Genomic DNA, 72,089 nt, shown 5'->3' with positions numbered 1-72,089 from the left:
GTGACTTCAAAGGTTTCAAAGGTACGTTTAATGTCAGAGAAATGTATACAACATACATCCTGAAATGCTCTTTCTTCGCACCCATCCATAAAAACAGAGGAGTGCCCCAAAGAATGACTGACAGTTAATGTTTGAACCCCAAAGTGCCCCCCCCGCCTGCTTCCCTTCCTCCTGCGTGTAAGCGGCAGCAAGGAACAATCCCACCCCCACTGACAAATAAAAGCATCGGCACCCGCTACCAAGCACTCAAGCGTGCAGCAAAAACAACAGCAAAGACACAGGCTTGCAGTACTCCAAAGACTACACATTCACCCGGTGTTCGACATACCACAGGTTTTCTCTCTCCCTAATAAGGGAGAAAGAGGCGTCTCCATTTCACAGCAAGAGGGGAGACTCATTACTATCAACATCTAGACAATACACAGAAGCAATTAAGAAGGATAATAGAATGTTGTGTTATATAATGCACTCAATGGAATTCATGTCTAGAGATGTTCTCCTTAAGCTGTACAGTGTGCTTGTGAGGCTACACCTTGAGTACTGTGTACAATTTTGGTCTCCATAGTTTGTGAGAGATGTGAAGACACTGGAGGGAGTTCAGAAAAGGGCAACTAGATTCATTCCAGGTCTATAGAGCATGAGCTATGAAGGAAGATGGAACGAATTAAACCTTTTTAGCCTAAGTGGACGTACAATGAGAGGAGATATGATAGAAGTGTTCAAAATCATTAATGGTATAAGTAAGGCGGATGCCAGCTGCTACTTCAAAATTAATCCATCAACAAGGACACGTGGCCATAGGTGGAGATTGGTTAAAGGGAGATTTCAGACTAGCATCAGGAAGCATTTCTTTACAGAGCGAGTTGTGGACACATGGAACAAACTACTTAGTGTGTAGTTGAGGGGCCTTCAAATCTAAACTCAATAGTTATTTCAATACCCTATGTGAATAGCAATATGGCAAGCTTTGATGGGCTTAATGGCCTGTTCCTGTCAAAAACTTTCTAATGTTCTAATGTACCTTAGGTTGTTGTAGCAAGTAATAGAAGGAATTGCAAAGGTGCTGGATATAAATACTGAGTGCAATTATTCAATATCAAGTGCATGATGAAAGAATAGACAATTAGAAATATCACACTTCTGTTCAAAAATTGAGAGTAGGGCATTGTAATGGCCAGTCATTTTGCAGTCAACAGACAAACTGTTTTAGAACTAAATATCTGAGAAGAAATGTAACTATTAGTTAGGCTAGCTTAAACAAATTAAGTATTCACTGAAGTTTTTTGGTATTAAGTAGAAATTATATAAGATTAAGAGTTTTATGAGGAAGGAACTGAACAGTTGAAGAAAGTGCACTTGTTTGTGTATATAGATTTTCCAAATACATTTGATGAAATACAAATCAACAGACATTAAAAAAAAAATTAAAAGCCCCTGTGGCACAAGGAGCAGCAGTGGCATGAATAAAATTTATTAAGGAATAGGCAACAGAGAGTTCAGACCTGTCTAATTTTTAGATTTAAGGAAAGTATTGAAGCTCCTGAAGCTTTATTTAAATGTCTGCCATTTCTAAAAAACGGTAACTTAGCCTTTGGTTACAAGTGGTGTTTTTAAAATTAATGATTGACACATAACTTGGCACATGTAGTACACTGTGAAGAAATAATAATATACTTCATAGGCCATAAATAGAAAAGAAAATTGCCTGGATACACAGGAAATAAAATTTAATGCAAAGTTATTTAAAATTATTTACTTTGGTGGAAAGGATGAGAAATAATTCATGCTGATTGATATAACTTTAAAGGAGATGTAATTAAGGGAGACTTATGAAGATTATGAAAACTCTGTAAGTGGGAGGAAAGGTTAACAAAACAGTCAATAAAGCATTTGGAATCTTTAGCTTTAAAAACTATAAGATGGAAGCCAGTAAGTCATTCTAAATTGACATAAACACTACTTCATTTGAAGATGGAGCTAATAAATAAAAATGCAGAGTAGGAAAATGAGCAACCGTTCCAACTTCTAGGAGACTGATAATGAGAGAGCTCCAAATGAAGATGATTTGGGAAAAAAAGAAAGTAACCCCTTTTGGCACATCAGTGATTTGAACTGGGTAGCACTGTCCAATATTGTGGTAGATGTTGATTCAATAGTACAGGTTGAGTACCCCTTATCCAAAATGAATGGGGCTAGTCAACAGGAATTCTGCAGATGCTGGAAATTCAAGCAACACACATCAAATTTGCTGGTGAACGCAGCAGGCCAGGCAGCATCTCTAGGAAGAGGTACAGTCGACGTTTCAGGCCGAGACCCTTCGTCAGGACTAACTGAAGGAAGATTTAGTGACGTTTCAGGCCGAGACCCTTCGTCAGGACTAACTGAAGGAAGAGTTAGTCCGGACTCTTCCTTCAATTAGTCCTGACGAAGGGTCTCGGCCTGAAACATCGACTGTACCTCTTCCTAGAGATGCTGCCTGGCTTGCAGGGTTCACTAGCAACTTTGATGTGTGTTGAGTGGGGCTAGAAGCGTTTTGGATTTTATTTTTTTTGTATTTTGGAATATATAATGAGATAGTTTGGGATTGCCATTATTTCCAAATCTGAATTTATGTGCTATCGTAAGCAGTTTATATCTCACACTTGTTCTTCACAAATATGTACTTAACAGTAAAAGTTATTACAGACCATCAATATTATGAAAATATAATTTGTGCAGCATTGGGAGACTACCTGAACCAGTTGTTGAACAACAAGAACCAACAGCAGGCTTTCAGTCTCCACCCACAATGTCGAGTTTTGATAAGAAGGTTACAGTACACTGTATTTGTATATTAGCTTTTTAAAGATTTATGTAAAGTATAAACACAATCAGCATTGTAGACCTGTTCTGCTGTTAGATTTGTAACGGTCTTGGCAAACTCATCAATGAATTTCTCTGCTGCTTTATGATCAGCAGACACTTTAAAATTTAATGCCATGCCTTTTCTCAAATTTCTGCAAAAAACCTGCTGAATATTCACAAGTACCATCAATTTTCAGTTTGTCGTGATAGATCTTTGCTTGTTTCATGATCAGCATAACATCAAGCTTCATATGTTCACTCTGTGCAGATGAATCCACTCTTTTAGTATGCATATGAGATCTTCACTTTTTGCTTTATATAACGCTTTTCTATTTTTTATTAACTTCTGTTCATTACATATGTGAGCTCTCTTTTCAGAACTGGCTGTGGTGCATAGAGACCTGTGCATTACCTAGGAACCTTCTCAGCACCTTGTGGAATTTTCCATGTCAGTGCTCAAAAAAATTTTGGGATTTTGGAGGCTTTTGGATTTTGGATTTTTAGGTGAGTGGTACTCAATCTGTATTCTATAAAAAGGTATCAGACAAAATATTTAACTAAAATATTGGAGATAAATGGGGAAAAAGGAGTCCAGTGTGTTTAGCTATATTGTTCTTTGAAAAATCAAGAGCAGACTTATTGCACCAAGTGGCCTCCTTAGTTGTGCTTTTTACTGATCCTATGCAAGCCTGGATCAACCTTCTGAATGTACAGACTGATATAATCCTTATTACCTTCACTTATTTTGCACAAGCTGACCGCATACGTTTTGAAAGAACTATATAATTAATCTCAGTTCATTGTCCTTTCCCTTAACATAATTTCTTTTTTGAATTCCTGCTATTGTCCTGAAAACTCAAATTTAATCAAAACATTGAAAGTTTTCAATCTTTACTCCAAAGTTAAATTCCTGCCACCTGGATCCATACATGACGTAGGATTGCACCTCTGAATTTAATTACTTTGATGCAATGACCAAAAAATGTACCAAGTACACTTGAACCTGTTCTTCTAAAAAAACTCATAGTCCATTACTATAACCTTTGTTAAACCCTGTCCTTCTGCTGAAAGAAATCAATAACTTACATGCATTTTTACTGCAGCTTGTGAAGAGTTTGGATGTGCAGAACAAAGCAAATCCATTCTAATCCTTACTCAACCCAGTAAAGACATAAATATTCCAGAGTAGAACAACAAAGAATTTTAGCAAACATATTACAATGGTACATTTCAGACTGAATTGCATAACTTTCTCAAATTTCACCTCTTCCGATGAAATTTGGCACCTTCTGCAAAACCTCATGAAAGAAAATGTACATAGGTAGAGACAGAATAGTCAGATTCATACAAAGCAAGTGTTGAAATTTTCCAGCTTCTATAAAAACACTTAAAATGGATTGTATTTATCAAAATGATTGACAGCTTCTGCTCACTCAGTGTATAACCATTATCCATTCTTTAAATATAGTGCCAAATGAGATTCTGGAGAATACCCTGTCTATGTAATCATAGCCCAAATAAAATTCATCATTTGGGATAAGTAAAATTCTCTCGAGATGGACTGAGCCGGGGACGTGAGCGTAGATTCTTAGATTCACCAATATGCAAGCAACAACAGTAAAACACATGCAGTTTCTACAAAAAGTTTCAGATGCAAAATATATGCTGTACTTCCAAAATTAAACTGAAGTTTTATAGATACAAAATCTCCCAGAGTCTAAACCTTTGTGCTTGACAAAAAAAAAGTGAAAAATCCATCATCAACCTGATGGGCTGAATGTTTGGTGCTACCTCATATATAAACTATAATCTATCTGATTGTAAAATGTAAAATTTAAAGCATGGGTACTCACTTATTTCATATTTATGGTGGTAGAACGGTTAGCATTGTGCTAGAATCATCAACAAGATAACAAATAAAAAGGCAAAATAAGAAATATGACATTTTGTAAGACTTCACTCTTGAACATCCGATTAACAATTAATTATTTACTTCATAGCTGAGTTAGTTCGGTTTCCATCCATTCAGCTCCATTATGGTATCACAATGGTTAAGTCACTGGACCCATAGTCACAGGTCTGTATTATCTTATCATACATAATTCCACCCTGGAAGCTGGGGAAGTTAACTTCACAAAGTAAGGTAAACTAAAGGTTAGTCTCTGTGACAATGAAGGCAGCAGATTGTGGTCAAAACCCACCTGCATAACTAGTGTCCTTCAAGGAATGAAGTCTGCTAGCTTTATCCAATCTAGCCTAGGTATGACTCCAAACATAGATACGGCTGACTCGTTACCTTAATTTGTAAGTTCCGGACAAAAGGATTCGGCAAATCGAAATGCTGGAGAAACTCAAAGTAGAACTTTGACTAGTGGCCAGTCTGGACATTGGAAGTTTAGAGAGGAGGGGACTTCAATCAGGTCCACTGCCTGAGGATGAAAGGCAGGAGCGGGTCGTGGCAGCGTAATAGAGCTTTGACCAGCAGCCAGTGGGGCTTTGGGATTGATTGGTATGAGCAAGTTAAAGGAAGATAGGGGCAAATACAGTGGCCACTGTTGCAGTGGTCATTATCTGAGTGGACAGAGCCAGAGTGGTGATCTTAAGGGTTTAGCTCTTTGAGGCTTCCGCGAAGAGAGGATTCACTCAGAGAAAGCAAAGGTCACGCTTATTCCTTCTCTTCTCAGTTAGGACAGTAGAGATGCCAGGCAGGTTAGTGAAATGCTCCTCTTGTGGGATGTGGGAATGCAGGAAGACCTCCAGTGTCCCTGATGACTACAGCCATGAGAAGCACACCCAGCTGTAACTACTTACAAATTGCTGGAGCTGGAACTGCATGAACTCTGGATCATTCCAGAAGCTGAGAGGGTAATAGATCAGGCATATAGAGCGGTAGTTACACCCAAGGTGCACAACTCAGGAAATTGAGTGACAGTCAGGAAGGGGAAAAGGGTTAAGGAGCCAGTGCAGAGTACCCCTGTGCACATCCCCCTCAACAACAGCTATATTACTTTGGATACTCTTGGAGGGGATGACCTAACAGAGGAAAGTCACAATGATTGGGTCTCTGGCACTGAGTGTGCCTCTGTGACTCAGAAGGGAAGGGAGAAGAAGTGGCACGCTGTAGTGATAGGGATTTTGCTAGTTAGAGGAACGGACAGGAGGTTCTGTGGGTGAGAACAAGATTTCCAGATGGTATTTTGCCTCTTGGGTACCAAGGTCTGTGAGATCGAGTCCAAAGCATTCTGAAGTGGGGGAGAGGTGAACAGCTGGAAGTATGGTCCATATAGGTACCAATTACATGGGTTGGATGAGTGGTGAGGCTCTGCATAGGGAGTAGAGGGAGGTAGGTGCTAAGTTAAAAGGCAGGACCTCTAGGGTTGTGATCTCAGGATTGCTAGCCATGCCACGTGCCGGTGAGGCCAGAACTAGGAAGTTTATGCAGTTTAATATGTGGCTAAGAAGCTGGTGTAGGAGAGGGGGCATAAGATTTTTGGATCATGTACAGAAGGGACAGCATGCGCCTGAACTGGAGGGGGACTAATATCCTAGTGTGAAGGTTTGTTAATGCTGCACGGTGGGCTTCAAACTAGAATTGCAGGGGGATTCGAACCAGAACAATTAATGGACAGGTTGTGGAGGCAGATGTTGGTAAGACTTCAGACTAAGTTAAGAATCAAAAGGTTGAGTATGGAGTAACTAATGTCCTGTGCTGCATATATTTCAATGCAAGAAGTATCGTGGGAAAGGCCGATAATAGTGCTGAAAATAAGAATGTAAGAGCAGAAGTAGGCCATCTAGCCCATCAAGCCTGCTCTGCCATTCTATAGAATCACGGCTGATCTGGCCATAGACTCATCTGCACCTACCTGCTTTTTCCCCATAACCCTTATAACTGAGTCTAAACTTCCAATGTCCAGACTGGCCACTAGTCAAAGTTCCACTTTGAGTTTCTCCAGCATTTCGATTTGCCGAATCCTTTTGTCCGGAACTTACAAATTAATCTTGTTCTCACCCACAGAACCTCCTGTCCGTTCCCCTAACTAGCAAAATCCCTATCACTACAGCGTGCCACTTCTTCTCCCCTCCCTTCTGAGTCACAGAGGCAGACTCAGTGCCAGAGACCTAATCATTGTGACTTTCCTCTGTTAGGTCATAACCCTACTATGCAAAAATCTATCCAACCTTGTCACAAATATATTTACTGAGGTAGCCTCCTCTGCTTCATTGGGCAGAGAATTTCACAGATTTACCACTGTCTGGGAAAAGCAGTTCCTCCTCAACTCCATCCTAAACCTACTCCCCCGAATCTTGACGTTATGTCTCCTAGCTCTAGTTTTATTTACCAGTGGAAACAATTTTCCTACCTCAATATTATCTATCCCTTTCACAATTTTATATATTTAAATAAGGTTTCCTCCCATTTTTCTGAATTCCATTAGGTACAGTCCCAGGTGACTCAATCTCTCTTCAGAGTCTAACCCCTTCATCTCTGGGATCAACCTGGTGAACCTCCTCTGCACCGCCTCCAAAGCCAGTATATCTTTCCTCAAGTAAGGAGACCAGAACTGCACACAGTGCTCCAGGTGCAGCCTCGCCAGTACCCTGTACAGTTGCAGCATAGCCTCCCTGCTCTTAAATTCAATCCCTCTAGCAATGAAGGCCAACATTCCATTTGCCTTGATAGCCTGCTACACCTGCAAACCAACCTTTTGTGATTCATGCACAAGCACTCCCAAGTCCCTCTGCACAGCAGCATGCTGCAATTTTTACCATTTAAATAATAGTCAGCTCTTTCATTTTTCCTTCCAAAGTGGATGACCTCACATTTACCAACATTATGTTTCATCTGCCAGACCCTTTTCCACTCACTTAACCTATCTATATCTCTCTGCAGACTCTCAGTATCCTCTGCACAGTTTGCTTTTCCACTGAATTTAGTATCATCAGCAAACTTAGATACTACACTTGGTTCCCTCTTCCTGCTCATTAATGTATATCATGAACAGTTGCGAGCCCAGCACTGACCCCTGTGGCACACCGCTCACTATTGATTACCAACCAGAAAAACATCCATGTATCCCAACTCTCTGCTATCTATAGTTAACCAATCCTCTATCCATGCTAATACATCTCCCACAACTCTATGCATCCTTATCTTATAGATAAGTCTTTTATGTGGCACCTAATCGAATGCTTCTGGAAATCCAAGTAAATAATGTCCATCTGTTCCCCTCTATCCACTGCACTTGTTATATCCTCAAAGAACTCCAGTAAGTCTGTCAAACAGGACCTGCCTTTGCTGAAACCATAATACATCTGCCTGATGGATCCATTTCTTTCCAGATGCCTCGTTATTTCTTCTTTAATTATAGCTTCAAGCTTTTTCCCAAATCTAGATATTAAACTAACTGGCCTATAGTTAACTGCCTTTTGCCTCCATCTGTTTTTAAACAGTGGCGTGACATTTGTCATTTTCTAATCTGCTGGGACCTGCACAGAGTCCAGAGAATTTTGGTAAATCATCACCAAAACCTCCGCTATAACTTCAGCCATTTTTTTCAATACTCTGGGATGCATTCCATCAGGACCAGAAGACTTGTTTATCTTTAGGCCCACAAGTTTGCTAAGCACTACCTCTTTAGTGATAGCTATTATATCAAGGCCCTCAGCTCCCATCACATCCATGACATCTCTCTTTGGCATGTTGGATGTTTCCTCCACTGTGGAGATTGAAACAAAATAGTCACTCAAAGCCTCGGCCATTTCCTTATTAGCCAATATCAATTCCCCTTCTCGTCTTCCAAGGGACCTACATTCACTTTAGCCACCCTTTTCTGCTTTATATACAGTAATTATAAAAACTTTTATTATCAGTTTTTATATTTTGCACCATTTTATTTTCATAATCTAGCTTCCCTTTCTTTATTGCTCACGTCGTGGCACTTTGTTGCTTTTTAAAGTTTTCCCAATCTTCCAGTTTCTCACTACAGTTAGCAACTTTGCATGCACGAGCTTTTAGTTTGGTGCCTTCTTTTATTTCCTTAGTTATCCAGTGTAACTCTCCCCACCCTTACTGTCATTGCTTTTAAATGGAATATACTTTTGTTGAGCACCGTGAAAAATCTGTTTGAAAGTATTCGATCGTTTCTTAACTATCCCACCATATAGCCTGTGTTCCCAGTTTACACTAGCCAAATCTTCCCTCACCCCATTGTAGTCTCCATTGTTTAGGCATAATACACTGATTTTTGATTGAACTATTGCACCCTCCATTTGTACGAGAAATTCAATCATACTGTGATCACTCTTTTGAAGAGGATCCAAAACTACCAGATCACTAATTTTACCTGTCTCATTGCACAGGACCAGATCTAAGGTAGCACATTCCCTTGTAGGTTCAGTACCACGTTGTTCAAGAAAACCACAATGGATGCATTCTATGGAGATCTCCATGAGACTGCCTCGACCAACTTCATTCACCCAATCTATGTTCAAGTTAAATTCCCCCATGATAACTGCTGTTCCATACTTACATGGCTCAAATATTACTCTGTTTATTGTCTGTGCCACTGTAATGTTATTATTTGGAGGCCGATAAACAACTCCCACCAATGATTTTTTTCCCTTTACTATTCCTAATCTCTACCCAGATGGATTCAACAATATGCTCTTTAGATCTTATATCATCTCTCACTATCGCCCTGATCTCATCCTTAATTAAGAGTGCTACCCCACCTCCCTTACCTTGCTGCCTATCCTTCCATATTATCTGATATCCTTGGATATTTAATTTCCAATCCTCTCCATCCTGCCACCACATCTCTGTAATGACCACTAAGTTACACCTCTTTGTATTGATTTGTGCCACAAGTTCACTGGCCTTGTTTTGAATACTATAGGCATTCACATAAAGTGTCCTCACACTCATTGTGCTTTTAAAATCTTGTAATCTTTTACTCTCCTGCAAATGACTTTTCTTCACTCCACTCTTACTTTTCTCATTTTTTATCTTTTGCTCTTTCTTTATCATAATCCACACTTTTCTTTTTTAATTTATCTATACTTCTCCAATCCACTGCCTACTATATAGTTTAAAGCCCTATCCACAGCCCTAGTTAAGCGATTCACTAGGATCCGGGTCCAATCACAGTTCAGGTGGGTCCGTCCCATTGGTACAGCTCCCTCCTTCCCCAATATCAATTTCCCATGAATTAAAAAACCCACTTCTCCTAAACTAATCCTTGAGCCATGCACTTAACCCTCTAATCTTCTTGACTCTATGCCAATTGCACATGGTTCAGGTAGTAATCCAGAGATTGCTACCTTTTTGGTTCTGCTTTTTAATTTAGTTCCTAGCTGCTCAGATTCCCTCAGCAGAAACTCATTCCTCATTCTGCCTATGTTGTTGATACCCGCATGGACCATGACAACTGGATTTTTCCCCTCTCACTGCAGATGTGCGCAGTATACAAAATAAGGTAGATGAACTTGCAGCGCAATTGCAGATTGGCATGTAAGATGGTGTAGGCAATGCTGAATCATGGCTGAAGGATTACAGCTGGGAGCTTAACGTCCAAGGATACACATTGTATCGAAAAGATAGTCAGGAAGGCAGAGGGGGAGGCGTTGCTTTTTTTTTTGGTGTAGCCCCCCCGGCCACCTTCAGGGTTGCTCGGCTCACTGTCGTCTAGGGAAACAGCCTCGGCCCCGCCAAACTGGATAATTCGTTTGTGTGGATGCTGTGTGATGTACCCCATCCCGACCAAATAACAGAAAATACACCAGATGCAATTAAATGATTTACAGTTTATAGATATTACTGGAACTATATAATTAAGAGAGAATAAAATATAAAAGGAAAATAAAAGGCGCCACACTTATCAAAGTTCAATCTTTTCATGCACAAAACAGTTGGAGCTCAAGGACCTTCCTCTTCACCCTGCGACCCCTCGGACCACCTCGACCGGCCGCCTGGGACCAACAACGGTGGTTGACCAGACACTCCACACAAGTCCGTCTCCGTCTCCTCGCCGAACGTCCCGCTCGGGGTCCGACCCCGTTAGCGGACATCACAGCACCTCGTCCATCTTCTGTCTCGCTCTCCCACCTTCTGCCCCAAAACCCCATGCATACAGTATCTTCAAATACACCAAAATCATAACAACTATCCCAATTGGTTAATAGTACTCTCTTATCACCCTCTAAACCAAAACAAGCTGCTAGCGCAAACTTTCTCAGCGTTTAACACAACAATGTCGCATTCCCCACATTAACATAACAAAGACGCCATTTTAGTTAGCCTCCGCAGTAACATAAAAGTCGAAACCCCCTAAAAGTGAAATCAAATAATTAGAAAAGAGGTGACATAGGGTCAGAAGGTGTTGAATCATTACGAATCGAGCTAAGGAACTACAAGAGTAAAACACCCCAATGGCAGTTGTATACAGACCCCCCAAACAGTAGTAAAGATATGGCCTCCAAATTACAACAGGAGGTAGAAGATGTATATCAAAAGAGCAATGTGACAACAGTCATGGGGCAGTTCAATATGTAGGTAGATAGGGATAATCAGCTTGGTGCCTATGAGATGGCTTTTTGGAGCAGCTCGTGGTTGAGCCCACTAGAGGATTGGCTATTCTGGATTGGGTGTTGTGTAATAAACCAAAATTGATTAGACAGCAGATGGTAAAAGAACCCTTAGGGGAAAGTGATCATAATGATTGAATTCACCCTGAAGTTTGAGGAGGAGAGGCTAAAGTTAGATGTACCCGTATTACAGAGGAATAAAGGGAATTACAAAAGCATGAGAGAGGGACTAGCCAGGATTGATTGGAAAAGAACACTGGCCGGGATGACAACAGAGCAGCAATAGCTGGAATTTCTAGAAGCAATTCAGAAGGTACAGGATATATACATCCTGAAATGGAAAAAGTATTCTAAAGGAAAGATGACACAACTGTGGCTAACAAGAGAAGTCAAAGCCAACACAAAAGCCAAAGAGAGGGCACATAACAGAGCAAAAAATAAGTGAGAAGTTAGATGATTGGGAACTTCTAAAAACCAACAGAAAGCAACTAAAAAATCATTAAGAAGTTAAAGATGGATTACATAAGTAAGCTAGATAATAATATCAAAGAGGATACCTAAAGTTTCTTCAGATACGTAAAGTGTAAAAGGGAAGTGAGAGTGGATATCAGACCACTGGAAAATGACACTGGAGAGGTAGTAATAGGGGATAATAAATAAGTGGACAAACTGAATAAGTATTTTGCATCAGTCTTCATTGTGGAAGACACTAAGTATGGTGGAAGTTCCAGATATCAGGAGGCATGAATTCTGTGAAGTTACCATAACGAGAGAGTAGGTTCTTGGGAAACTGATAGGTCTCAAGGTAGATGAGTCACCTGGACCAGGTTGTGTACTCATCAGAGTTTTGAAAGAGATGGCTGAAGAGATTGTGAAGGCATTAGTAATGATCTTTCAAGAATCATTATATTCTGGAATGGTTCCAGAAGACTGGAAAAGTACAAATGTCACTCCACTCTTCAAGAAGAGGGAGGGGCAGAAGAAAGGAAACTATAGGCCAGTTAGTTTGACCTCAGTGGTTAGGAAAATGTTGGAGTTGTTTAGCAAGGATGAGTTTTCAGAGTACCTGGAAGTACATGATGAAATAGGCTGTAGTCAGCATGGGTTCCTCAAGGGAAAATCTTGCCTGACAAGTTTGTTGGATTTCTTTGAAGAAATAAAAAAGCATGATAGACAAAGGAGAATTGGTTGATGTTGTGTACTTGGATTTTCAGAAGGCCACTGACAAGGTGCCACTCATGAGACTGCTTAACAAGCTACGAGTCCATGGTATTACAAGGAAGATTCTAGCATGTATAAAGCAGTGGCTGATTGGCAGGAGGCAAAGAGTGGGAATAAAAGGAGCCTTTTCTAGCTGGCTGCTCGTTACTAGTTGTGTTCCACAGGGGCCTATGTTGGGATTGATTATATGTCAACACTTTGGATGATGGAATTGCAGGATTTGTTGCAAAGTTTGCAGATGATAGGTGGAGGGCAGGTAATTTTGAGGAAGTAAAGAGACGACAGAAGGACTTAGACAGATTAGGAGAATGGGCAAAGAGGTGGCAGATAGAAGTGTATTGTCATGCACTTTGGTAGAAGAAATGAAAGTTGACTATTTTCTAAGTGGAGAGAAAATTCAAAAACTGAGGTGCAAATGGACTTGGTTGTCCTTGTGCAGGATTTCCTAAAGGTTAATTTATAGGTTGAGTCTGTGGTGAGGAAGGCAAATGCTAACATTCATTTCAAGAGGACTAGGATATAAAAGCAAGGATGTAATGTTGAAACTTTATAAAAGCACTGGTGAGGCTCACTTAGAGTAATGAGAGTAGGTTTGGACCCCCCACCTTAGAAAGTATGTGCTGATACTGGAGGGGGTTCAAATGAGTTTCACAAAAATGATTCCAGGATTGAATATCTTGTCAGATGAAGAATGTTTGATGCCTCTGGGTCTGTATTCACAAGAATTCAGAAGAGTGACAGGTGACCTGATTTAAACCTATTGAATGGTGAAAGGCTTTGATAGATTGAATGTGGAGAGGATGTTTTCTGTAGTTGGAAGGTCTAAGACCAGAGGACACAGCCTCAAAATAGAGGGGCATCATTTCAGAATGGAGATGAGGAGGATTTTCTTTTTGCCAGAGGGTAGTGAATCTGTGGAATTCTTTGCCAGACGTAGCTGTGGAGGCCAGGTCTTTATGTATATTTAATGATAGATTTTTGGTTGTTCAGAACATGAAGAGATACAGGGAGAATGCAGGAGATTGAGGCTGAGAGGAATGTTGGATCAGCCATGACAGGATGGTAGAGCAGATTCGATGGGCCAAATGGCCTAATTCTGCTCCTATATCTTATGGTCTTTTGATTTTATGGTCTAACTCAGCAAGTCGAGCTGCATCTGTAGAGGGGAATAACAGGTGACATCTTGGGTCAGGACTGTTCCTCAAGAAATAATGAAGTGTCTCAGCTTGAAATGTTGCCTGCTTATCTCCTTCCATAGATGCTACCTGATGTGCTGAGTTTTTCCAGCACTTTGTATGTGTTGCTTTATTTTTCCAGCATCTGCAGAATCTCTTGTGCTTAGGACTGGGCAATCACTGGGCAAAATTTGTTTAGGTTCATAAAGCAATTAGTCTTCTAATTATTTTCAAACAGTATTTAAAGGCTTATTGCAGATTCAAAATCACCTCTGGAAAAGCAGGGTTTTATTATTTTAATGCTTGTTTCTTTGGAGCTGCTTAAAGGAACATACATTCACCCCTTTAAGAACATGCAAGATTAAATATCAGCATTTTGATAGTAACTATGAAAATAAAGGAAATACGGTAGCAATAATGTAAGAAGCAGCACTGAAACAAAACTCCATTTAGAAAACTCAGCTTAAAGGAACAGCGGCAACTGCAAAGGAAGTTTTGACAGTCAACAAACTCCTGTAAGTAAATGGCTTCCAGCTCTCACATCTTCCTCTTTTGTTAGGAATACTGTAACGAGAACTAAGACTAAATAACTTTACGTTTACAAATCAATTCGTAGCTGTCCTTAGTCATCATTTTTTACATTAACTCTAAATGTAAGACCATAAGATAAGAGGAGCAGAATTAAGCCATTTGGCCCATTGAGTCTGCTCTGCCATTTCATCATCAACTTCCCTCTCAGCCCCAATTTCCTGCCTTCTCCCTGTCATGCACTGGCTAATCAAGAATCTTTCAACCTCTTCCTTAAAAATACCCAATGGCTTCGCTTCCACAGTCACAATGAATTCCACAAATTCACCACCCTCTGGCTAAAGAAATTCCTCCTCGTCTTTGTTGTAAACGGACACTCTTCTAATCTGAGGCTGTATCCTCTGGTTTTCGACTCTCCCACCATAGGAAACAATCTCTCTATATCCATTCTATTGAGGCCTTTCAGCATGTGATAGGTTTCAATGAGGTCACCCCTCATTCTTCGGAATTCCAGTGAATACAGCCCCAGAGCCATCAAACACTCCTCTTATGATAAGCCTTTCAATCCCAGAACATATTTGAGAACCTCCTTTGAACCCTCTCCGATGTCAACACATACTCTCTTAGATAAGGGATCCAAAACTGCTCACAGTACTCCAAGTGAGGTCTCGTCAGTTGCATTATAAAGCTTCAATATTCCATCCTTGCTTTAGTATTTCGATCTTCTCAAAATGAATGCTAACATTGCATTTGCCTTCCTCACTACTGACTCAACCTTCAAATTAACCCAAAATATGTAACAGTGCTACTTGAAAAAGCTTTGACCATGTGATTAAGAGAGGCATGGATAATCATGTTAAGGGTAGGAAATCACAAGTAATATAGCACAGATTTCAGATGTGACAAAGTTGATTTAAAAGGATCTAAGGGGATTATTTTTTCCCCCTTTGTTCTAAGTCACATCCTTTCTCCCTTGCCTCTGCAGTTTAACATCTTTTATACTTCTTAAGTGTGTTTACAGTTCTAAAGAAAGAACCATATCCTGACCTATTTCTCCCACTACAGATGCTGTCTTTGCTACAGGATATCTCAGTATACTGTATCTCAACTTATTTCATATTTTCAGTCTTTCAATCTAACAGTATTTTGCTTTGAATAACACTTGGTCTGGTCTGCTATCTACACTACTATTTAACATGAGATTAATCACAAAGCTAAATTCTAGACACAATAACTGTGAAGTAGCTTTGGTGATACTGCAAGGTTATTTTCTCATTTGAGGTCACAAGAGATTAACAATAAGAACTGCTTTACACCATTCTCTATGAGATATAGTGCATGACAATGTATGGAACATAGAAACCATTGGTATGAAAGGACGTTATTTGATTCATCATTCTTGTGCTAGATCTTTGTCCTATCTATCCCACAACTTACATGACATTGCTTTTTCCCAATAACACAGCAAACTGTTTCTTCTGTTCTCCTTTAAAATTAGTAATGACTTTTTTCTCACCACATTTTCAAGCAGATTATAACAATTCACGCTGTGAAAATACTTCCTTCTCTACCTTGGTTCTCCTGCCTTTGGTCTGTCTCCTGTGGTTATTGACTTACATGCTGATGGAAACAATCTTTTCTTTAGCACTTTAGCAAAATCTTTCACTTAACCTTTTCTACACTCAGCGACTGAGGTATTTGCATAATATTCTTTGAATAATATTCTAATTATTATAATGTGAGGGTTATACTTTCCAAATGAATATAACTGTGCTTATTTATTTTTGATATCATGTATTCACTTAAATCCATTTTGAATAATTCAATACTGCTATAATTCTTCAGATGACAATAGAACATAAGACTACAGCCAAATGATTCTATCAATAACTCCACTGAGTAATAAATTGTTCATTAAAATTATTTTTTTATTCTTAGAGTATCTTTGAATTTGTATCTTTCAAAACTTCTTAATCTAAAATAAAATCCTTCTCCACTTCCATTGTGCACATTAATAAAGCCACAAAACGGCACTTAACATGATCGTGGCAATCAAGACTTAGGTACTTCTATTGATAGAGAGGGGCATCTGTAACCAAATGTACTGAGTGCAAAATGAAGTCATTTTCTCTGCTGCTATGTTTGTGATTCATCTGATACAAATAAACACAAAAAAGGTTCTCTGGATCCTTATTATTATACATATTTATAGCAATACACAGATTAACAACTTTTGACATGTATATGGATGTTGGATGCCTTTTTGTAGCTTTGTTCTGCCTGAGCACATTTTGATTGCCACTGAAGTACTTTTGAAGTTCACTTATTGCAGGAGCCAACTTTCACACATATGATCATTTATTTTTTCAATAAAAGGTTTAAGCCTGGCAAATATCCTGTTGATAATTCATCTGTTCTTCCCTGAAATAGCACTGCACGTCTTTCATATTCATCTAAACGATCAGATAGGATATTAGTTGAATATCTCTCCTGAATGACAGCATCTCCAGCATATGATCCCTTGGAACAGCAGCAAATGACAATCTAGATATTAATGCTAAAGAACACTGAAGTCATTAGAGTGGAACATGCTTCTATAACCTTCTGATTCAGAGGTGAAAGTGTACCTGGTGATCTACAGCAAAAAGGTATTTAGCTCCACAATGACTCCACTTAGACTAGTCCATTACATTATTAACAATTCAGAACTGAAGGATAGCTCACATGGTTTAATAGCTCAATTTCTGAAACTTCACTATACAGGTGGCTCCCGTTTATTGAACATTTGCTTTACAACAGCTCGCTGTTACGAAAGACCTACATTAGTACTCGTTTTCGCTAAGCAAAGAGGATTTTCACTTTTACGAAAAAATACGTGTGTTTACCCTGAGAAAGACTACCATGACCGTGAAGCCTTGTGCGGGCAGTTGAGTGCGCATGCATGTACGTGCCGATTTTTTTTCTCCAAATCAACTTTGGCTTGCTGTCTTCCTGAATTTGATAAGTGAAACTACACTGTACATATATTATTTCTATTCTGTTTAGGCTGTGTATTTATCATATCATTCCTGCTTTTACTATATGTTCGTGTAATTTTAGGTTTTATGTGCTATTTGTTATGATTTGGTAGGTTATCTTTTGGGTCTGGGAACGCTCAAAAATTTTTCCCATATAAATTAATGGTAATTGCTTCTTCACTTTACGACATTTCGGCTTACGAACCGTTTCATAGGGACGCTCTACCTTTGGATGGCGGGGGAAACCTGTAGTCAAATCTTTGTTGTTTTTTCTTCATTAATTTGTATATTTGCCACTGCTAGCAAACATCAATATTTTCCCAACAACCTGAATACTCTCACTAGACTGACCGCAGAATAGCAGCAGAATGTTTAGATTACTGATTTACACTTTCCTGTTGGATATTAAAAGGAATGGTTGAAAGGTCAATAAATTCAGCCTGATTATCTTCAGAAATAAATTGCTGTAACTCATAACCTCGTTCAAGAAGTTTCAATGAGAGTTTATCTAATCAACAGCATAATCTTCCAGAAACTTAAAGACAAAAATAACCTTTTCTTATAAATAGATGCAGATTCAAAATTAAGTTCTAATGTCTGACAGTCTGTACTATGCTGATGAATTGAGGCAAGCTGACTGATTGACACGAGGCAGGTGGTGGAGCCCTTTTAATCTGCCTACTAACTCAGCACCTATTGTTATTGTTCAATCACCATTTTATGCACAACTATAGTTTGCTTTCCACATTCTTTACTGCTTTCAAATAATCCTGCCCCAGTTCAGTCAGCCAGTAGATTGGCAGGAAGAGGGAACACAATCAACGGTGATGCCTAAAGCTTCTGGTTGACTAACAGACTGCTTGTTTCAATATATTCTCTGAGTAATCAGAGGAGTCAGACTTGTAGTCTAGGAATAATATCATTAAACAATAATATTTTCAGATTTACATACAAAAAAACTACATTCTGTACATTACAACAGAAACTAATAGAAATAGGGACATTTCATTGTCAAACTACCTTATATACATCTCATAGACAATTTAAACCCATTACCTCTTATCTCTTGTTGTGAATTAATATTTTGTTATTTGCTACTACAACTGAATATTTAAAAAATCTTCCCTGAATATATAGCAAGACTGATGACTTAAAAGGAAATAAAGTGAATTGTTTTGAGGTCCATCCTTATACAAGTGTGCTCATTTACTTTAATTTTGTACTTTGATATTGCTTATTGATCAAGAAATCAATTTTGTTTCACAGGAAAAAGCAAAAAATTAGGAAGATGCAAAATAATCCTGCTGCCCACTTGATGGAATAATTTAGATTTATAATCATTGCCCCTTATAATTATTATTATTTAAAATATGTGTTCACTCTTCAACAGGAGATTATTAACAGCTGTGTTTCCCTGATTCTCCACACTGAAGCTACCTTCTAAAATTTTATGAATAAAACAATGAGAAGTTGGGGAGAAGTCTGAGATTTTCCCTGTCATCAACTTGCCTGCAGGCCTAAGAGCTTGGTGGATGCCATAAATTCTGCCTGGCTTTGACAGTGCAGCATAAAATAATACTGTTTATGATGCAGCAGCAGCTTTCAGTTTAATCAGTGTCGGGCTTCTTCATTTTTTTGTTTCTGTGCAAGACCCACACAAATCATTGTACATATAGGCTGTCAAAAACCTGTGGAAGATATCTTTAAATGGATGGCTACTATCCTGTAGAAATGTGAGATGGCAGAGTTAAAAGCTTCTGCAAAAACATGTATGACCTGATGTAAACCTCTGATAACCGTATACTGTGCCTCAAAGCAATTCAGGCTATTTGGAAAAAAGTTAGTGTATATCTTATAAGGTAAGACTTTTTTTTCTCTGATTTAATATTGAATATGAATGCAATTTTAAAATCAGAGTCAGAATCAAAATCAGATTTAGTATCACTGGCATTTGTCATGAAATTTGTTATTTTATGGCAGCAGTATATTGCAATACATAATAAAAAAAACTATAAATTACCATAAGAAATAAATTACAAAAAACATATCATAATTATTACGGATAGAGAGCAAATGAAAAATAGTGAGGTAGTGTTCATGGATTCATTGACCCAGAAAGAAAATAATTTAATTATTTACAGTGTAGGTCTGTTGAAGAGAAGCACTCAATGGAATTGAAAACAAATTACCATGAATTTATTGGGTGGTTTGAATTGGTTGATTGGACATTATGTTAATGTTATTCAATAAAATACCACAAATGTCATCCCAGAACTCATAGTCTTTAAATTCCATTGCTCCTTCCTACATCCAAATCAGTACTCAAACCTTGCAAACTATGACAAGCAAGCACACCTTTATGTGCTTTGCTGTGATCTAAGTATCTATAAAAGAGAACTAAGTCTCTATAAAAGATTCTCCCCTCATATGTCTTTTAAACATAATTTTACATTGGCACTTGAAGAAGGGAAGAAATTTGAGAGACAGTGTGCATTCAATAAAAAGCATCCTTTACAATGTGGCTTCTCCTATAAAGAAGTGCTTAACCTCCATGGGCTTGCTGTTGTTATTCTGGTTTACAATTTTTGTTGCAATTCTTATTTATGCAACTTGTTTCTTCAATAAATAATTCATCAATTATTTTGACTAATTAGGGAATTAGAAGAATGAACATGTAAGGAGATTAAAGATGGGTGCAGGAATGATATAGTTGCAATAGTAGGTGATTTTTAGTTTTCCTAGTATTGGCAGGGATTTCCATGGGGCTCAGGGGTTAAATGGGGCATACTTTGTTAAGTGTGTCCAGGGAAGTTTTCTGAAGTAATATAAAAATATTCCTATTAGCTAAAGGGAAACATTTGGCCTTCTCTTTGGAAGAAATGTTGCACGAGTGGCTGGTGTGTCAGAGGGAACTAACGCCATAACTCTAATAGCTTCAAAATAGTTAGAGGAAAAGGTAAGACTGGTCTGCAAGTTAAAGTCCCAAATTGAGGCAAAATTCATTTTGGTGGCGTTAGAATGGAACTTGCAAGCAAGGATTGATTGGGAGAGGCTGTTAGCAGGTAAGGGGATGTCTGGCAAGATGGAGGCTTTGAAAAATGAGATAGGAAAAGTTCAAGGCTAACATGTTCCTATTAGAGTGAAGGGCAAAGCTGAAAAGATTAGCAAAGCCTGGTTGACAAGGGGTCTTGGGATTCTTAGTGAAAAAAGGAGGAATATCAGGTATAGACACCAAGGGTCAAAAGAGTCCTCTGAGGAGTATAAAGGATGCAGGCGTAGACTGAAAAAAAAACATTAGAATGGCAAATATGAGATTTGAGATATCCATTTCAGATAAAGTAAAGAAGAATTCTAAGATTCCGTAAGTATATTATGAGTCAAGGAGTAACTTTGGAGAGAGTTAGTGTCCAAAATATGTGTGGAGCTGTCAGAGAAGCACAGTGTTTCAAAGGTTTATTACTTGACTGAAGGTCATGAAAGCTTGTTTGTTCATGGATTGGAGCAATGCTATTCTAAAGCATATCGACATTATGATTGAAGAGATGTTGTCAGTTTTGAAGTACATAAAAGTGGATAAGTCCTGGGAGCATGAACGGCTGTATCCCAGGACACTATGGGAAGCAAGGGAGAAAATTGCTGTGGCCCTAGCAAAGGTTTTGTATCTTCTTTAGCTACAGGTGAGATACTGGACAATATTATGGTTAATATTGTGCCTTTATTTAAGAAGGACAGCCATGACAAACCAGAGGCTGGTGGGCCTTGCTTTAGTGGAGGGAAAGCTACCGAAAGGAGTTCTCAGAGACAGGATTTATATGCTTTGGGAACAGTAAGGATTGATTAGGGATGGTTACCATGGCTTTGTTTGTGGGAGATCCTGCCTCAGAAATTCGACTGACGTTTTTTGAGGAGACATGATGATGATGCATGTAGATATTAAGAAAGAGGTTGTGCTGGAGCTTTTGGAAAGCATCTAGTTGGATAAGTCGCCGGGACCGGATGAGATGTACCCCAGGCTACTGTGGGAGGTGAGGAAGGAGATTGCTAAGCCTCTGGCGATGATATTTGCATCATCAATGGGGATGGGAGAGGTTCCGGAGGATTGGAGGGTTGTGGAAGTTGTTCCTTTATTCAAGAAAGGGAGTAGAGATAGCCCAGGAAATTATAGACCAGTGAGTCTTACCTCAGTGGTTGGTAAGTTGATAGAGAAGATCCTGAAAGGCAGGATTTATGAACATTTGGAAAGGTATAATATGATTAGGAGTAGTCTGCATGGCTTTGTCAAGGGCAGGTCATGCCTTACAAGCCTGATTGAATTTTTTGAGGATGTGACTAAACACATTGATGAAGGTAGAGCAGTAGATGTAGTATACATGGATTTCAGCAAGGCATTTGATAAGGTACCCCATGCCAGGCTTATTGAGAAAGTAAGGAGGCATGGGATCCAAGGGGACATTGCTTTGTGGATCCAGAACTGGCTTGCCCACAGAAGGCAAAGAGTGGCTGTAGACAGGTCATATTCTACATGGAGGTCGGTCACCAGTGGAGTGCCTCAGAGATCTGTTCTGGGACCCTTACCCTTCATGCTTTTTATAAATGACCTGTATGAGGAAGTGGAGGGATGGGTTAGTAAGTTTGCTGATGACACAAAGGTTGGAGGTGTTGTGGATAGTGTGGAGGGCTGTCAGAGGTTACACCAGGACATTGATAGGATGCAAAACTGGGCTGAGAAGTGGCAGATAGAGCTCAACCCAGATAAGTGTGAAGTGGTTCGCTTTGGTCAGTCAAATATGATGGCAGAATATAGTATTAATGGTAAGACTCTTGGCAATGTAGAGGATCAGAGGGATCTTGGGGTCCGAGTCCATAGGACGCTCAAAGCAGCTGTGCAGGTTGACTCTGTGGTTAAGAAGGCATACCGTGTATTGGCCTTCATTAAACGTGGAATTGAATTTAGGAGCTGAGAGGTAATGTTGCAACTATATAGGACCCTGGTCAGACCCCAGTTGGAGTGCTGTGCTCAGTTCAGATAGCCTCACTACAGGAAGGATGTGGAAGCCATAGAAAGGGTGCAGAGGAGATTTTCAAGAATGTTGCCTGGATTGGGGAGCATGCCTTATGAGAATAGGTTGAGTGAACTTAGCCATTTTTCCTTGGAGTGACGGAGGATGAGAGGTGACCTGATAGAGGCGTATAAGCTGATGAGAGGCATTGATCGTGTGGATAGTCAGAGGCTTTTTCCCAGGGCTGAAATGGTTGCCACAAGAGTACACAGGTTTAAGGTGCTGGGGAGTAGGTACAGAGGAGATGTCAGGGGTAAGATTTTTACTCAGAGAGTGGTGAGTGCATGGAATGGGCTGCTGGCAACGGTGGTGGAGGCGGATACGATAGGGTCTTTTAAGAGACTTTTAGATAAGTACATGGAGTTTTAGTAAAATAGAGGGCTATATGTAAGCCTAGTAATTTCTAAGGTAGGGACATGTTCGGCACAACTCTGTGGGCCGAAGGGCCTGTATTATGCTGTAGGTTTTCTATGTTTCTATGTTTCTATGATCAGGAGAATTGACAAAAGAGGTGCATGTTGCCTACATGAACTTTAGCAAGGCCTTTGTCAAAATACCACATGGTAGGTTGGAATAGATGGAATCTGAGGAAGACAGCAAAATGGATACAAAATTGATTCAAGGGTTTAAGCTATAAGGAAAAATGGATAAGCTTGTTCTGTTTTCTTTGGAGCAAAAAAAGCTGAAAGGTACTGCTACTCTGGAAGAAGATTGACTATCCAATAAAAGGACTATGAGTATCCAGCTGATCTATATATTTCTATAGATATGGTGGATACTCAGTCTTTTTCACAGAGTAACAAGCATTGAGTTAAGATGAGAGGAAAAAAGTTAAAGGAGATCTGAGGGGCATGGCTGGTGCAAGGAATGAATTGACAGAGGTTTTAGTTGAGGCAGGTACACTTATAACATTCAAAAGATATTTGGACATTATATAGATAGGAAAGGGTTAGACTATATTAATTGAACACAAGTAGACATGATTAACATAGATGGGCATCTTGGTTGTCTTGAAGGAGTTAGGCTAAAGGGGTTGTTTCTGTACTGTATAACTTTATGAACTAATGAATCTGTAGCTCCCCCTCTTAGTTTATGCTGAGCAACACAAGAGAATTTTGTAAATTTTGTATAAAGAGCTAATATCTAAGATTGTCATAAGGCAGCTGTTGACCATAAGACCATAAGACACAGGAGCAAAATCATACCAGTCAGCCCATCAAGTCTGCTGCACCTTTCGATCATGGCTGTCTAGTTTTATTTCTTAACCCCATTCTCCTGCCTTCTCTCTGTAGCCTTTGATGCTTTTACTAACCCAATGACTTGGCTTTCACAGCTCTCCGTTGCAATGAATTCCACAGATTCACCACTCTCCAGCTAAAAAATGAGGAATTTCCTGATATCCACTAACGTGTTTTCCTGAGAGAACTGATGTTTCCTGAGAGAACTCGTAGTCAAATCAAAGTGGTGCGAAGCTGTTATCCATTCCATGGGACAGAACTTGGAAGAATAAGTCGGTTTCCCAGTTGAGGTCACCATTTTTAATTTATTGATGAAAAATTTGAGAGGCATGCAATTGGTCACCTCTAACCTGATTCCCACATTGTATGTAATTACATAAAAGCTCAAACATGGATACTGGCTGCTCATGTTGCACTGACACGTGCCATAACTGGACCCAACAGCTGTCTCTGCAGCATTCCTGGTAACACAATGCTAAGAGGAGGCCAACAGAACACATTGAGGTTTCATTGGCCACGATTGAAGGTACATTACCTTAACTGTCTCAAAACAATCCCATTTGTGACATATTGATGTATTCTCAGGGGTAATAATTGTATATTAACCTGAATTTAAAATAAATAAAACAAACCTGTCCTTCAAGATCTCAAAAATGGTTTATATCACAATCTTTTAACCGACTGAACAATTTCAAAACCTTTTTATAACTCTACTTGACCATTCAAGTGGCTTTTATGAATGATTTACATAGCACAATAGCCTTTATAGAAGAAGAGTTATGTGATTTGAATATCAAGGATCTTATCAGCATTAGGTGGATGTGCAAGTGTACTCTACACAAAATCCACCCTATGCAGTGAAGATTTGTTTAATCTTTCCCAATATTTGTGCTGCCAAGCAATAGGTGATTTTTTTTTAACTTTGATAATACTGATAGTTGTTGGAAGATACCTGCAAAGACTTAAATGTAGTACTGTCACCGCATGTATTGTTGATTGTATCATCGAGTGTGTTGTAAAATTCCTGCCTGCAACCATAACGTAGTAAATTCTCCTTCAAAGTTACAGAAAGCAGTAAAATATAGAAAGACGTATATCCCAAAGTTAGGGGCAAGTTATTGGAAGGTCCAGTCTTGAGTATACTGCACCTAAGAAAAGTTTGTTCATAAATTCTGTTGGCTGACATCAGAATCAGCTTATGCCCCATTTATGGGTGTAATGGATAAGTTAGAAGAGCCTGAGAGAGGGAAGAATAATGTTCAACTGTTGCAGTTTGCTGCAATGAAAGGAAACTCATCATTCACTAGACTTACAACCTTAGTGGGAGTTTAAGTGAAGGCTTGTTGCCATTAAAGTTCTGATTTGGCACTGCACTCTCCATGGAACTCCATAGCACTTAAAAACTCCATGTGGCATCAACCGGTATGTCAAGTAATATTAAGGTCTTCAATAATCAGATTGAAGAATCCACAATGAAACCAGGTGTAGAAATCTAGTTTAAGGAGCGTGTAGTAATTGGCAATTGTTTTATTATTGTCACTGTACCAAGATAACAGTGAAAAGCTTTGCTTGCATTCCTTCCAGACAGATCATTCCATACTTAATTACATCAAGCTTGTACAAAAGGGAAAACAATAACAGAGTGCCAAATGCATACAGTGTTAGAGTTCCAGAGTGCAGGCTGACAAATTACAAGGGTCATTACAAGATACATTGAGAGATCAGTCATTCTTTATCATACGATGGTCTTATAACAGTGGATAGAAGCTGTCCTTGAGCCTGGTGGAATGCTTTCTCAAGCTTTTGTGCCTTCTGTCCGAAGGAAGGTGGAGAAGATAGAAAGACAAGAGTGGGAGAAATCTTTGACTATGTTCACTGCTTTCCCATGGATGTAGGAAGTGTAGGCAGAGTCAATAGAGGGGAGTCTGGTTTCTGTGATAGACCGCAATGTGTTCACAATGTTCTGCAATATCTTGCCGTCTTGGAATGAGCAACTGACATTCCAAACTGTGATGCATTCAGATAGGATGCTTTCTATAGTGCATCTGTAAAAATTGGTAAGGGTCTTTGGAAGCATGTGAAATTTCCTTAGCCTTCCAAGGAAGAAGAGGAGCTGGTGTGTTTTCTCAGACATAATGTCTATGTAGCTAGACTAGGGTAATTTATTGATGATATTTACATCAAGGAACCTGAAGCCCTCAACCATCTGTAACTCAGTAGCATTGATACATACAGTATACGGGCTAAACAAAATAAAGGAAGATCAAATTAGGGAAGGGGAAAATAAAAAAAAAGTCTCCAATCTTCAGTGAATTTTGTTGATATTAGACTCCATGTTTATTCTGTTCAATTCAAGGGAAATAATTGGGGAAGAATTATAGATTAAAAGCACATATTAATTTTTGAGGCCATTTAGTTCTTAAGTACTGGGTAAGTATTGCAATTCCACAGCAATATCTTGATTCCAGTGGAGGCACAAGGCACTGAAGATGATAGAACTTGGAGCAAAATATAAACTGCTGGAGGAAAACAGTAGTCAGGCAACATCAGTGGAAAGAAATATGGAGTTTATGTTTTGGGTCAGGGCTCCTCATCTGGACTGAAAGAACGGAGGTGAGATACAGCACAGTGCAAAAGTCTTAGACACATATATACAGGTAGGGTGCTTAAGTACTGTAGTAATTTTATGTATTGCACTGTACTGCTGCCACAAAAAAAAGCTTATTTCATGACATATGTGGGTGATGATAAACCTGATTCTGATATGGGTCTCTATTGTGGACTGAGATTGGGAAGGGGGCAGGGAGAGGGGTATCATGGCTGGGAAAAGAGAAAGGGAGAGGGAAGGGAGCAGGAAGTGCCAGAGAGACAATCTGTAATGATCAATAAACCAATTGTTCGGAATCATAAGAGCTGGCATGGTGTCTCGGGACGGGGTGAGTCTGCACCCATGCCACCTCCCGCCTCTGCCACCTGTCCCACACCCCTCCTACGGTGCTCCATTTTCGCCATTCCCAACATCTTTGCCCCCGCCAGTTTCACAAACTTGCTTTCTGCTCCACATTGACAAATACAGTACTGTGCAAACATCTGTGCACCCCAGCTATATATGTGCCTAGGACCTTGATCAGTACTGCAGCCCCATGTAATGTGTTCTTTTTTATCTGTGTGTGAGGTACTCAGAAAGTGCAGTATATAAATCTAAAGTAGATAAGAACTTATGAAATAGGAGCAGAAGTAGACACCTCAGTATTTAAAAAAAATCATGATTGATTTTCTAAGGCAACACGGTTGTCTTGCCCTATCCACATACCTTTTGTTTGTTTTTAATATCAAGATATCAACCAATCTCTGAGTTAACTGCAAAGTGTGACTGAACCTCTATAACCCTCTAGGTTAGAGAGTTCCTAAGATTCAGCAGACTCTAACTAAAGAATTTTTCTCATCGTGACCTATTCCTTTGTGTTGAAACATTAATTCCTGGTTCCAGGCTTCAGAACCTGCCCATATCTTCCCTTCTGAGGTGGCTTGGATTTGAAAAGTAGGATTGAATCTAGTCAGAAACTCCCTGACCACCATGTTTCATTGCACATATGCACACTTTGCACTTTGCTTTTTAATGTAGCAGTGAGCATTGAAATCCTCACTTATAAACTCAATCAAAAATCAAGACAACTCTAATTACAAACTTTGTTCATTTTGTAAAAAAAATACTGTAATTCCAATGCACCCATAGAGCTTCAATGTTTTAACCATAGGTCGATTCTCAAGGTGCGTTAATTTTCGTATAACATAGAAGGAAGCAGTTAGCTCTCAGACCAATCTAGTCGGTCCCATTCCCCCACATTTTCCCCACTAATATATTTGGCCAATTGAGTCTGCTCCATCACTTGACTGTGGCTAATTCATTCCCCCCCCCCACCTTCTCCCTGTAACCTGTGATGTCCTTACTAATCAAGAACCTATCAACTTCCACTTTAAATATATCCTCCACAGCCATCCGTGTCAATTAATTCCACAGATTCACCACTCTCGGCTAAATAAATTCCTCCACATCTCTACTCTAAAGGGTTGTCCTTCTATTCTGATTCTGTGCCCTATTGTCCTGCACCCTCCCACAAAAGGAAAGTCATGAAGAGAGAAGGGAAGATCAGATAATTTCTGTCCTGTCATTAATGTTTTGCAAAATTGCTTTCTATGCAATTGTGCAGTTCTTTGTATAAATTATATATAATTTATGTGAATTTGAGTGTATGCAATTGTTTTGCCACGTTTGTAATGTACTGTACTGCTGCTGCAAAATGCTCATTTTCATGGCATTTATATACGTCATGAAAATAAACCTGAACTTGAACTTTGTCTGCAACTTTCTTTAATACACTGCCCGTGGGCAATGCCATATCCCCAGTTACAAGAAAAAGAAATATTCATTTTTTATCTTAATAGATGTAATAGAAGTATATTTTCATGTCTGCACTGTAGCAGTGCCTCTAGATAAAGGGCCTACGTACCAGTCTGTCTGGCTCGGGAGCATTCACCATAAGTAAACCCCCCCCAATCCTCACATCAAGAAAAATGTGACAAGGTAAGGATTGGATCACAGAATTACATGTTCCTGTAGAGAAATAAACCTATATAATTCATGTTCCTATATTAATAACAACTATTGAAATTCTTAATATTTTTGTTCTCTTATATATTTTAGTGGTTTTCTTTCTCTTCTATCCTGAATGTGCAGGATACATAGCCTGTTCCTAGAATAATACTATTGCAAAGAAGGGGGTCTGAAAACATTTCAACTCTCCAGTCATCCTGTCAACAATGTCCCTGGGGAATCCAGAGAGCTACAGTGACATCATGAGCAAGCGGAGCAAGAATCATTTCACTTAGCATTTTTCATAAAATGGGTTAGTGAATGCTTTGAATACCAATGCTTAACATGCAAACATGAAATGCCAGAAACATTCAGGGGGTCAGGTATTGCCTGTAGAGAAGACAAACTTCAGTTTGAGGAACAGGTCTCATGTCAAAGTGTTACAGACAGATAAGATTTAAAGAATGACGGTATGTTTCTGTGAGGAAACAAGATCTACATATATGTGTGCCACGCACATACAAACCCCAACGCTGGTGAAGGTTTGAGAGCATTATTGCCCTACAGCCATTGGGCTCAGTGCCAAACTGACTCCTCAGCCTGTAGACTCACTTATGCGGACTCCATGGTACGTGTCCAATGCATTATTTGAATTGAATTGAATTGACCTTATTTCTTACACCCTTTGCTTACGTGTGGAGTAAAAATCTTGATGTTACGTCTCTGTCTGAATGTGCAATGTGTAAATTATAGTAATTTGTAATAAATAGTATGTACAGTAAGACATGCAACAGAACAGTCAATATAGCTTAGAAATACAATTGTGTCAGCATGAATTAATCAGTTTGATGGCCTCGTGGTAGAGGATGTCCCAGAGCCCATTGGTCTTGGCTTTAGTGTTGCGGTACAGTTTCTGGAACTACCTGTTCTGAATGCGGAAGAACTTTCAAAGCCAAGATTGGACTCATAAGCCACTTGAGAGCCCATAAATATATCAACAGAATGAAGACCATCATCCTTGACCTTGAGGGATAGCCACGACAATGACCGTTTCCCAGATGATAGCAGCTGGAACAGTTTGTGGTTGAGGTGACTCGGGTCCTTTTTACACACCTGTCACTGTAAATGTCCTGAATGGTGGGGAGTTCACATCCACAGATGTAGTGGGCGGTCCGCACCACTCTCTGCAGAGACCTGTGGTTGAGGGAAGTACAGTTCCCATACCAAGTCAAGTCAAGTCAAGTCAATTTTATTGTCATTTCGACTATAACTGCTGGTACAGTACATAGCAAAAATGAGACAACGTTTTTCAGGACCATGGTGCTACATGAACAATACAAAAACTACACTGAACTACGTAAAAACAACACAAAAACTACACTAGACTACAGACCTACCCAGGACTGCATAAACTGCACAAAACAGTGCAGGCATTACAATAAATAATAAACAAGACAATAGGCACAATAGAGTGCAGTAGGTTAGTGTCAGTCCAGGCTCTGGCTATTGAGGAGTCTGATGACTTGTGGGAAGAAACAGGCAGTGATGCAGCCAGTCAGGATGTTCTCAATTGTGCCGCTGTAGAAAGTCCTTAGGATTTGGGGACTCATGCTAAACCTTCAAACATCTAAGGTGAAAGAGGCACTGTTATGCTTTTTTCACTACACAGGGGGTATGTAAGAACCAAGTGAAATCCTCGGTGATGTGTATACCGAGGAACTTGAAACTGTTCACCCTCTCAACCCTAGATCCATTGTTGTCAATGGGGGTGAAACTGTCTCTGTTCCTCCTGTAGTCCACACAACCAGCTCATTTGTTTTTGTGACATTGAGGGAGAGTTTGTTTTCTTGACACCACCGTATCAGGGTGATGACTTCTTCTCTGTAGGGTGCCTCGTTATTATTTGAAATTGGGCCAATCAATGTAGTATCATCTGCAAATTTAATTAGCAGATTGGAGCTGTGGGTGGTGACACAGTCATGGATGTACAGAGAGTAAAGGAGGGGGCTTAGGACACAGCCCTGGGGGGCTTCTGTGTTGAGGGTCAGAGGGGCAGAGGTGAGGGAGCCCACTCTTACCACCTGCCAACGATCTGACCAGAAGTCCATGAACCAGCAGGGTGAAGTCCGAGGTCTCTGAGCTTTTTGTCAAGTCTAGAGGGAATTATGTTGTTGAATGCTGGACTGTAGTCCAAGAACAACATTCTCACATAAGCATCCCTCTTCTCCAGATGTGTAAGGACGATGTGTAGAGCCGTGGCTATTGTGTCATCTGTCGATCGGTTGTGTCAGTAGGCAAATTGTAGCGGGTCCAGTGTGAGTGGCAGCATGCTGCAGATGTAGTCCTTGACCAGCCCCTCAAAGCATTTGTTTATTATTGAGGTGAGTGCGACAGGACACCAGTCATTCAACCATATTACCTTGGTCTTTTCAGGTACAGGGGCAATAGTGGATGCTTTAAAACAAGAGGGCACTCTACACTGAGAGAGGGAGAAATTAAAAATGTCTGCAAACACACCGGCTGGTTGTGCCGTGCACACTCTGAATATCCGCCCTGCGATGCCGTCCTGTCCTGCAGCCTTGGGGCTGTTCACTCATTGGAAACACCTGCATACCTCAGCCTCAGAGATGACCAATATGCAGGTTGCATTGGTGGCTCTCCTCGGGAAGGCCTTACTAAGCTTGAGAGATTTCAATGACATCTTGGTAAAGCAAGCAGGCGTTACAACCAGATCTGGGTGCAAATGGGCAGCCAACGCAGCTGTGGAGCAGGCAGTGTGTTCTCTGAAGCTGTGAGATATCATCGGCAAATCCTGCGTCGGGCGGCAAGGCCTCAGCTCAGTTCACTTCCAGCAGTGGGGAAACGCAAGTATAAGGAACAGGTGGGACATGGTACAGGCAGAAGTACGGATCTGTGAGGAAGAGAAGCAGATTTCAAAGGCAGTGGAACGAGGGTCCCAGGGTGCCTGGACAAAATGGGATCTGCCTAAGCGCAAGATCTCATGGGCAGAGTTATGGAGACTGGAGCCCTTCCATATTTCCTTCTTCTTGCGATCCATGTATGACACCCTTCCTTCACCATTACATCTGTACACATGGGGATGAGAGAGGACCTGAACTGTAAGCTCTGTGGTCAAAAGGGGACACTGGCTCATATACTGTCCGGGTGTAAAACAGCTCTAACTCAAGGACGGTATAGGTGGTGCCATGATAAGGTGCTTCTGGCTCTTGCTGACACACTAGAGCGGGAGAGATGCAAGAAGAGGACAGCCGGCACAGATTTGAGGAAGGCCATCACCTTCATCAAAGAGGGAGCTAGGCCTTTCGTAACCAAACAACCAAAGCCCAATCTGCTGCTAATGGCCAGGTCCTGGGAGATGAGGGTCGATGTGGGAAGGAGGTTGCAGTTCCCGGATGTGGTGAACACAACCCTACGCCCGGACATTGTACTGTGCTCAACGGAAGACAAGAAAATAATTGTGGTCGAGTTGACTGTGCCATGGGAGGAGGGATTTGAAGAGACCCATGAGAGAAAGGCCCTGAAGTACCAGCCCTTGGTGTAGGAGTGTAAAGACAAGGGATGGCAGGCATGGTTGTTCCCTGTGGAGATCGGCTGCAGAGGTTTCCCAGCCAAATCAGCATGGCGGTTGTTGTCAGATCTGGGCCTGGATGAAAGGAGCGAAAAACAAGCAGCTCGTAGGATGGGGGAAGAGGCAGAATGAGCCTCTTGTTGGATTTGGAGTAGGTGAGAGGAGGGGAGCTGGAAGCCCGGAGCAGATGGGCAGTGATTTGGCCACCACTGCCGGCCCACCAACTGGAGAGTGTCATGGCTAAGTGTCAAAACACTCTGTGAAGGTTGGGAACCACCTGATGACATCTGCTGCTGGCTGAAGGCTATGGTTACCTTATAACGTAACTGGGGTTTGCACCCTAACAGGTGTATGTAACCTCTGGTTTGTACCAGTGGCTTCCAGGAAAGACTGGATGGCAACTGAGGAAGATCGGTGATGCTGGCGAGACAGCTGACCTCCAGGAAAGTCTGGCACGGGCTCACAAGGCTAGCAACCTTGTGGGCAGCACTTGCAAGAGGGCACCAATCAAGCTACGACTGAACACAAAGGGCAATACCCCCAAAGTCTCTTGAGAAGGGGAGAGGATGAGAGACTCAGCAGGACGGTCATACCGGCAATGGCCCGGACAGGAAACATGACTACGAGGAAGCTAAAGCAGACACTGACCGGAGAGGAATTCACGGTAAGGTGTCATTGCGGGAAAGTCTGCAAAAACATCAGAGGGCTCAAGATACACCAGAGCAGGTCTAGATGTGGATCAATGGTGACCCAAGTGCAGCGCACGGACTTAGTGTCTGGTGAGGCGAAGGAGACTTCCAGCCGGGAAGCACCCCACAGAGCTGAAGATCTCTCCGCACTTGAGTCGCCTCAGCACCAAACAACAGACCTAGTGAGTTCCTCTTCGGCTACCCCAATCCATTCGTCAAGGAAAGACAGGATCAAATGGCCTAGATCATCAGACAACATCGCTTGGATGCAGTTCGATGATGATCTAGATGGCATCCTGGAAGTTGCCTTAGCAAGTCCAGTACACAGAAAGATCGACTCACTCATAGCCATAGCGTACAATCTGGCAATGGAATGATTTGGCCCAATGGAGCGGAGAAGCCAGCCCGCATTACCGCGGCAACCAAATAGGAGGGAAACGGAGATTCGTCGCTTAAGAGGTGAATTAAAGGCGCTCGATTTTTTTCTTTCTTATTGTACTTGCACAGTCTTTTGCACACTGGTTGTCCATCCTGTAGGTGTGGTCTTTGATCTATTATGGTTATTGGATCTACTGAGTATGTCCTCAAGAAAATAAATCTCAGAGTGGTTGGTGGTGACATAGGTGTGCTTAGATAATAAATTTACTTTGAACTTAATTTTCCAGTCCTCCTCAGGTGATACAACAGAGTAAGAGGACTGGTGGGCTGATTGTTAAATTTCTGTTCAAAGCAGAGAGAGAAATAAGTCCAGCAACAATCTGCAGTTAGTCTAACTCTGATGGTGAGGGGACTATTAGAGGCAGTAATCAGTGACAGTGTAAAACATGGTTTCAATAAGGGGAAAATAGTTGATTCTATTTATTAGAGTTACTTGTAATTAACACAGGGTTACTGTTGCCGCTGTGCATCTGTGTTTAGATGTTTATCCCCAGGTGGCAGAAGTAAACTATATAGCAGTGACTGCCTTGTCAATACTATTGGAGATACTTATTTCCACTGAAGGCAATGGAACTGAATTTCCAAAGAGTAGAATTCACTACTGCTAAATAACTGATAACATTAACAACTGAGTATGAACTCCAAGGCGCTGACTTTCAAAATACCACAACAGTTTGACAACTAAGAGATTATCACAAAAGCTAAAGCCCATTGGATAGAAGGGCTATGATCAGCATAGAGAGAGAAAACCATAAGGTTTGGTAACTGATTCTTATTCTGACTGGAGTGAAGTACTGAATAGTGTCCCAGGAGTCAATTTTAAGGACGCTAATTTTTTTGATATATATCAGATGTGGACCAGGGCACAACACATAATTTTACAGTCTGAAGGTGGACCCATGGGGAAAATGTAAAATTCAACAGGAGGAGAGAGACAGACTTGTGAAATTTTAAGGCAGGCAATAGATTCAATTTAAAGCACAGAAGTGTTAAAGTAAATCCTGTGTAATAAGGGATAAGGGGAGGGAATATATAGTATATAATATATATAAACACAATTTACAGGGAGTTCAGAAACACAGAAGCCATATGTGTTAAGGTCAAGAGGTTACAGAAGTCATTCAAGATAACTTGTTTACCAATAGACATATAGTGCACTCAAGCAAAGAAATGATACTAAGCCTTTAGGAAACACCGGATACACTGCAACTGGATTTTCATTCCAAGGTTGGGGTTCACACTTTCAGAAGATTGCCAAGGCCTTGCACAGATATAGACACTTATTAGATGTCTGGAGAGGATGTTGTTTCTGTCTTAGTTGTCTAGAACTAAGATTAATAGCCTCAGGATAAGGGATGTCCTGAAGTTGCCACTGAAGAGAAATTTCTGCACTCCAAGAATGGTGTACTTCTGGAATTCCCTACTCTGTAGGGCAGTAGGGGTTCATTCATTGAGTTCACTTGGTGTAGAGATTTTGAGATTCCTGGACATTAGAGGAATCCACTCAAGCGAGGATAGGATTTTGTTGTTGAAGATGAACTATGATCCTGCTGAATTGGAGAAGAGGTTCAAGGAGCTGAATGCTTTTCTTCTGCTTCTATTTCTTAGGCTGCTACCCCGATGAAGAACGCCGATTGCATTGAGAGTCTGGGGACATGGGACAGTTAATTCCAGACAGAGTAAGGTGAAGGGAGGTGTAAGTAAATTTCTCCATATTTTTGATGGGCTTCATTAAAATAGGTCAGGAAAATGTTCCCAATGGAGAGGATTCAGTCATTTCAGATTTAACATATTTCACCAATAAGCCTGGCCCAAAACTACCTCCTAATGTTGTTTTTTTCCAGACTTCCAAAAGTATCCTAATTATCACCTTCCACTCGTTTCTGTTTATTTACCTTTTGTCTTCTTTCCACCCTGTGAAATCTTCTCCAGGTTGCCTTCGAACATAGGAGGAATCTAGAGAAATATAATTGAATATGTGTTGTACAAAAGTGATTAGACCAAATTAATAACAGGTCATGGCAAGACACAATAAAAATGCCAGACAAAGTCTAGTTGCATGATTGTACCGAACATCAGAACATATTTCAGATGGGTCAGTGATATATTATTGTCATGTTCTCACGTAGTATTTCTGACTTCCATTAAAATTCATTTTTGCTGGATTAGTGTGGATGCTAATGGATTTGCCACCTGGGGACAGTAATTGGCTGTGACATTAATGATAGTGCCTTTTCTGCTCATTTAGTCAAAGAAAATTTCAGTCTACTTAACAGGAAGATTAATAAATCTTGTTTAGCTTCAGGTAATGGTTAAATAAATGTAAATTCAGTCACTACATTGATGCATTTTCCTTAATTCAATTACTTTTGAAAGGCAAACATTTATACCTGTTAGTTGAATTTCCAGTTTGAAACTAGACCATTTGATTGCCCTATAGACAATGACTGATGGGATGTAATTCTCCAGAACCATCTATTATTTAATTCTCCATGCTGATGTCTGCAATTATGCAAATGCCTAGATTATGTGTGCCCGACAAACTGTTCAAATAGCAGGCCTGCTGGGATTGCAGCGGTTCTTAACCCAGTTCAAGGTTCTTCCTCTGCAAGGAGCACTTTGGAGTAATGGAAGACCAGCTGGGGTATTTTAGCACAAAGAACCGAGTTTGAAGTGAGGGCCTGAATCAACCAGGCAATAATTTCATTTAAAAATATTTCTTTGCATAGTTTGGTTTAACTGTAAGATTTTCTTAAAATATCTTGGTTATATTTGCAAAGGTAAATAAACAATTAGATAACCAACTGGATCTGACAATGTGGTGAAGCACAGCTCAAATGCCATCAACAAATTCACCAATGACACCCTTGTTGGCAAAATCTCAGATGGTGATGAGGAGGCATACAGGAGTGAGATAGATCAGCTGGTTGGGTGGTTTCACAGCAACAAATGTACACTCAGCGTAGGTATGATTAAGGAATTGATTGTGGACTTCAAGAAGGCTAAGTCAGAAGAACAGAGACCAGTTTTCACTGAGGGCTCAGCTGGGAGAAGGATGAACATCTTCAGGTTCCTGGAAGCCAACATCCCTGAGGATCTAATCTGGGCTCAACACATTAATGCATTCACAAAGAAGGCAAACCAGTGGTTTTACTTCATTAGGGGCAATTTAGTGTGTCACTAAAGACTCCAGCATATTCCTGCAGATGAACTCTGGAGAGCATTCTAACTATAGTATCACTGTCTGGAATGGTGGCTGTAATGTGCAGGATTGAAAGAGGCTGCAGAGGATTGTAGGCTTAGCCAGCTCCATCAGTGAGAACTTTCTTCAAAAGGTGGTGACTCAAGAAGGTGGTACCATTGTTAAGGACTGTCGTTATCCGGGACGTGCCCTCTTCTCATTACTAGCATCAAAGGTGAGGTTACAGGTGCCTGATGACCCACACTCAGTGTTTCCCTCCTCTATCAGATTTATCAATGGTCCAGTAGTACTACATCACAATTCCTCTTTTGCATATTTATTTATTTTTGTGACTTACAGCAATTTTTTTGTCTTGCACTGTACTTCTGCTACAAAACAACAAATTTCACAACACATATTAGTGATAATAGACCTGATTCTGATTCTGAGCTGGAACTGGCTGACTCCTGGAAACAGGGAATAAGAATCTAGGTTCTGTTTTATTAACCAATGGATTGTCTGCTCAGTGCAATATCTATAGAGTGCAATACATAAGGAACTTAAGTAACTAAATTAAGTTAATTATGTAACTTAATTAAATTAAGACTGTAGCTAGGCAGGTAATATATCTCAGTTAAAATATGTGGAATATGATGGAAACAATTGTTGGTTTATGGTGATCACATCTTCATTAGAAATTCAGCTTGAATTGGAGTTGAAGAGCTGAAGTATGAACTTTAAACAAGTGCGCTCTAAAACCAGGACGGTACAGTAGCTGTTGTCCATCACTTACTTTTATTATATAGTCTCAATTATCATGTAGAAATTGGTATGAAAGTGGCTGATTAGACTAACCTTGGCTCAGATTTTCGGAGTATAGGGATGCAGGTTCTTTTTTTTCTCTGCTTCCTTGTAGTTAGTGTCTGTTAGGAAAGAAGAGCATAAACTCAAGATATACGTGCAACACAAACAAAATGCTAGAGGAACTCAGCAGGTCAAGCAGCATCTATGGAAAAAAGTACAGTTGATATTTTGGGCTGAAACCCTTTGGCTGGAGAAAAAAAGGCTGAGGAGTAGATCTGAAAGGTGGGGGAGGGAAGAGAGAAACACCAGGTGATAGGTGGAAGTTGGAGGAGGAGGGATGAAGCAGACAGCTGGGAAGTTGAATGGTGAAAGAGACAAAAGGCCATAGAAGAAAGAAAAAAGAAAAAGGGGGGGGCGGGGAGGGGCACCAGAGGAAGGCGATGGGCGGTCAAGGAGATAACATGAGAGAGGGACAAGGGGATAGGAAATGATGAAGGGGGCTGGAGGAGGCATTACTGGAAGGTTGAGAAATCAATGTTCGTGCCATCAGGTTGGAGGCTACTCAAACGGAATATAAAGTGTTGTTCTTCCAACTTAAGTGTGGTCTCATCACGACAGTGGAGGAAACCATGGATGGACATATCAAAATGGGAATGGGAAGTGGAATTAAAATGGGTGGCCACTAGGAGATCCCATTTGTTCTTGTGGAGGGAGCGTAGATGCTCGGCGAAGCGGTCTCCCAATCCATGTTGGGTCCCACTAATATACAAGAGGCCACACCGGGAGCACTGAACACAGTATATGATCCCAACAGACTCACAGGTGAAGTGTTGCCTCACCTGGAAGAACTGTTTGGGGTCCTGAATGGTAGTGAGGGAGATGGTGTAGGGGCATGTGTAGCACTTGTTCCACTTGCAAGGGTAAGTGCTAGGAGGGAAATCAGTGGGAAGGGACGAATGGACAAGGGAGTCACATAGGGAGCGATCCCTGTGGTAAGCAGAAAGTTGGGGGGAGGGAAGGATGTGTTTGGTGGTGGGATCCAGTTGGAGGTGGTGGATATTTCAGAGAATTATGAGCTGGACACAGAGGCTGCAGGGGTGGTAGGTGAGGACAAGAGGGACCGTATTCCTGGTAGTGTGGCGGAAGGTTTGGGTAAGAGCAGATGTGCGTGAACCTCCTAGCTCTTTGCTCATCTCTATAAGTTTCACCTATTGCCTAGTCTTTCTCTCTCCCCTGTCTCCACCTTTCAAATCTACTCCTCGGTTCTTTTTCTCCAGTCCTGCCAAAGGGTTTTGGCCCAAACAGCAACTGTGCTTTTTTTTATAGATGCTGCCCGGCCTGCTGAGTTCTTCCACCATTTTGTGTCTGTTGCCTGGGTTTCCAGCACCTGAAGATTTTCTCTTGTTTGTGAAATCAGGATATACCTCCAGTTATATTCAAAGCAGGGAAATCTCTTAGATAGACAGGACTGAAGGCTCTTTTTCAGAAAGCATGCCACATTCATAACAAGATATATGAATTAGTGGTAAAAATCACAACAGCTTGTGATATAGCCATACACTCATTTGGTTATCAAGTGACCATGGCCTGGCATGAAAACTCTAATGCCCCGGAATAGAAAAAAGTGGATACAGTCCAGTCCATTGCAGGCAAAGGCCTCTCCTCCACAGAGCACCTCTACGAGGGATGCTGCCGGAAGAAAGCAGAACCCAGCATCAAGGACCAACACTATACAGGCCATGCTCCTTTCTGACTGCTACAGTTGGGCGGAAGGTACAGGAGCCTTAGGTCCCACGTCACCACATTCAGGAGCAGTTACTACTTTTCAACCATCAGATTCCTAAACCAGTGTGGATAACTTCACTAGCCTCAACACTAAAATGATTCCACCAACCCCAAACTCACTTTCAAGAACCTTATAACTCATATTCTCAGTATTATTTTTATTTGAACAATTTGTCTTCTTTTGCACATTGGTTGTTTGTCAGTCTTTATTTATGTATACGGTTTGTAAAGTCCATTGCATTTCTTTATTTTCCTGTAAATGCCTGCCAGGAAGTGAATCTCAAGGTAGTATATTGTGACATATTTTGATAATAAATTTACTTCGACTTTTGAAGGTTAGTAATAAAATATTCCATGATACTTCACATTAGAAAACCAGGAAAAGTCATGAAGGGTAGTCTTGATAATGAAGGAAGGGATATAGGCAGTTGTGATGAAGTATTTTCTCTCAGAAAATCAAGAAGCAGAATGATTTTTGGTGAAGCTGAGAAACAACCAGGAAGAAGACATTGGTTGGAGTTGTTGTTGACAGGCATTTGATATATAGTGGTATTGTTGGCTATAGTGTAAACTGAGAAATAAGAGACACATGCCACGCAATAGCATGGGCAACTTTTGTCTACTTACTGACTAGTTCATGGAAAGGATACATTTATGAGGTATAGGTTTTCTGGATCTGTATGTGGAGGGAAAAGAACGAGGCAATGAGGAAAGAGGCTGTTTTAGATCTGGTACTGTTCAATAGTTCATTTGTTCATTGCCAGTCTATAGCTGGCCTTTAGGGAAGAGCAATCATAATAAATCATTTGGGAATTGTAGGGGACAATATTGAATGAAATTAGCATTATTGGAAGTAATATAGTTGAAAAAAGGCAGTGATCTTGAGCATCCATAAGATCACTAGTACCTGATAACCTGAATCATAAACCTTTGAGGGAGGTGGAAATGGTAAGTGTGCATGCATTAGTGGCTACATTTTGTTTTCCCTTATACCATCTCGGTGCACTGCAGCAACAAAATAATCTGTAGGCTGGTTTGCAAGACGAAAAGAAAGCACAACCTTTGTACATGTGACAATAATAAACCAATTTCAATTTGAACTCCATTATCTTCAAAAAATCCATTGTTTCCAGAATGGCTTCTGCAGAATTGAATTTGAGAATGTAACCTCACGTTTCAAGAAATGAGGGACTAAGAAAGTGCGGATCTATAGACCAATTAATCTTACAGCGGTAGAATGGAAAGTGTAATTGATCAAAATAATGACACCAAAGCATGATATGATTGGGCAGAATCAACACAATTTTAAGAAGAGGAAGTTGTTTAAAGTTGGAGTTTTTAATAGATACAAAGATACAGGGAAACTACTGGAATTGATTTATTTAGATTTTCAAAAACCCTTTGGTAAGATATCACAGGAGAGATTACTAAATAAAGCTGGAACATGTGGCATTGAAAGAAGTATTCACAGATAGATTGTGGATTCGTTAATGTCCAGAAATATTAGAATAAATGGATCAATATTGGATGAAAAGGTTGTGATTAATGAGATGCACTATGGATTGATGCTAGGTCTCCAGCTATTAGACCAAAGATTATAAGACTTAGAAGCAGAATTAGGACACTCGGTCCATCAAGGCTGCTCCACCATTCCATCATGACTGATAGATTAGTCCTCTCAATTCCATTCTCCTGCCTTCTTGCCGTAAACTTTGATACCCGATCAACCACTGCTTTAAATGTACTCAGTGACTTGCCCTCCACAGCCGTCTGTGGCAGTGAGTTCCAGATTCACCACCTTCTAGCTAAGGAAATTCCTATTCATCTTTGTTCTAAATGCATGTCGCTCTATTCTGAGGCTGTGCCCTTTGGTTCCAGACTCATCACAAAAGGAAACATCCTCTCCATATCCACTCTATCTCGGCCTTTCAATATTCAATATGTTTTAATGAGATTCCCCCCCCCCCCCCGATTCTTCTCAACTTTAGTGAGTACAGGCCCAGTGTCATCAAAAACTCCTCATACAGTGAATCTTTCATTCCCAGAATCGCTCTTGTTCACCTCCTCTGGACCCTCTCCAATGCCAGCACATCTTTTCTTATATAAGGGGCCCAAAACTGCTCCTAGTACTCTGACTGGGGTTTGACCAATGAACATATAACATAGAAATTTACAGCCCACAATGTTGTACCGACCATGTAACCTACTCTAGAAACTGCCTAGAATTTCCATAGCGCCTAGCCTTCTATTTTTCTAAGCTCCATGTACCTAACTAAAGAGGTTCTAAAAGACCGTATTGTTCCACGCACTCACCACTCCCTGTGTGAGAAACTTAGCCCTGACATCCCCCTTGGTACCTATTTCCAAGCACCTTAAAACTATGCCACCTTGTGTTAGCCATTTCAGCCCTGGGAAACAGCCTCTGACTACCTACACGATCAATGCCTCTCATCATCTTGTACACTTCTGTCAGATTACCTCTCATCCTTCGTTACTCCAAGGAGAAAAGGCCAAGTTCACTCAAACTATTCTCATACGGTACACCCTCCAATCCAGGCAACATCCTTGTAAATTACCTGTGCACTCTCTCTATGGTATCCTCATCCTTCCTGTAGGGAGATGACCAGAACTGAACACAGTACTCCAAGTGGGGCTGACCAAGGTCTTATATAGCTGTAATATTACCTCACGGCTCTTGAACTCAATCCCACAGTTGATGAATGCCAACACACCATACACCTTCTTAACAACACTGTCAACCTGTGCAGCAGATTTGAGTGTCCTATGGACAAGGACCCCAAGATCTCTCAGATCCTCCATACTGCCAGGAGTCTTACCATTTCTATTATATTCTGAATTCAAATTGGACCTACCAAAATGTACTACTTCACACTTATCTGAGTTGAAGTCCACCTGCCACTTCTCAGCCCAGTTCTGCATCCTATCGACGTCCTGCTGTAACCTCTGACCACCCTCCAGACTATCCACAACACCACAACCTTTGTGTCATCAGCAAACTTACTCACCCACCCATCTACTTCTTCATCCAGTTCATTCATAAAAATCACAAAGAGGTAGGGTCCCAGAACAGATCCCTGTGGAACACCACTGGTTATCAACATCCATGCAGAATACAAACCAATGCCTTATAAAGCCTGTGCATTACCTCCTTGCTCTAATATTTGAGTCTGTTTGAAATGACTGTTAACATTGCATTTGCCTTCCGTACCGTTGACTCAACCGACAAGTTAACCTTTAGGGAATCCTGCACAACGACTCCCAGTCCCTTTGCCTCTCTTATTTTTGAATTTTATCCCTGTTTAGAAAATAGTCTATGCCTTTATTCCTTCTACCAAAGTGCATGAACATACACTTCCCTGCAGTATATTCCATCTGCCACTTATTAGCCATTCTCTCAAGCTGTCTAAGTCCCTCTGTAGTCACCCTGCTTCCCCAACAGTACCTGTCCCTCCACTTACCCTCATATCATTTGCAAACTTGGCTACAAAGTCATCAATTCTGTCATCTAAATCATTGACATACAAGATGAAAAGAAGCGGTCCCAAAACTGACCCCTACAGAACATCACTAGTCACTAGAAGCCAACAAGAAAAGGTCACCTTTATTCCCACTCTTTGCCTCCTGCCAGTCAGCCAATCTTCTATCTATGCTTGTATCTTGCCAGCAATACCATGGGCTCTTATTTTGTTAAGTAGCCTCATGTGCGGCTCCACGTCAATGGCCTTCTGAAAATCCAAGTGAACAACATCCACTGACTCACCTTTGTCTATCCTGCTCATTATTTCCTCTAAGAATTCCAACAGATTTGTCAGGCAAGATTTCCCTTTAAGGAAACCATGCTGTTTTTGGCCTATTTTGTCATGTGTCTCCAAGTACCCCAAAACCTCATTCTTAATAAAAGACTCCAACATCTTCCCACCCACTGAAATCAGGCCATCTAGCCAATAATTCCCTTTCTTCTGCCTCTCTCCATTCTTAAAGTGTAGAGTGACATTTGCAACTTTCCATTATCTGCTATCATCCCAGGATCTAGTGATTCTTCGAAGCTCATTACTAATGCCGGTATGATCTCTCCATCTGCCTCTTTCAGAATGCTGGGGTGTAGTTCATCTTGTCTAGTGACTTACCCTATTTAGACCTTTCAGCTTCCAAAGCACCTTCTCCTTATCAGCTACACTTACTTCTGCCCCCTGACTCTCTCAAATTTCTGGCATACTGTGGTGCCTTCCACAGTAAAGAATGATGCAAAATACTTGTTCATTTTGTCTGCTATTTCTTTGAACCACATTACTATCTCTCCAGCAGTCCAATTTCCACCCTCTGTTTTACTCCTGATATATTTAGAAAACTTTTGGTTCCTCTTTTATATTGGTTTCCTTACCTTCATGTTTCATCTTTTCTCTCCTCATGTTTTTATATTTGCCTTCTGTAGCTCTTTAAAAGCTTCCTAATCCTCTAACTTCCCACTGATTTTTTGCTAATTATATGCCTCTCTTTTGCTTTTATGCTGTCTTTGACTTCCCCGTCAGCCATGGTTGCCTTATACTCCTTTTAGAATCCACTGTAATACTGATGCATCTGACTTTACCTTCTCCCTCTCAAGCTGCCAGATGAATTATAGTCAAAGAGTCATCGAGTCATAGAACACTACAGCACAAAAATGGGCTCTTTGGCCCATATAGTCTGTGTTAAAACATTAATTTGCCTAGTTCCATTGACCTGCACCCGTTCAATAGCCCTTCATGCCATTCTCATCCATCTACCTATCCAAATTTCTCTTACGTGTTGAAATCAAACCCACATGTACCAATTGTGTTGGCAGCTTATTCCACACTCTGAACACCCTCTGACTAAAGAAGTGCCCCCTCATGTTTTCTTTAAACATTTCGCCTTTCACCCTTAAACAATGACCACTAGACATAGTATCACCCAACATAAAGCCTGCTTGCATTTATCCTATTTATACCCCTCAATTTTGTATACCTCTATCTCCCCTCAATTGTCTATATTCCAGGGAATAAAGTCTTAACTGTTCTAAAAGTTCAACATTTCTGTATAACTCAGATCCTCAAGTCCTGGCAGCAGCCTTGTAAATTTTCTCTGCACTCTTTCAATCTTATTTACATCTTTCTTGTTGGTAGATGACCAAAACAATATTCTAAATATTTAAAATCAGTGTTCTAAATCAGGCTTCAACAACTTCTTATACAATTTTAACACATCTCAACTCCTGTACTCAAACATTATTTAGGAAGACCAATGTGCCCAAAGCTTTCTTTATGACCCTATATACTTGTGACACCCCTTTCAAGGAATAACAGATCTGTGTTCCCAGATTCCTCAGTTCTACTGCACTTTTCAATGCCCAGTTGTTCATTATGTAAGACCAACTCTGGTTGATGCTCCCAAAGTGCAATACCTTACGTTATCTGCGTTAAATTCTATCTGCCATTTTTCAGTCCATTTTTCCTGCTGGTTCAGATCCCACTGCAAGCTTTGATTGTCTTCCTCACCCCCAGTCTTGCTGCCATCCACAAATTTGCTGATCCCGTTAACCACATTATCATCCAAATCACTGATATAGATGACAAGCAACAATGGACACAGCACCAAACCCTTTCTGGCACTTGTCACAGGCCTCCAGTCATCGAGGCAGCCATCTACTATCAATCTCTAGCTTCTCCCATGAAGCCGATGTCTAATCCAATTGACTACTTCATCTTGAGTGCCAAGCGACTTAATGATCTTGACCAACCTCCCATGTGGGACTTTGTCAAATGCTTTGCTAAAGTTCATGTAGACAACATCCACTGTCTTGCCTTCATCAAATTTCCCTATAACTTCCCCGAAAAACTGTATAAGATTGGTTAGACATGACCTATCACTCACAAAGTCATGTTGACTACCCCTAATCAGTCTCTGTCTATCCAAATATTAATATATCTGATCTTTTAGAATTACTTCCAATAACTTTCCCACTGCTGATGTCAGGTTTACTGGCTTATAATTTCCTGTCTTAATCTTAGAGCCTTTTTATGCAGTGGAACAGCATTAGCTATCCTCCAAACCTTCAGCACCTCACTGTGGCAAAGCACGTTTTAAATATCTCTTCTAGAGCCCCTGCAATTTCTGCACTAGTCAGGGCTGAAGGGTACATCTTGACAGGCCCTGAGGATTTATCCAACCCAATTTGTCTCAAGTGAGTAACCATCTCCTCTTCTGTAATCTGTATAAGGTCCTTGACCTAGCGACTGCTTTGCCTCACTTCTACAGACAGTGTCCATCTCCTGAGTAAATACAGATGCAAAAAATCCATATAAGATCTCCCTCATCCCTTTTGGTTCCTTGCCTAGATCTTCTGATTCTGATCTTACCATTCTGATCTTCCAAAGGACCAGGTATCCTTTGCTCTTAATATATCTTCTATCCTTTTGCTCTTAGCATATCTGTAAAAGCCCTTAGGATTTTCCTTCGCCTTGTCTGCTAGAACAACCTCATGCCTTCTTTACCCCTCCTGATTTCTTTCTTAAGTGTGTTCTTCCATTTCTTATACTCCTCGAGTACCTCATTTGTTCCTACCTGCCTATACCTGCTATGCACCCCTTTCTTTTTCTTAGCCCGGGCCTCAACATCTCTTGAAAACAAAGGTTCCCTAAACATGTTATCCTTGCTTTTATTCTGACAGGAATATGCAAACTCTGTACTCTCAAAATTTCACTTTTGAAGGCTTTTCACTTACCATGTACGCATTTGCAAGAAAACAACCAGTCCCTTGCCAAATCCTTTCTGATACCATCACAATTGGCCTTTCTCCTGTTTAGAATCTCAACCCAATGACCAGACCTATTTATTTCCATAATTTCCTTGAATCTAATGGCATTATGATCACTACATGCAAAGTGATCCCCTACACAAACTTCTGTCAACTGCCCTGTCTCATTCACTAATAGGAGACCTAATATTGCATTCTTTCTAGTTGAGACTTTGACGTTTTGATTAAGGAAACTTTCCTGAACACATTTGACAAACTCTTTCCTATCCAACCTATTTACAGTATTTGGAGTCTCAGTCAATATGTGGAAAGTTAAAATCACGTATTATCACAACCTTATGTCTCTTGCGACAATCTGTGATCTCTCTACAAATCTGATCTCTCTATAAATCACAGGAACTTTTGGGTGGTCTATAATAGAATCCCTTTCTGTTTTTCTCAGCTTCACCCATAAAGATTCACTGGACAAACCCTCCAGTCTGTCCTGTCTGAGTACTGTTGTGACATTTTCCCTGGCTAGTAATGTCACCACTTCCCCTTTAATCCCTCCTGCTCTGTCATATCTAAAAGAACAGGACCTCAGAACACTGAGGTACCAGTCCTTCCTTTCTCTCCTGCAAAACAAGTCTCACTCATGGCTGCGCTGTCACAATTCCATATGCTGATCCATGCCCTAAGCTCATCTGCCTTTCATACAATATTCTTTCATTGCATTGAAGTATTTGCAGCTCGGAATATTAGTTCCACCATGCTCAGCCTTTTGTTTGTATGTAGGCTTAACAACATCTTTTTCCATTATTTGTTCTGGCATGCTGGTTCCCACCCTTCTGCAACTCTAGTTTAAACCCTCCCATAGGATATTAGTCCCTCTCCAATTCAGGTGCAAGCCACACCTTCTGTATAGGTCTCAACTTCCCTGGAAGAGAGCCCAATGATCCAAAAATCTGAAGCCCTCCCTCCTGCGCTATCTCCTCAGCCACATATTAAACTGTATGATCTTCCCATTTCTAGCCTCAGTAGTATGTGGTATGGTTAGCAATCCTGAGATCACCATCCTGGAAGTCCTACCCTTTAACTTAGTACCTAACTCTCTGAACTCACATTGCAGGACTTTGTTATCCCTTCTACCTGTGTCATTGGTATGGATGTGAACGCACACCTTCCAACTTAAGAATTCCATGGACACTATCCAAGATATTCCTGATCCGGGCATCTGGGAGGAAACATACCATCTGGGAATTTCATTCTCATTTACAAAATGTCCTTTCTGTTCCCCTAATCAATGACTCCCCTATTACTACCACTCATCTTTTCTCCCCCTCCTTCCCTTCTGAGCTGCAGAGCCCAATGCCAGAGACCTGACCACTGTGGCTGTCCCCTGCTAGGTCATTTCCACAACAGTATCCAAAGTGGTATACCTGTTGTGAAGAGGAATGCCCACAGGGTAGTCTGCACTGGCTGCCTATCCCCTTTCCCTCTCCTGACTGTCACCCATTTACCTGTGCCCTGCACCTTGGGTGTAACTAATTCCCTGTATGTCCTATCTACCAATCCCTCAGCCTCCTGCATGATCTGGAGATCATTCACTTCCAGTTCCAATTCCTTAACGTGGTCTGTTAGAAGCTGTAGCTTCTTGAAGGTGTAGTCATTAGTGACACTGGAGGTCTCCCTGCGTTCCAATATCCCACAACAGGAGCATTCCACTATCCTGCCTTGCATTCCCACTCTTCTAAGGGTGTAATTCAAAATAAAAGGAAGAATAAATAACAAAAAAAAATCTACCTGTGGCCTATCCTCCTTCTCTCTGAAGCCTTAAATCCCCACTCTAACAGTGCCCACTCACATAATAACCACTTCACTTAAACCTAACTTCTTTTTATTGCATCTTGCCAGTGTGTGTTTATTCTGTGAGTGGGCCATCCACTCCATTACACTTCCTGATGCCTTAGTAGAAGGCTTATGCTGGCTTGACTTTCCAAGATGTTTCTCTTCGCACTTATCAGAGCAACACACACATAATGCTGGAGGAACTCAGCAGGTCAGGCAGTATCTATGGAAGTGAACAAACAGTCAATGTTTCAGGCCGTGTGTGTTGTTCTGCATTTCCAGCATCTGCAGAATCTCTTGTTTTTATACTTCCCACTTATCATCTGTCAGTCCTTGACCCACTTCTCTATCAGTTAAAGATCCCCCTATAATCTACAATAACCTTCTTCACTAATAACACCACCTCCTAATTTCTTTATATTGTTTATTTTTGACATGAGTCTTATACTTTAATATCATTAATTTAGGTATATTAATATTGAGGCAATAATAATTAAGACATTTTAACATTGTCTGTTATAGACAATGATGTTACAACTAGTGACTAACATCTAGTATAAAACCCGTGAACTTTGGAGAATCAAATTCATTTGACAGCCATACCTTAATGCATGCGTATCCTGTCATTCATCACAGTTGCTTTTTAAGGCTGAGAACAGTAACAGTAGCAAATATAAATGACTGCTTTATGAAGGTTACAGCTTTCTGTCTGTGCCAGGACAGAATATTAATTTATAATCTAATTGTCATTATATTAATATTACCACTATATGAGCTATTTTATGAAATATATTTGTTACAGGAAGCAAAGATCTGGTCAGTATAATAGCCAGTGTGAATTTATTTATTTGATTCTGTACCACTGCAAAGAGATTTTTCTAAAGCAAAGGTGTTGATTGTTGGATTGCGCTAGCTAATGTAGTGCAAACACTAATTGATGAGTGAAAAATTGCAGGTGCTGGAAAATGAAATCAGAAAATTCTGCAAGTGCTGAGTAGTTCAAATAGCTTCTGTGGAGAAAGAAACAGTTAACTTTTCTGGTCAATGACTTTTCATCTGTACTTCAATTTTCCCAGTCATTGAACTGAAGGGGTTCGCCATTTTTCAGCCATGAACTTTAATCAGATGCTGGAGGAAAATGCCCAAATTTGCAAACAACATCACAAAAATGTTAAAGATTTGAAGTAAATCAAACAAATATGCATTGTGGGCTTGCAATATTCAGAATATTAACTTGCATTGCATTGTTATCTGTGGAAGCATCTTGTATAATTCAGTGGTCAGGTTTCCCATACTAAAACAGACTGCAATAACGGTGTCATTTCTAGGACGTTGTGAAGTGAAATATAAAAATAGTTATTTCTTTCTATTTCTCACAGGAAGTGTGAAAGCAATTGCTTAGAGGAGGTGTTTTCTAATGTCTTAAGCAATAGTTTTCACTTGTCTACCAATAATAACACAAAAAGGAAAGAACAAAAATTCCAATAGCCTAATGTTATACAAGTTTCTCTTGACTAGTTGTCTGACCCATTGTTGGCATTTTTGAGCTACTATTGACATCTCGGCATGCTGGTGTAGCAACAGGAATAATAACTGATACGTTCAGAATTTCCTGTAAGGACTGACAATTCCTGTAAGGAGTGACAAGCAATACGAGATAAGTACAGTATGTAACAATCACTGACAGCTTTCAAGAGAATAGGTTTAGATAAAGAAAACAGGTTTTTTAATATATTGGACACCTCAGTATTAAGTTCTTGCAACTGAAATCGTCAAAGCAACATATTCAGTGAGAGAGTAACCCTTCCCCCATTTCATAAACTGCGTGGAGATTAGTGATCCTCTTTGATGGACAGCAATGAAACTCACAGGCTGAGTGGTTGAGTGAGAAAATTGCTAAAACACATTTGTCATTTTGATGGTTCTACCAAGCTTTTGGTTGAAGCCTTAGACAGAGTCCCTGTTGGGTTTTGTTTGGCCTGAATGTGAGATGTCAGATCCATCCATGCGAAGAAGTTTCTTGCAGATATGTCACTGAGTGTAACATACAGGGACAGGTATATTGGGAACCTAAACATTGTGGTTTGATCCCTGTGCAGATGGCCTGAAATAATTCACTGTCATAGTTTTAAGCAAAACTGTTTTAAAATTAGCTGATGAAGAATAATTTCTTTTGTGAAATGCTTCAATAATACAGCAGAATACATCACAATATGGTATACATTGACGTAATATTCTTCCTTGCACTTATTATTGAGCTGATAATCTAAATTTTTATCCTTCCAATGATCATTTTACTTTTTCTTTTTGCCTATTTAGATCATCTACAAGAGCTAAAATGATTGGGAACTTAAGAGTTTCACCTTATTTAGTGTAAAAGATTCAGGAATATTAGCAAGGAGATAATCAATATCTAAATTTTCTAACGGTGTTGAAAATTCAAGATCTCGCTGTCAATATGAAGTACTTGGGTGTTGATTTACAATCTTATCACTAAAGTAGAAAACTCTGATCATTGCAAATGAATAGTTACACTCAATCAATCCTTCTGCAACTGTAAGTCTCATTCATTCAGATTTTAGTTGCTTTGTGAAATATAAAAAAATGTCAAAACTTAATTTGTCATTTTTTCTTTGATTCTCACTTTGACTTAATTTTTTTCACTTTCTGCATATGATTTGGAATTGAATTTATTTGCTCTACAAGTCTTGTTTCTTTTACCATCCTTTTATGTCTAAGGAAATGTATGGTTGCTTTCTTTATTAGGATCCCAAATTTCTTACCTTTCTAAATCTGACTTTATCTACAAACAAAAAGCAAGCAGCTGGTAGATCAATGGGTCATGCAGTGTCTGTGGAAGCAAAGGAGTTGTTAATGTTTCAGGTCAGGACCCTGCATCACACCCACTGAGTTCTGCCAGAAGTTTACTTTTTGTTTCATTTTTAAAAACTTTTTATTAATACATAATCTTCTACAGCTTGAAAATGGAAAAAGATTTCAGCAAATTGATATATATACAGTTAATAAAGCTGAAGAAAAACTCATCAAAAAAGAATAATATGATAATGAAAAAACATTTTTTTTATAAAAGAAAAGAAGGAAAAAGAGAATCCCAAATACTAAAAGAAAAAAAACCCAGTAACTACAAGAGGAAGAAAAAGAAAAAAGACCCGGAGCAATACGTCTTACAATCATCTATATATATAAAGAAGAAAAATCATCAACTGCCAATTCACATTTATATAAAATAAGATTGGAAGGAAACCATATAAATTAATTCAAATTAAATGATAATATTTGGCAAAAGAGCCCCATCTTCTCTCAAAATTGAATTGAGGATCAAAAGTTCTACTTCTAATTTTTTTCCAAGCTAAGGCATAACATTAGAAGTTTGCTTTTTGCTTCAAATTTCAGGACCCACTGCTTCTTCTATTTCTATCCACCAGTATTTGAAGTAACGTGCTAGATGATAAATCTAAAAGCCTCAGTGTGCAAGGGGAGGTCTGATGAATGGCTAGGAATGAGCCTAGCCACCTAATAACAGTCTAAACATTAGATAAAAAACTGTTGTAACCAGGTGGCAGAAATCTGTCAGAAGAATTGCAGCTTCCTGTAATGATATTGAGAAAGCTGCAGCCTTATTTGAAAAATTTTCTTCTGAAATGACTCAAATAATAATTGCATAAAGTATTAATGTCATAATCAATCTAAAGTGGCCTTAATAAAGTCAAATCTAATCCTTTAATTTTTGGCAGGGATAGAAGCTGCTGCTGCATTCAGGACTTCAAGCATTAAATTTAGACTTTTAATTTCATTAAACCATTTACTTTAACAAAATGCTGAATAATTGTGATCAGTTAAAAACTCAGACCAAGATCTGAAAAATCAAAATGCATCTGAAATCTGCAGCAAGGTCAGATGTACTGAGTGTGTAATGAGTGGGAGGTTGTGGAGCAACCATTATCTTCCCTCTGACAGGAGAGCAGCTCACTGACCTGGCACACGAACAAATGGAGAGCAAAACTCTAGGGTGAGATGTAAATTCCCGCTTTACTCCCTCATGAATGCTGTGTCTCTGGGATGTGGTTTGCTGACCTATAAAATAAGGTTACTTGTATACTGAATGACAGTGAGAGTGGAGCTCCAATTAGCTGGCTGGTTGGATGAAAAGAAGAATGATGATCACAGATTAATATAAAACTCTATCAGGGTGAAATATGACTTTCAAATAGACTTCTACAAGGCCTCTAGATGGCACCTATAAAGTACTCAATTATGTACATGACACATATTTATCTGTGAATCCTGTTTTCAACTGTATGTTCTAAAGTGAATACTGTAAACCAAACCTGAAAAAAATCCAACAGACCATTAAAAGAAAAGAATTGTTAGAATATAGCCAGAAGAGCAAATCTGTTTATTTACTTTCTTTTATTCTATTGGTTCATTATTTTTGTTCTTTCTACTTAAATTTCTATCACAATAATTGATTGATGTAAGTAACATGTCTTTCAGATCTAGTTAGCATGTTATGTTATTCCTCTTTGTGCCTTTGGTGCACTGGGTGGCAACCTTGCTGTTTCTTTAGCATTTTGACTGTTTTTTTACGAGGCCGAGTCGACACTCACCCCGGTGTGGATGGAAAATGTGCAAGGGGCCAGCCGGACTCAAACCCGAGAACACTCACCTCGAGGTTTGGTGCTGACACCACTACACCACCGGCCAGCTATTTAACATGAGTAATATAAAAATAAATTATTTGTTACAATTTTATTGGGAAGTGCCAGCACTCACCGAACTGGATATGGTTTAATTGCACAGAATGAGCTGTATATTGAAGTAAATTTATATTTTAAACAATCATATTTTCAAAATGATGTATTGTATAACATAATAAATATGTTAATGAACTAATAAGTCAGAGGTGTGGATCTTGGCTTCTGAGTTCAAAATACAAGAGCAGTTCTAAAGATTTGAATTGTTATGAGAAAAACTGATATGAGTAAGGTACCTGGAGATGACATTATTGAAAACGATTACTGATTCACTAATGGACCTTCAGCAAGGAATGCTTGTATTGTTACCAAGTCTGGCTCAATTGTGATTTCAGACTAATTTTTGAAACGCTTTCACTTGTATCTAATCACTACAACAATGCTATTGCACACCCTATAATGTTTCACGGGAGTGACTTCTCCTTTTTCTTGTTATCCAGCTGATGGCATTTCCACTGTTCTACCTCCATTATGTGCGGCGTCATCTACAACCTCCAAGCCACTCACTCTGAAGGTTTCTTTATTGTTGCTGGTGTCTTCAGTCGTGCCAATTTAAAAACAGTCCTGCCAAAGTTTTACCAGCAAGTCAAATTGAAAATCAGAGGACAGAGTATGTTAGATCTGGTGAAAACCAACATTCGTGCAGCCTCCAGGGCTGCCCTCCGCCCTCACCTCGGATACCAAGACCACACGTCCATTGTGCAAATCCCTGCATCCAGACCACTGGTGAAACGAGTCAAACCAGTTTACAGGGAGATCAGGACCAGGCCAGAGGGTGCCGACTCTTTCAAAAACATGGACTGGAGCATCAGGTCCACATTGAGGAACATATGGAATCGGTTACTGGCTGCATAGGAAGATGCATTGAGGTTGTTACTGTGATTGAACACTACATTGCGAGGGGAAATCGCAAACCACAGCTGACTGCAGTGGTTTGTGCACTGCTTAAGGATTGGGAGGCTGCCTTCAGATCGGGGGATAAGAGGACTCCAAGTTCAGCAAGAGAGGTGCTCTCAAAAGCCATCAGGAAGGCAAAACGAGAGTGTGCGCAAAAAAATCACTGCCATTTTTTTTGTCACCAGGGACACGCAGCATATATACAAGGTATACAAACTACAACAGATTACAAGTCCAACTTGTGCATCAACGACAGTGACAACACCCTTCCCGATAGGCTGAACGCCTTCTGTGCACAATTTGTGTCATCAGGGGAAGCCCCCTCTCCTATTTGCAGCCAAGGTGAGGAAAGTTCTATCCAAAGAAAACCCAGACAAAGCTGTGAAGCCAGACCTACCCGGTCAGGTGCTGAGTGACTGTGTGGCACAGCTAACAGAGGTCTTAACAGACATCTTTAACATCTCTTTGCAACACTTCACTGTCTCTGCAAGCTTCAAGCAAGTCATCATCATTCTGATGCCCAAAAGAGCAATGTTAACTCGCCTAAATGATTACTGCTCAGTGGCACTGACCTCATCAATCATGAAGTGCTTTGAGTGGTTGGTAATGGACCACCTTCAAACTACACTGGACCCTTTCCATTTTGCCTACAGCTCAAACTAGTCCATGATGATGCTATAGCCTCTGCCCTTCCCTCCGTCCTGTCCCACCTAGAAAATGATGCCTCACACTCAAGGATGTTGTTCATCGATTTCAAACCAGCATTTAACCCAATCAATTTCAGGAGTCCAGTCGGTAAACTGTCATTGTTGAGACTCAACTTCCCTCTTTGACACTGGATCTTAGGTTCCTTCGTGGGAAAACCACAGTCAGTCTGAGTTGGCAGCAATAGTTCAAGCTTCATCATGCTGAGCACAGACCTGTCTGGTCAGCCCATGGCTGACTCATGACTGCACTGCTAGATCTGCCTCAAACCACACCATCACCTTAGCTGATGATACAACAGCGTGTGGCCTCATCAGCAACAACGATGAGTCAGCATACAAAGAGGGGGTAGAGAGGCTTCTCTGACTGCATCATTTTGTGGTAGAAGGATTCAAGGCATCGGGCCACAAGGCCCTACAGATGATAATAAAAACTGTCAAGACTATCACCGCAGTCTCCCTTCCCCTATTTATGACTTTTACCAAGAACGTGGGATACGAAGGGCCAAAAGCATTATTGAGGATCCCTCCCACCCATCTCACAATCTCTTTAACCTGCTAACATCAGGAAGGAGGTAGAGAAACATCAGAACTACGACTGCCGGATTGGTTAACAGCTTCTCTCCCAGGATGTGAGACTAATGAATACTCTGCCACCACCAAGGTCTCGTCACCAGGACAGCAGGTTGGTCACTGTTACTCTACTGTATATTGTTTACCTGTGCTGTGCACTTCACATGCATTTTGAATTATATTTTATTAGCTTATTTGTGAGGTAATGTTTTGTTTTATGCGCTACATGCAATGTATGTATTATGGGTGCACTGTGGTCTGGAGGAACATTGTTTCGTGCAGTTGTATATACGAACACTGATCACAATAAACTTGAATTTGAACTATGTTGGTTCCTACTTCTCTAAAGCCTTGAAGTTAAAAATCTTCCTTATGTTTTCATTTTCCATGTCTCTGTTGCCACCATGCCCTACCCCACCCCCATCACCCCCCATTTCATTGTCTTGTGTTGGATACAGCCCAGTTCATCGCAGGGAAAGTCCTCCCCACCAAAGAGCAAATCTATAAGGAGCACTGCCATAAGAATTCAGCATCCATCATGAAGGACCCTTATCATCCAGGCTGTGTTCTCTTGCTGCTGCATTGGAAAGGAGGTTTAGGATCCTCAGGACCCACACCACCAAGGTCAAGAGCAGTTATTATCCTTCAACCATTCGACTCCTGACCAGTGTGGATATTTTCACTCAACTCAACTCTGAACTGATTCCACAGTCTATGGACCCACTCTCAAGGAATGTACAACTAATTTTCACTATATTATTGATTTACTTATTTGTTTAAATTTTCACAGTTCGTTTTATCTTTCACATTGATTGTCAGTCGTGTGTAGTTTTTCATTTATTCTGTTGTATTTTTTACCGTGAATGCCTACAAGAAAATTAATCTCAAGGTACTATATGGGGATCTATACGTCCTTTGATAATAAATTTACTTTGAACTATGAACCCCGAAGAATTCTCAGATCTTCCAACTCATCCCTTTCTCCACATTTTGTGCTTTTAATCTTGTAATTGTGAGAAAAAATGATCATAGTAAATGTGAGAAGGTGTTTCATTGAATTATGTGTTTTACACCTATTAAATCTTCTGATATGAATTGATATTTTGTCCAGAATGCTTATGGAGTCCAAGGGTAAGTATATGGATAGCATAATCCTCATTGCCATTCTCCCTCACTCCACAGCGACCAATTTCCTGACCTCTGCTGGAGTTGGTATTAAAAGAGCTGAGGCCCAAACACCTTACCCACCTTCTCCCATCTTTGTCCACCACTGGAGCCAAGTTGAATGTCGAGCAGGATTTAATGATCTGACTAGGACAGCAAGACAAGTACAGTTCTTCTGCTCCCTCAACTGTCCCTCTGCTCTCCCAGCCCTTTTCACAAATCTGAATCATTATCTTCCCTTCAGCACATTCTAACACTGAGCCACCAAACGAGTTTTCTTCCTCATTTCATTCAACCTTACCTTCTTCTTGGTTCTTCACATCTATTACGTTCTCGTTCCATTTTTAAATTCTTATCATACAATCATAAGATATAGAAATAGAAATAGGTCATTCAGCCCGTCGAGTCAGTTTCATCATTTTTGATCCACCATGTTTTATTTTTCACTTCTCCTGTCTTCTCTCTGTAAGCCTTAACCCCATTACCAATCAAGAACCTACCTATCTCTGCCTTAAATATACCAGATGACTTAGTATCCACAGCCTCCAGTGGCAACAAATTCCACATTTTCACCATCTTCTGGCTGAAGAATTTCCTCCTGATCTCATTTCTTTATTCCGAGGCTATGCGAATATCACTTCCCCTCCCTTCTCTCCCTTCACTTTTATATTGGGATTTTTTGGGCTGATCTCCATTCTAATTCTTCCAAAGCAGACAATGGGACTACACTGGCCCACTCACTGCAAACTGTTACTTCATACAGACAGTTGAAAATTTGCACAATAGCTGAGAACATACCAAGTTATTTCTACAGGCTCTGATCTGCTCTCCCTTGCACCTTTACAGCTTCAAAGGTTTAGTACAACTCTTGCCAACCCCAAGACCTTGAAAGCTGCTCATTCATTGTTGCATCATGGAATTCTGTGGTTTGAAACCATTGCATTGAAGAATCTTGAAGTAAAGCACCACATTAAAAGAAAGCGACAGGCTTGAAGGCAGCTTTAAAAAAATGTTGTTTCGAAAAATAGATGCCAGAATGAAACCTCATTAGACAGGGGACTGGCACTGTCTAAAGCTGAAATGATCCTTTTTTTTCAAACTTTGCAATTTTTGTTGGCCATTACATTGAAATACCAGATACTGGATTGAGTGCACATGGAGAGGATGTTTCTATTATTAGAAGTTTGAGGATCGGAAAGCACAGCCTCAGAATAAAAAAAATCCCTTTAAAGCCAAGATGAAGAGGAATTTCTTCAGCCCGAGGGTGGTAAATCTGGAGAATTTGTTGCCGCAGAGGGCTCCGCAGGCTAAATCACTGGGTGTATTTAGGACAGAAGTCAATAGATTCTTGATTAGTAACTGGTTTAAGGCCTATGAGGAGAAGGCAAGAAAATGGGTTTGAAAAGTTTAGCTATGATTGAATAATGGAACAGATTCAATGGACCAAATGGCCTAATTCCGCTCCTATATTTTATTGTCCTATGATCTACAAAATATGTTGGTTTACTAGAACTAAATATTTCTTTGTTTGAACAAGATGAATCCCACCATTATGATCCCATCAGCATTTTTCTATAGACTACCCTAAGCTCATAATGTTGGAAACAAAATGATGTGCTGTTTGTGGTCTGATTATATTTAAAAACAAACTCATCGTTTCCATAGAAACCTATTTAAATATAAAATCTGGAGGCTGTTATTCTGTAGAGAAGCAGTTGTGAAACATTTAGATGCACCAGTAGGTGGCAGAAGATGTCTTTCATTTGCACACATCGTGGGGCACAAATTGTCCCGGAACGCTTGTAGTATAGATGCACTATATTGGCATTATTTTGCCAAAATTATTGGAAATATCAAAGTAGATCACCAACCGTGTTCTAGATTTTGTGCATGTAAATAAAGGATAAATTTCTCCTGACATTGTTTCTTTATCATTTCAAAATAAACTGTATTTTTCAACACACACAAGAAATACAGTGGAAATCCAGAGCAACATACACAAAATTCAGGAGGATCTCCGCAGGTCAGGCAACAACTACGGAAATCAATAAACCTTTTAGGCTGAAACCCTTTATCAGGACTGGAGAGGAAGGGGAAGATTCCAGAATAAGAAGGTGGGTGGGAGGGGAGGGAGGACAAGCAAGAAGGTGGTGGGTGAAGCCTGGTGGATAGGGGAGGGGAATAAATAAGAATCTGGGAGTGATAAGTGGAAAAGAGAAAATGGCTGGAGAAGAAGGAATCTGATAGGAGAGGAGAGTGGATCACAGGAGAAAGGGAAGGAGGAGGGGCACCAGGAGGAGGTGATAGACAGCTGAGAAGAGGAAAGAGGCCAGAGTGGGGAAATGAAGAGTAGGGAAGGGAGAGGGAGAAAAGGGTACCAGAAGTTGGGCAAATTGATGCTCATGTCATCAGGTTGGAGGTTACCTAAACAGAATATGAGGTCCTACTCCTCCAACCTGAGAGTGACCTCATCATGGCAGAAGAGGACCGACGTGCTGGAACGGGAATGGGGATAGGAATTGAGATGGGTGGCCACTGGGAAATTCCGCTTTTTGTGGATGGAACTGAGGTGCCCAACAAAACAGTACCCCGATTTATGTTGGGTCTCACCAATGCATCAGGGGCACTGGATGCAATAGACGACCTCAACAGATTTGCAGGTGAAGTGTTTCTTCATCTGGAAGGACTGTTTGGGGCCCTGAATGAAGGTGTGGGAGGAGGAATATTTCAATGCAGTTATATAACATAAAATTCAAATAAAGGAAGTTTTCATGCAATAGCATCCCATGAATTAATTAAGTATAATGGTAAAGGGCCCTAACATGATATAAGAGTTGGCAGGGTTGGAGGGTGCAGTATGTTCTCCCACCAGCTATAGAAGCAGCAGTGTTAAAGGAAACAATGATTACAACATTGTGTTTTTCCTTGTCCTCTGCTTTAAAAGAAGGATGAGCTTACAATTTAGAGCAAGTGTGTGAAGAGACAAAGATTTTAATTCTAAAGAAAGAATGCTACTTACAGAAAATCACAATCAAGTGAAAATCTGCAGAAGCTGTAAATCCAAGCTACTGATGAAGGGTCTCAGCTGAAATGTTGACTACTCTTTTCCATGGATGCTGCATGGCCTGCTGAGTTCCTCCAGCATTCTGTGTGTGTTACTTACTGAGAATGCATCTTTCTTTTTAAGACACTTTAAATGCTTTCTCTTTGACTAAGCTTTTGGTTATTTATGTTAATAACTTCATATGGCTTGGTGTTAAGCTGCAAACAGACTGTGTGACCATTTTGAATGTTAAGGGAATTAGATAAATGTACTATTGTTTTGTTATATGATGGCAGCCTTCTGCGACCACCAAGTTCTATATTAATTGAGAAATTCCACAAGTATTATTTTGCTGCCAGAGTCTAGACTCTGGGAACAGTTTTCCACTGCATTTTTGACCACGTTGTCATTTGTTCTCCTTTTCAGCCCCCTTGTATTTGAATACCCTTCTATCCAGGAACTATTCCCTTCCTTTTATACGCTCCAGAGATACAGGTTCAGAGATATGGACTACCTTCAGCAGGCATCTCAGGGTAGTGGAGAAATATCACCAATTGCTCTCTCTGAAATATTCAAACAAATCCAAGGCCAGGATCAGTAAACCAAAACCTATGTCCTTTTTAAAGTCAAAATCCCCAGGAACAAGACTCCAATCATGTTCAGCCATTCCTGATGTGTGGCTCACATTATCTCCATACTTGATAGCAGTTTCCCAAAATAGACACTCTATTTTGAGTTTAATTACAATAAGATAGTTCCAGAAGGACAGAGAAAAAGCTTCAAGGACATCCTCTTATCTTCTTTGAAAAGTGTAAGATCTTCATCAAGTCATGGCAATCCTGTACTCAAAATAGAGAAAAAAACATTCAGGAAATTAGTAAACACCTTGAAGGGAAATAGTGGAATGAGCATGAATCCTTCTAAACAACCCATAAATAGGAGAGTCTGGAAGTCCCACAGAGTCCTCAGTATGCACAGGGGATGCAAATCAGTCTCAATCCCATCAGAGAGTATAAGAAGTAAGAAGTAAAGGATATGAAAACTCAACAAAATGATTCATATTGAGTATCACACAAAAAATGCTAGAAGAACCCAGCAGGTCAGGAAGCGTATATGATCGTCATCAGTCCTGAAAAAAAAAAATCAGTAAACCAATATCTATATCCTTTTCAAAACTAAAATTAAATAACTTTTGTATGAATTAATAGATCATTTCAAGTTGTTTGGATATACTATAGATCTTGGTGGTCCCAGAAGGTTATGTGTTATGTATTCAGCCTGAAATGTTGACTCTGTTGTTTTCCATAGACGCTACGTGACTTGCTAAGTTCCTACAGCATTTTGTATGTGTTACTCTGGATTTGCAGCTTCTGAACAATCTCTTCTGTTTATTGTACTGAGTTTAATAGGTGAACTTCAATTATAAATTCTTTATCTTAAAATATTATTATTTGTATTAAACATTATACTTTAAAAAGAACATGCTTTTATCAATTAAGCTTAACTCTGTCTTAAAACTGAGGGCAGTAAAGTATAAAGCAAATGTATCAAACATTTAGTTAATACATTTTTCTATTGTAGTATACAATTAATTAAATATGAGGAGGTGCATCAATTGGTTTACAAAGAATTGTTTATAATCTCAATTAACTGTAAAGCAGTACTAACTTCTATGAACCTGTATTTTCCTTTAGCACCAAACAAAACCTTCCTATATTATTGCAATGTGAATCAACACATTGTTCAGATTTTACAGGCTACAGAGTAGGTCTGATGGAAAATCAAGGGGATGTTAAACACAGACTGTGCAATGCACTGAATATAAAAGCATCATAGGTTAAACACACTATGCCATTCACTGCCAGACAGGTTGGTCTGACAGCTTGATTTTATTGCTTATCAAATCAAATTGCATATTGAATCAAATATTCTGGATTCAGATTAAAAAAACAATGGTTTGAAACATATGCAGTAGTTTGTCAGGATGTTACATAACCAATATGAGATTATACATAAGAGTGTAAAAGAATGGATTGTTTGAGTGAATTTGCAATCCATGAACTTTGTATACTTAAAATGCTCCCTAATGTAACTTAATTCCAGATTGCAATTCCCAATGTGTTAGCAACATCCTTACATCCTGTGCTTGGCTGCTTTTTCCACCAAAGTCCGGTATCCAGGTCTGCCACGTACGTGAATATAGCACTCAACTATAAATTTAGGGTCATCAACTAATATCTAGAGGTAATAAGTTCAAATCCCTCCATGACAGCTTTGAGATTCATTTTCAGTTTTAAAATAGATTTGAAATTAAAGAATTGGTATAACGGAAAACAAGAAATTAAGTCTGTCATTTGGTCCTTTATACCTGCTACATCATTATATAAAATGTTGTGTTATCTTTTAAAATACCCCAAAAAGCTTACCATAAACAGTTGCATAAGAACATGGTACTGACACATATTTTAATCAAAAGACTGGTCAAAGAGGTATACTGCAAGAAACACCTAATGAACAAAAAAAAAGGAATGAGGTGCAGAGGGTTTAGAGAGAGTATGCCAGAGCCTGAAGCCTCAACAGCTGAATTTACAACCACCATTAATGGAAGACTAAAATTCAGGACTGTGCAAGAAGACAGGATGAGAGGACTGCAGTTATTTTGGAGGGTTGTAGCATTGGAGAAGATTGCAGAGACAATGGGAAGAGAACATATTGATATAAACAGTAATCTTAACCCTAACCCAAGCAGGAATTTCCTTCCCAAACCTTTATGGTAATTAAATCTCTCTGTGTTTCATGCCAAAAAGCACAGCAATTACACAGATACCAAACAGCTAAACCATTTGAGGGGCATATTTATAAAAACTCCACTTCAGGAGTATACTTTGGCAAAGTGCACTGAGAATTCAGAAGGTTATCTGTGTGATTCTCTCATTTATTATCAGTATAAATAATTGTGCACTAGAATTACCAATTGGCATTCCCAGTAGATGATGCTCTCAATCAGGTTGGATTCATAATTAATTAAAATTAGACTGCATGGAAACAGCCCTGTTTGCCTGTGTTTGTCCTATATCCCTCTAGAGCTTTTCTACCTGCCCAAATATCATTGAAGTATATTTAATTTGCTAGAACTTGTTCAGTCTAAAATATAAAATCTGCAGATGTTATCTATAAAATAAGATAAGTCACATTTCTGAATGGCTGTCGTGGTGAACACATTACTCAGGTAGGGTTTCTTTGAAATATACAATAATGAATGAAGTTGGCGCACTTCAGATCATAGCCTAAGAAACAGAAAAAGGTTTGGCTTTAAAGCCACAAGTTCCTGCAGTGACTTCCAAATAGATCATAACATATCTGATTTTGGACACATCTCCACTTGGTTACATTATACTTGATTCCACATGGTCCAGAGATATATCTATCTCAGCCTTAAATTTGATGCAGCATCCATAATTCTCTGATGTGATCAGTTTCAAGTTCCTTGGTATACACATTACCGAAGATCTCACCTGGACTGTACACACCGGCTGTGTGGCAAAAAAAAGCACGACAGCATCTCTTCCACCTCAAGCGACTGAAGAAGTTCAGCATGAGCCCCCAAATTCTCAAGACCTTCTAAAGGGGCACCATTGAGAGCATCCTGACTGGCTGTATCACCACCTGGCATGGAAACTGCACCAACCTTGATCGCTGGGCACTGCAGAGAGTGATATGGACAGCCCAGCTCATCTGTGGGTGTGAACTTCCCTCCATTGAGGACATTTACAGCAGCAGAGGCATGAAGAAAGCCTGGAAGATCATCAGGGACACCAGTCACCCGAACTATAAACTGTTTCTACTGCTTCCGCCTGGCACACAGTACCGCAGCATTAAAGCCAGGAGCAACAGGCTGCAGAACAGCTTCTTTCTACAAGCCCTTAGACTTATAAATTCGCACGTCTGTACATTGTGATGGAGTCATAACGCAAAGATTTTTACTCCCTCATGTTGTTAAATTTAAATACATAAAATAAATTCAAGGATACAACACTCAAAATAAAGAAGTTTCTCTGTCTCAGTCAAAATGGTAACTCTTCCAAAGAATATGCATCTTACTTCCAGAATCCCCTACCAGGGGAAACATCCTCACAGTAACTACTCTGAATTACTCTGCCAGGAAAAGATTTAAGGGTGTTCTCAAGGTTTTGCTTGAAGAGATGTGAATTCCCCAAGCTGGACCTATAGATCCCACAGTGGTCTCATCAGTCATCTCAGACCCCATAAAGTTGAGTAGAAACAAGCCATCCTCAATCCCAAGTGACCACTTCAGAAAAAGAACTTTGTTGTATATACTTAAGTATATCTTTCAGACTGTGGAGCAGACAACCACTTTCCCGCAAATCCCCCTTCCCCACTTCTGACTCCATTATCATCAACTCAAGCACATAGCCAAAGACAGCTGGTAGACATCTATACAATTAGCGCACCCCTTGATTACCACTTCTTTAAAACTGATGTTTACACCTCATCTGATCACCACCTGAACTTGTTCCTTTCCACCATGCCACTAATACCCTGCATTCTAATTGACCTGTTGCCTTTTCCTTCTCTCACATTGTGCCCCTGCTGTTCCAGGAGTCATTTTACAAAAAGATGAAAAGCTGAACCAGGTGATTACAAAAGCTCGGGGGTGGAAGGAAGAAAAGGAAATAAGAACAAAGTGAGCATGAGAAAAATAAATGTTATCCCTACAAAGTTTTCCTCTTCTTTCCAAATGTCAAAAATGAAGAGTATTCCAAGTGTAACGCTCAGTTATATTGGCTCGTATATGTCTAGGGGAAATCCTACCCAGCAGCTGCCTCAACGCTTCCCACGGAGTCAGTTGCTGCACCAGTGCCACCCAAATCAATCCCAAAACATCAATCATCAGCCAGCACACCCAGTACGTTTTACCAAGTGTACTCTATAGGCATTAGAATAGGAAAGTGACTGTAAATTGTAAAGGGGAAGGTGCCCTGATCAATGACTAACATGGAAATTCACTGATGGAAGCATAAGACAAGTCTGAAGTATTAAATTAGTATTTTACATGAAATTACATTAAAGAAGAAAATAGTGCTTGAATCTCAGTAAACAAAGATGTGATTGGGATTCTGAATGAGAATTTGCTTACAGATGCATTAGAAAGTTAGCTATGGATGGAATTGAGTGGTATTGCAACAATAACCTTGCAATCAATGCCAGTAAGACCAAGGAATTGATTATAGACTTCAGGAAGGGGTAGTCAAGGGAACACATAATAGTCCTCATTGAGGGATCAGCAGTGGAAAGGGTGAACAGATTCAAGCTCCTGGGTGCAAAAGTCTCTGAAGATCTATCCTGGCCCAACATATTAATGCAATTACAAAAAAGGTACAAAAACAGTGGTTATATTGCATTGGGAGTTTGATTAGACTTGGTACATAATCAAAGTTTCTCACAAATTTCTACAGATGTACTGTGGACAGCATTCTAACTGGTTGCATCACCATCTGGTATGGAGGGGTCACTGCTCAGGATTGGGAAAAAAAGATGAGAAGGGTTGCAAATTCAGCGAGCTCCATCATGGGCACCAGCCTCCCCAGCATCGAGGCCATCTCCAAAAAGCGGCATCCATTATTATGAATCCCCAATATCCAGGACATGCTCCCTTCTCATTGCTACCACCAGGAAGGAGGTACAGGAGCCTGAAGCCACACATTTAATGCCTTATGAATAGCTTCTTCCCCTTCATCCACATATTTCTGAGTTGACAGTAAACACATGTACACAGCCTCACTATTTTTAAAACAAAATTGCTCTCTTCTTGCACGGTTTACTTGATATATATAGTAATTTATAGTTTAATATTATGTATTATGTGTTGAAATATACAGTTTCCATAAAACAACACATTTCACAGCATATGCCAGCGATAGTAAACTTGATTCTGATTCTGATTAAGTCACGTGGTCCCTGAGGGAAGAGAAAAAGGGAATTAGGAAAACCTTATTAGAATATTCTAAGTTCCATGGATTCAGGGGTGGTGCTGAGGACTGGAAAATTATAATTATTATAATGATGCTTAAATAAGTGTGTAGGAATTAAAACAATAACTGCAGACCAGTATATCTAACAGAATCAGCAGTTGCAGTAACGCATGTAAATGAATTAAAATAAGCAGTATGAGTTTGTGGAAGGCAATTTGTGTCTGACTAATTTGTAAGTGTTTTGATTAACTAAATGAAAGAGTCAATGAGTGAAATTTGGTAGATTTGCTACATACAGATTTATAAAAGGCAGATGATAAGGTGTCTGTTGACAAACTCGAAGGCACAGAATAGAAGGAGCTGCAAAAGCATAGACTGAATGACAGGAAACAGAGTAATAGCAAAGGGGTTGTTTTCGACTGGTGGGACATGTATCGTGAAGTTACCCAGAGTAATTGCTTTTCCTATTACAAATGAATGAATTGAACCTGGGTGTACAATTTCCAGTTTTCAAGATAAAGCAGAATTTCAAGATGGAGTGAACTGTATGGAGAACAGCAGCAAATTTCAAGGTGGTCTAGAGAGTTTGTGTAATAGCTGAATAGTTGGCGGATTAAAATTTATTGATGAGAAATGTAAAGTGTTACATTTTGGTAGGAAGAATAAGGGGAGACAATTTAAACTAGAAAATACAATCTGAAAGCAAAATCAGAGAGATCTAAGAATATAAAGTGGAAGTGAAGCTCGAGAGAATGGTTAAAAAAGTATGTGGGGCCCTAAGCTTTGTGAACGGAGCACAGATACAGGAGCAAGGAAGCTGAGAAAACCTTCACAAACCACAGTTCTTGTCCTTTTCTAAGCTCCACACTTTAAAGAAAATGTGAAGACTTTGGAGACAATGCCAAAGAGATTTAACAAACTTACTCCAACGATATGAGACTTCAGTTATAAGAATAGACTGAAGAGATTTGATTGTTCTTAAAACAGTGAAGTTTTCAAGGAGAAATATTGGAGGTATTTTAACTCATTCTTGTAAATGTCAGACTGGATGGAAGTGAATTATTCCAATTAGTAGAAATGTCTAGAGTTATGGAACATGGTATTAAGTAGATTGACAAAAAAAACAATAGAGTTAGGGAGAGTTTAATTTTAGTATACCATTTTGGGACAGAAACACTCGGGCAAGTGTTTTGTCAGAAATAATTTTCAGGGCTATGGAAGGAGGGTTAAGTAGTCAGATCAGTTCCATTGATCTAGCATAGAACTGGCATCGATTTGACAGCCAAATGGCCTTGATTCTTGCTGTAGAAATTCAGTGATCTTGAGTTTTTCAGACTGACTGAACCCAGGTTTTGATGACAAGCTGAAAAGTCCAACTTCTGGTCATCAAGCTCAAAGCCATTCATTTCAATAAGCAAAATACTTTGGACACTGGAAAAGTAAAATAAACACAGAAATGCTGGAAATACTCAAGAGGACCGGCAGCATCCATGGGATATAAAACAGAGTTAAGACTTCACGTTGATGACCTATCAACCATTCTGGACAAAGTTAGAAATGTCAGCTTTGAGGTATGAAAAGAGAAACATTTGCAATGGCGAAAGAGTCTATTTGTACTGGATTGAACAACAGAATTTCAAGTCTTTATGCCAGGCCGTGCTCCAATTCCAAATGAAGTAAACCTCACTGTACTCTGATTGTGTGTTTCTTTCTGTGGTTAAACATCGCAGCATCTGCACAGTCGCTATGCTTGGCCTCCTATTTACATACTTTGGTGTTCATGTGTTACTTGAGCAGTTTTGAAGTAAACCTAAATCTAATCAAGTTTGGTATATTACTGCCTGCCTTTCCATTTTCATTATCACAGTGGGGAAAAATGAATCTCTGCTGGAGAAAAGCACACAAAGCAGCTGGGCTGCAAATCCTGCTTTTGCTGCTTAATCTGTTTGCTCCTCATGCTCAGAGAGATGGCAAATGTTGTGTAAGAAATGCAGACGCTTCATTTTTTTTGTTGTGTGCGTTGTTGAGTGATGCAGTGAGCATTCAATTAGAGTGGGAATCCAGCTGCAGGCAATTAAAAATTGGGATCCAAATAACTATTTAGTCTCCTTGCAGAGAAATACAGAAACAAATGTATAATTGCATGTGATTATGACACATTACAAAACTGCCCCTTGAGGATAAAAGAACACAAATTATTTCATTTGTGGCGTGAAAATTTTCCCAACGTCATTAGCATAAGATCAACAAATTCGTGCCTTTCCTTTACTGTAGATGAGAAACTGTCGCGTTTTATTTGGGCAATATTGAAAAGCTGTCAATTAACACAGACTCATTGATGTTTATGTACAAATGCGTGAGGCTATAATAATAACATTAGGGTGTAGTTATATTAAAACTAGAGGATTATGCTGGCGAGCATCCCACTCTCTTCAGACATTTCAGTTGTGATAAAATACCAATGTTGCTCAGGATTTCCATCTATCTCAGTCAATCAGGATATTTCTTTGGGAAGTGCCTTTCACAAATGAGGCTGCCATTTCAGGCAGCTGATCACTGAGTAGAGACGGCATTGTCTAAAGCAAACTGGCCAATGGAAACAACTGCTTCCTCAGTTGCTCCAGTGGTGCAGCTGTCCCCCCAGCCCTGCCGTTCACTTTAAATGCATTCTGCCAGTGACCCCATAGCAGACATTTACAGATTTCCATCGCATGGTTTATAATGTCTTTGTATAATAAGCACCATCATTTTGTGAAGCTGCCTTTCACTTTGACTTGTACAAGTGCTATATGCAAGATTGGTTAATTAGCCATGAAATATAGATAGCAAGTTGCTAATGAGTCATAAGGATTCTAGGTCAACTAGCATATCCATTGGACAAACTGCTGAGTGGGGGATGAAATAGAACAATAAAATATGAATAGCAATTGCATTTTTTGATAAAAAGCAACTGCTGGAAATTAGAAATGAAAACAGGAAGTCTGGATACTCTCAATAGGTCAGGCAGCATAGGTGGAAAGAGAAACAGGATTAATGGTTCAGGTTAATGTAAATAGCAAGCCAGTTTATATAAAAATATGTCATTTAATTGTATAAAGGCAACTAAAATAAGTAGAGCAATTTTTACTTAAAGTCGCAAAGGTCCCCACTGAGACTGATTTGCATGTTTATTATCAATAATGACATGGTTCAGTTTTGAATCCTGGTGAAATAAAGGCTCCCCCCATCCCACAATGATTAGACTGTACAAGAACTATCCAACAACTGGGTTTAAATGTTGGGGACATAATTTACCTCCCGCAGCAACTCAAAACGATCAGCAGTGAGTGGACCAGACAATGAAGATTCCGTGTATGTAATGGATTCTGAATCCTTGATGGCCAATTACATACTAATGAATACTAAGACCAATGCCTTCAGTTATCGTAGCAGAGCTTACATATTTAGTCTTCAGTGTACACTGTCCACTGGCAGTGGGTAATTTTTTTTCCAATACTATAGGTTTATGCTTTCTCTCAATCATTAAGACCCTGAGACCTTTATGCACCCAACAGATGGCTCACGCTGAGCCCTTTTGCCATGCTATTCAATGTAAGAAGATAGCTGAATTACATATTCAATACAGTCTTCACTACCTGACTTTCTTTGTAACCATTTACAACTTCAATGATATGAAATGGATTTATTTAGACATGGCGGCTTTTTTGTTTTGTTTGCAGGTGTCCCTGTTCTACAATTGTGATCACAGTACAAACAGCTGAGGTGTCATGAAAGGACCTCTACCAAAATAACCAAAATGTGCAAAAATATCATGAATTATTAAAATATGCCCATTCAAGCAAGCTCTGCAATGATTTTGTGGTGGAAATGCTTGCTGTCACTTAGAAAGCATCCTCTAGGAGGTGCTGTTGGCCAGTGATATTCCAGCTGACAGACTCCTGATAATAAAACCTTCAAAGTAATGCAGAAAAGACATTTGCACTAATGAGCCAATTTGCCATTCAAACTGCAATTCCAACTGACCAGTTGTATGTTTAAGTGGCCTTCCTCTTGAGGGAAATCTTCTTTTGATTAACAGTCATTGTTGGAGAGTAGCCTGAGTTTTGATATTTTCGTTTCTTTTCTCATCTGGTTCTCGTCCTTAAGGTTCAGGCCGATGCGGACTGGATTATGTTGTTTATATTATTCACACCACTCCACTCTGCTCCTGACTCATTGGGACATGAACGTTCTCTCGCAGCCTTCTGAAGTTCCATGTATGATTAAAGACTATCCTAAATATGTCAGAAAGGTTTGATTCAAGCACATGATTAGCTATCGCAGACCAATTATTTCCTTATTTTTAAGGAACATATTGGTGGGAAAAAATCAGTTAAAATTATTTGGTCACATTATATTACTTCATACTAAATATTGTAAATTTTGTTTATCCTTAATTCTCTTGATCAACTAAATTGTGGAAGCACTATAGGATTTAATGCAATCCAGCAGTACAATTTATTGACAGGAAGTTACCTAGTTCTCATAAAAGTGAATAATGGAACTTTTAGACTTCATTAAGTTATGTAAGTAAGTTGTAAGATTTAAGTTATGTAAGATTTAAGTACGTGGATATTGCGGCCTGGTCATGAAAGTGGCTGAAGAATGAAGCAGGCGTTCTTCTGCAGAATAAATTAGACAAAAAGTTGTGAATGTGGAATTTAGAACCTGATCAGCTGTTTGTAACCATGAGAAAAACTGCCCACTGTATGGATTAAAATAATGCAAAATTAACGATTCTCAAAATTTAAAGTTAATTTATTCTCAAAATACATATACAGTATGTCACCATATACAACCCTGAGATTTACTTTCTTGTGGAATAGATCCAAGAACCATAATAGAATCAATGAAAGGCCACACCCAACAGGGTGGACAAGCAACCAATGTGCAAAAAACAAGAAATTGTGCAAATACAAAAGAGAAAAATAATAATAATAATAATAATTAAATATCAATAGATATTGAGAACATGAGATGACAAATCCTTGTCAGTGAGTCTATAGGTTGTGGGAACAATTCTGTGTTGGGGTGAGGGAAGTTGAATGAAGTTACCCCTCTGGTTCAAGAGCCTGATGGCTAAGGGATAACTGTCCCTGAGTCTGGTTGTGCAAGGCCTGAAGCACTTGTATCTTCGTGCTGATGGCAGCAATTGAAATGACTGATGATGGATGCTATCTGTGTAGATGGGCTCATTGGAGGGAGGACTTTATCTGTGATGGACTGGGCTGTATCATCTACTTTTTGTAAGATTTTCCACTCAGGGGCATCGGTGCTTCCATACCTGGCTGTGATGCAACCAGTGAATATACTCTCCACCACACATCTATAGAAGTTTGTCAAGTCTTAGATGTCATGCTGAATCTTCTCAAACATCTAAGGAAGTCGAGGGACTGCTGTGCATTCTTTGTAATTGCACTTTTACGCTGGGCCCAGGACAGGTCCACTGAAATGATAACGTGAAATTTAAAGTTGCTGACCCTCTCCATCTTTGATCCCCTGGCTCACGGACCTCCGGTTTTCTTCTCCTGAAGTCAATAATCAGCTCCTTGGTCTTGCTGACATTAAGTGAGAGGCTGTTGGTGTGGCACCACTCAACCAGATTTTCAATCTCCCTCCTATATGCTTATTCATCACCACCTTTGATTCGGCCAATGACAGTGGAGTTACCAGCAAACTTGAATATGGCATTGGAGCTATGCTTAGCCTCACAGTCATATGAATTAAACAAGTAGAGCAGGGGGCTAAGTACACAGCCTTTTATGTCAGATGTACCAAAATGAAAATTTGAAAAGTTCACAAAATATGCTTCCATGATAATTATTACATTTTGTATTTTGTCTTACCCCGATTGGTTGTACAGTTATGAAAATATGTGGTAATATTCTAAACACTCATCTAATACACTTTACCAAAGATGGCACAACGAAAAGCTAAAAGGGATTCTGTCAGAAAAATGCATCTATTGCACATTTCAGTCATGATGTCCATGTCACTTTTTTTACTTTGCCAGATGCATGAGTTTTTGTCATGAATATTCGAATGAAGGAGACTATTTTCATAAATATTCTGAATTTGTGTCTCCCAAACCAGTCTTACATCTTATATCTTAAGATGTTAGATGAAAGAATTGTGAAGATTATTGGTACTCTATTTACTGATGAACTAACTACTGTTCCTACCTGCTTCTTCTAATACTGCACAGAAAAGCAACTAGGCTGAGTGTGGGTGAATGAAAATAACATCAAACTTTTAAGCAACCATTACTGATCTGTAGTGACTTGCCTAATCAACATGTGGTAATAAGAAATGTTCTGACCTGCTGCAGCCTGAATGGATTGAGACCCATTTAACATGACTCTTAAGTCATGATATGTTCATAGTAAATATATTAGGACCCTGAGAAGAGAGGTAGAGTATTTGGAATATTTGCAAAGCCCTTACGCTATCTTTAAGGCAGCTTCTGCTGAGCAGAGCTGAGTGAGTATCATTTTTCCTCAACAGCGCCCGACAATAGATTGTGGCTAAGGCTGACAAGGCCCTAGGGAGACAGTGGTGCCCTCTACCAACATATGGTCTGAGAAAGGTCTCATAACGGTTACCGGACACTCAGATGGGATTTACATTCTATACCTTTGCAGGCCTTATGCATATTCCCCTGGAATGTACAATTAACTTTATTATCTTATTTTTAGTTATTTTGCTAATACAACATTAATAAATTAGTTGTTCAGAAAGACACAACTGACCATATTTCAATAGTAGTGCTGTAATACCTCACTGATGAAAGTGATCTCCAGGTCTAGTTTCTGATGAGCTTTGACTTATATAACTCCTGGTATATAGAAGCTAAAATTGTTAGCATTATTTTTCCTCAGAACTCAAGAAAATATTTCCCATTTCTGAGCATTGAAGAGAATGCTTGCTATTTGCCAATTCACATAAATGAAGCATTACATATTCTGTAAACTGTTTCCATAATATTATCAATGTTACTTCCTTCTCACAAGCCTCCACTTCCATTTACATGTTGCTCATTTCAATAGCTTTTCAAATAACTGTTTTCATTAATATATAAGAAAAATGATTAATAATTTCAGAAAATGTTGAAAATTTTGAAAGATTTGCTCATCATTTCTGAAAGCATTGTCTTCGCATAAAGAGGAACAGAACACAAGCACACTTACCTGAACAAATTCTAGTGCATTTGAGGCCCAGCACTTTGTATGTAATTTAAGAAATCTTACAGACCTTGAGCCTGAAATGGTACCGACTGGAATCTTTCTTCTGTGCAAATCATGTGTAGAAGTGATGTAACCTGGATTGAGATGCTCCAGTGATTATTTCCAGGTGAAAATGCACTCAGCTGAAAATTATACCTGGCTGTGACATGAGATATTTATATTAATCTGCTTGATGCTTTCTTTAGCATTGACCGGGCACCTAAAAATGTCACTGGTTGTAAATCATTTTCTTGTATATATTAATAAAAATAATTAAAAATGTATTGAACTGAGCATCATGTTTATAGA

This window comes from Mobula birostris, chromosome 3 (genome assembly GCF_030028105.1).
Source record: "Mobula birostris isolate sMobBir1 chromosome 3, sMobBir1.hap1, whole genome shotgun sequence".
Taxonomy (NCBI): domain Eukaryota; kingdom Metazoa; phylum Chordata; class Chondrichthyes; order Myliobatiformes; family Myliobatidae; genus Mobula; species Mobula birostris.
The sequence above is the reverse complement of the archived record's forward strand: the minus strand, read 5'-3'. Positions refer to the sequence as shown.